Source organism: Prionailurus viverrinus, chromosome F2 (genome assembly GCF_022837055.1).
Source record: "Prionailurus viverrinus isolate Anna chromosome F2, UM_Priviv_1.0, whole genome shotgun sequence".
NCBI lineage: Eukaryota > Metazoa > Chordata > Mammalia > Carnivora > Felidae > Prionailurus > Prionailurus viverrinus.
In genome coordinates, this window is record NC_062578.1 from 9,154,605 (window position 1) to 9,226,693 (window position 72,089).

Below are 72,089 nucleotides of genomic sequence, written 5' to 3' on the forward strand. Positions count from 1 at the left end.
TGGACGTCCCGCCTCCAGACTGTGAGACAATACAGTTCTGCTGTTGAAGACACCCAGTCTGTGGAACTTTGCCATGGCACAAGCAAACTAATGCAGGTGTAATTTTATTCACTTGAACCAGAAGAGTCAGGGCAAAGACTCCAACTAGTCAGGACTGTGGGTTCGGGTTGGCATAAAACAACTGAGTTCATGGAACTGCACAGAATATTGGTAGGCAACAGAGGATAAGGGGTACCTCCCTGGAATTTGTACAGCCTGAGAAATTGCTAACACAGAAGTCAAGAATATTAAGTAAACAAATGTATAACCAAAGTTTTAATTTATTTGCTCATTATAATAAAGAATTCTCAGGACATAGGCCATTTTTTAAAAATCATTTCTAAATTTTTTTCTAACATTTATTTATTTTTGAGACAGAGAGAGACAGAGCATGAATGGGGGAGGGGCAGAGAGAGAGGGAGACACAGAATCTGAAACAGGCTCCAGGCTCTGAGCTGTCAGCACAGAGCCCGACGCGGGGCTCGAACTCACGGACCTCAAGATCATGCCCTGAGCCGAAGTCGGACGCTTAACTGACTGAGCCACCCAGGTGCCCCTAAAATCACTTCTAAATGTTAGTATATTGAAAGCACATAAAATTTGAAATGTCTTCACGCCTAAAGGACTGTTTCTGGCTCCCTTTAACTCTTGTAATTGGGTCTTACCGTTAATATCATCTCTGTTCCCACAGTGCTTCACCATGGACTGAAGTCCTCCTCTAGAAGGCCTGGAGTCAACACAAGAGCATTTCTGCCCTAGTCTGTTACCCATTTCACAGGCCTCTTTCATGCTGGCACTTTGCCTGTTAGATGCAGAATTATTAGCTCTGAAAAACCTGGAGGACTTCATTTTTTCACAACCTCAATCTTTCCTAATCCTTCATCTGAGTTCATCTGCCATATTGAAAGCCCACAGGAGGACTTGGGACCTCACATTCTCCTCTTGCCAGGATGAGGCCAACCCCTCATGCCAACACTAGGGATAAATAAGAAAGTCTGGGACTCTGGCCTTTGGGCACCCATCACACTCAAACCTGGGGTGTTCACTGTTTTCCACCTGCATTCTGCCTTGTCCACTGAGCGCCACACAGGTTCCTACACGTCAGCAGTGGGCCCAGCCACGCGCTACTCAGACTAACATAGTAGTAGTGATTTTTTTGCCTTGACTCCTGGAAATCCACAGAAGAAGGATCAGGGATCTTGGCAGGGATATAAATTCTGAGTGTGAAAACAAGGGTGCAGGCCAGTCTGTGGGTCTCCAGCCTCTACCCAGCCCAATACCTCACAGAAGAGCAAGGTACCAAGAAAGTGGCCTATAAGGCTTCGGGCAGTGGAGGACACAGTCTGCTGCTGCAGAGCTGGGGTGCTGTTGAGACCTGGGCCTCCAGTCAGGAAAGAACAGGTGAGAAACCTAAGGGGACAGCAGTCGTCTGCTGTCCTTCACGGATGGGCACTGAGGCTGAGGGCAGTTAGGGTTAGGGGTAGGATTACCTCATCCTCACAGATGAATCCTTGATGAGATTTTGGTAGCTATGGTTTCCACTGTCAAACTTTCTTCTTTTTTTTTTTTTCAAGTTTTTATTTTTTTATTTTGAGAGAGAGAGACAGGGAAAGAGCGAGTGGGGGAGGGGCTGACAAAGAGAGAGAGAGAGAGAGAGAGAGAGACAGAATCCCACACAGGCTCCTCAGTGTCAGCACGGAGGCAGACACAGGGCTTGATCTCACGAACCGTGAGATCATGACCTAAGCCGAAATCAAGAGTCAGACGCTTAACCAACTGAGCCACCCAGGCGTCCCTCTTCCTTTCCTTGACAGACCCTGCCTTGGCCCTTGGACAGAGAGTTTAGGATAGGTGAGGGCGTGCGTTCCGACCAATCCCACCACTGTCCTTTCCTGTAAAGTCAGCAAAGCATAGAAGACTGTTGTGTGCATGTGGGGCCTACTGGAAGAGTGTGTGGATCTTGGCTCACAGACAGCTACGTCCCCCATTTTGTAGAACAATCAGTCTACAGGAGAGGATGAACCCAACACGCCGGCAGATAGAGCCCAGGAGGGGGTGGGGAGAAATGGCTACATCTTCTCAATGGTCCACCTTCTCATCCCTTTGTCTTTCTCAGACACTCGAGCCAGTAAATCATTTTCCGCTCAGCTTAATTCGAGGCCATTTTTGCCTCTTGAAAGCAAGAGAGTCCTGCCAAGTAAATACTGCATGGAGCAGAGGCCTCCAGATTAGACCACTGTAAGAAAATCTTGGGGGGGGGGGGTGCGGGGAGGGGCAGGTCGGCGGCAGGGAGGAGTGTGCATCCATCAGGGCCTGCATGGCTGTTAAAGGCTGTTCCGCATTTTATCTCATTTCATCATGGCCGCAGCCCTGTGGACTGTACTCCCGGTATGCCCCTTCACAGCGGAGCCCCTTGCTCAAGATCATGCAGCTACTAAGAGGCAGAAGGGTGTTCAGACGTGGGCGGGGCTGCACCAGAGTCCGGGCAGTGAACTTCCCTACCAGAACTCATCTCTGGAAGTTCCCAACTCCTGTCTCCGACACCGCTCAGTGCCCGAACTGTTGCGTTAAACGGGGGCCACTCGTGTAGCACATCTACCCCTGTCACTTTCCAGGGGTCCAGGGCTGAGACGTGACCTTATCACTACTGGAGATGCAGCTCTGGGTGTGAGTTGCAGGATCATTTTTGTTGTCTGACATACTTTACAATTTTAAATGTTTCCTTTTGTCGAGATATTGAATCCACTGAGGTTTCCAGGACGGATTTGGCTTGCCGTCCAAAACAACCGTTTGGCACACTGAAGAATGTTGTATCACTTCTCCAGGGAGTAAAAAGCGGATTCGAGAAAGATCATTTTCCTCCCGCCCCATGACGCTCCACTGCTTACCTACCAACAGCTGCTTTAGGCAAAATTACATCCACTTTGAAAAATATTTTCCATGACACTGTTCTCTTTGAAGAATGAGCTCTGGTCTTCTGCCAGTTGGAGATTTGATGTAACCAAAGATCTTAATCCAGCCTAGAGAACTAAATTCACTGAACACAGAAAGAACAACTTTCGCAAATGTGCTGTTTGTATTCCTACTGTGAAATAAGATCTGACCCAGCACTTATCTGGGAAGAACTCCCACCAGAGCTGTGGAAATCTTGTTTCATGATCAGAAATCCTGTTGGGGAGAGAAACCACGCTGCCCGCTGTCCAACAAGATGAACTCCTTCATTTCCTGATGTTCTCATGTGAATCCCCAAAGCACGGCTGGCTGGTAAACTGCACCGGCTGGGAGGAAGGGACAGAAGTTCCAGAGAGCAAATGGAGACCATGGGAGGTGCTGGACTCCATCATTCACTGTGAATCATGGTTTTTGTTGTTGTTGTTGTTGTTGTCGTTTTCTCCATTGTTTGAGCTCCAAACTGAATGAGACTAGTTAAAAGTCTCAGAAATTACAAAACAAAACAAAACAAACAAACAAACAAAAAACCATATACGATTTCTGAAATATCAGGTGGTATTTGACACTCACAGTGTGGCCCCTCTTCTGGGGAAACTAGAATCCACGTTGAAGAGCTTTGGAAACTCTGAAATGATATTCCTACGAAGAGCCTCCCAAAAGAGTTAAAAGGGAGAAAGAACATAATCTTTGAAGTTACTAAAGAGCTGAGACATTTAAAAAATGTTTCTGTGCTCATCTCAGATTTCAAGGTATGCTACACAAAGCTGTAACAATCAAAACAGTATGGTATTGGCACCAGACAGACACACAGATCAATGGAACAGAATAGAAAGCCCAGAAAGAAACCCACACTATATGGTCCATTAATTTATGGCAAAGGAGGCAAGAATACACAATGGGGAAAAAAAGTCTCTTCTGCAAATGGTGCTGGGAAAACTGGACAGCTACACGTAAAAGAATGGAACTGAGCTGCTTTCTTACACCATACACAAAAATATGCTCAAAGTGAACAAAAGACCTAAATGTGAGACCTGAAACCATAAAACTCCTAGAAAAAAAATATAGGCAGTAATCTCTTAGACATTGGGTTTAGCAACATTTTTCTACTTCTGTCGCCTCAGGCAAGGGAAACAAAAGCAAAAAAAAAACAAAAAAAACTATTGGGATTACATCAAACTAAAAAGCTTTTGCACAAAGAAAGCAACAAAATAAAAAGGCAACCTGCTGAATGGAAGAAGATATTTGCAAATAATATATCCAATGAGAGGTTAATATCCAAAATATATAAAGAACTTATACAACTCAAACCAAAAACAAAACAAAACAAAACCAAAACCAAATAATCTGATTAAAAACAGGCAGAAGACGTGAACAGACATTTCTCCAAAGAAGACATCCAGATGGCCAACAGACACATGAAAAGATGGTCAACATCACTCATCATCAGGGAAACGTAAGTCAAAACTACAATGAGATATCACTGAACACCTGTCAGAATGGCTAAAATCAAAAACATGAGAAACAACAAGCATTGGTGAGGATGTGGAGAAAAAGGAACCCTCTGGCACTGTGGGTAGGAATGCAAACTGGGTTAGCCGCTGTGGGGAAAAGTATGGAAATTTCATCAAAGAGTTAAAAACAGAACTACCCTATGATCCAGTAATTGCACTACTGGGTATTTACCCCCCAAATACAAAAACACTAATTCAAAGGGATACATGCCCCCCTATGTTTATAGCACCATTACTTATAATACCCAAATTATGGAAGCAATCCAAGTGTCCATCAATAGATGAATGGATAAAGAAGATACAGTATACACACACACAATGGAATATTATTTAACCACAAAAATAAAAAGAATTAAATCTTGCCATTTGCAATGACATGGATGGAGCCAGAGGTTATAAACACTATATAAGCCAGTCAGAGAAAGACAAATGCCATGTGATTTCACTCATAGGTGGAATTTAAGGAAAAAAAAGAACAAAGAAAAGACACAAAGTGAAAAACAGACTCTCAACTATAGAGAACAAACTGCTGGTGACCAGAGGGGAGGTGGGTTGGGGGGATGGGTGAAACAAGTGATGGGGGATTAAGGAGGGCACTTGTGATGAGCACTGGGTGATGTATGGAAGTGGTGATTCACCATATTGTATGCCTGAAACTAACATAACACTGTATGTTATACAGTATGTGTTATACTGGAATTTAAACTAAAAAAGGATCCTTCCAGCTCTAACATTCAGTGTTTCTTAAAAACAAACAAAGGGGCGCCTGGGTGGCGCAGTCGGTTAGGCATCCGACTTCAGCCAGGTCACGATCTCACAGTCTGTGAGTTCGAGCCCCGCGTCAGGCTCTGGGCTGATGGCTCAGAGCCTGGAGCCTGTTTCCGATTCTGTGTCTCCCTCTCTCTCTGACCCTCCCCCATTCATGCTCTGTCTCTCTCTGTCCCAAAAATAAATAAACGTTGAAAAAAAAATAAAAAAACAAACAAACAAAAACGGGCAGAGGAACTGAAAAAAACTTATTACAAAGAAGACATACAGATGGTCAACAGACACATGAAAAGCTGCTCAACATCACTAATGACCAGGGAAATGCAAATCAAAATGAGGTATCATTTTATACCCGTGAGAATGGCTAATATCAAAAGGAGAAGTGACAGCTGTTTGTGAGGATATGCAGAAAAAGGAACCCTTGCGCATTGTCGGTGGGAATGTAGATTGGTGCAATTGTGGAAAAAAGTACGAAGATTCCTCAAAAATTTTAAAATAGAAATACCATTTAAGCTAGTAATTCCACTATTGAATATTTACCCAAAGAAAAAGAACACAATAATTCAAAAAGATATATGCACCCCTTTGTTTATTGCAGCGTTTTACAATAGCCAAGATGTGGAAGCAACCTGTCATCGATAGATAAATGGAGTAAGAAGATGTGGGATATGGGTACAACGGACTATTACTCAGCCATAAAAAAAGAATGACATCTTGCCACCTGTGACACCATGGATGGAATTATAATGGATCGTGTGAAGTGAAGTAAGTCAGATGGCGAAAGATGGATACCATATGGTTTCGTGTGGAATCTAAAAAACAGACAAGCAGAAACAGACTCATAAACATAGAAAACGAATGTGATTGCCAGAGGGGAGGAGGGGTGGGAGAATCGGCAAAACAGTGAAGGAGAGTGGGGGGTACAGGCTTCCAGTTATGGGCTAAGTCACCAGGGTAAAAAGTACAGCATAGAGAACACGGTCAAGGGTATTGTAACAACACATGGTGACAGTAGCTATGCGTGTGGGGAAGCACAGCACTATGCAGAGGGTTGTAGAATCACTGTTTCGTACACCTGAACCTAATGTAATATTGTGTCAACTATCCTTAAGTTTCTGTGCTTTCAAAATGCTCAGATTTTAGAAACAATTTTAAAAATAATGGCTTATATTCCAATTTTTTTCTTAGGATGTAGAATTGTCATTTTTTAGATGAACAAACACTATGTTTCTGATACAGAAGTCAAGGATGTGAAATCGTCGAATTCATAACATGAGGCTAATGACTTCTTTGTATCATCTCTAAGACTCGAGGAGTACAAAAGCCTTGGAGATCTTTCTCAGCGTGTGATTTCTATCACTGCCTTCCCACAATTTTGTTGTCTTTGCTTCTTTTGCTCTTTTTCTATCCTCCCTCCACCTTAATTAAACACATCTATCGAAGAATGCAAGTTACACTTCCGTTATGGCTATGTTTGCCTTGTATGCCCCTTTTCATACAGACGCCTTTTCTGTACCCGGTGTGAGAAGACCGAGAATCCCGGAAAATTAAGCGTTCAAAAGCAGATGCACTCATAGAAAAAGCAGGATAGACGGCTCCAGGGGCTGAGGGGAAGGGGACATGGGGAGTGGCTCAATGGGTAGTTTCTGCTTGGGATGATGAACGGCTTCTTCAAAAGCACGGTGGTGGAGGTTGTACAATGTTGTGAATGTATTTAATGACACTGAATTGTGCACTTACAGATGGTTAGAACGGTAAATCTGTGGATGTGTGTTACCCTAGTTTAAAAACAGAAAGAGAGGAAAAAAGCAGGTGCAGCACACCATCTCTTCCAGACATCACCAATTTATTCAGAAAATTCAAATTTCAGTTTGGCAACGTATGTCCAGGGGCAGAGAGTTTGGGATAGTCATTTCGTTGGAAGCAATCACATTTTCTAGAGATAAACGTCCATGGGGTAGCATCTGAAGGAAAGAAAGCAAAACTTTTAAAACTAATTTAGTGCGTGGGGTGATAATCATAAATATTTGCAGTTAACAAAACAATCAGCTTACACAACTGAGGCATGAGAAATGCTTATGCTAGTAGTAACCCTTTATTCAGTTCAGTTCAACATACATTAAGCACCTAATTTGTTCAAGACACTGGGCTAGCTGCTGGGGCTGAGGTGGAAATACAAAAATCACCAAGACATAATCCCTGTCCTTAAGAAGTTTACAACAGCACATAGAACCATGAGTGCTACAGGTGAGGTACAAAATAACTGCTCTAAAGCCATGGAGGGAGGAGAGTTTGCCTCTCAGTAGAGATTAAAATCGGGACCCCCCTGAAATTTGGTGGTGTGGGTGAGGCAGGATACAGCATGCCAAGTAAAGAAAACTCTGGGGTCTAGGCAGGTCTCGGCCACAGCAAATGAACTAGCTCCCCTTTAGGTTTAAATGTGTCAAAAGGGAAGGGGTATTCGAAGGGAAGGGGCATGTTTAGTTTAATCCTTCTCATCGGCGTTAGCCTATTACAAGGAAGAGATCCACAGGAGTCAGGTCAATTAAGAAAGCAAAGTTTGAAGAGGCAGGGACATGAACAGGAAACACCATTTCATAGTTTAGTGTAAACTCAACCCCGTGTGTATACACCTCTAGTAGCTTAAGTAACATCATCAAATGGGGGGAAAAGTCCATCAGGAGCACCGCAGTTCATCATGGCAGAACAGGGTGTCTCTTGTTAGACTCTACGACTAGCTTTGGTTCCTGCCAACGGAAGACGTCATGTTACACGAAAGTCAAAGTCCATATTTTACATGTGATATTAAAGTCCTCAAACGTTACCCCCTCAATTCAGCATAAATGATGATGAGAGAGAATCTGGGGACAGAGATGGAAGTCCCTGTAGGTAAACTGACCTAATAAGGACTTTGGCATGCTGTATTTCCTATTTAAAAAAATACAGGATGAGCATGTCCCTCCTGAATAATAACTTACTACACATAGAACATACTCCAAGAGGAATTCTAACGCAACGTGCTACTAATCAAACATCACAGTTTCTGCTTTTGTGATTTACACAAATTACCTTAATTATAATACTTTAGGGAACATGTACAAACACAATATGTAACGTTTTAATATTCTTCATCAGCTTTAACTTCTAAAAGTTTGGCTTGTATTATCTCAAAAAAAAAAAAAACAACAAACTACTTATAAACCTCATTTTCCCACAGAATTAATTCACCATCCAACTTTAAAAATAATTTTTTTTAAAAAGAAACCAACGGTAAATTGGAATGCTAACACCTGCCAGGTTTTGATAAAATGAAAATAAACAACTCACATAAACAGCACCTCATAAATCCAAAACCTTCTTTTGAAGTGCAAAGTTCAATTCTTGTCCTCTTAGTAACTGCTAATTGGAAGCTCCCCCCCCATCCTCCCCCCCCACCTTCAATCCAGGAACTGTTCTGGTTTAAGTCACGTGACACACAGTATTTTTTTTTTTTAGCATCAATAAATTATTGATATGGTACCACGAACAAAGAGCTAATTTTTAGAAACCAAAGCAACTCAGAGGACTAGCAGAACAGATACAATAGCACACTGAAATGATTTAAAAGTCAAATAAAAACCAAAACGTACCTTACCCTGGTCTTGTATCGATTCAAATGAAAAAAACCAAAGGATGAAGTATCATTTCAGACCTATATACATCAAGATGCCAGTTCTTATAAAAACGCACTTCAGTTGTAAATGCTAGATTATGCAAAAATAATTTTATATCAATTGTATTTAACTTTAATGAATTTTCCCCAACTCTAATATTAAAAATGTTAAAAGAACTTAAATTTTAATGGCAAAAAGTTCCTATTTTCCCCATCTATTAAAAAAAGATTTTGTTTTCCCTTATTAACATACAATGCCCTATTGTTAAGGCACAACTTTTTTTTAGGATAAAAATGAAACCGTAGAATAGGTTTATTTTACACAACAGTTACAAGACAGACGTTTTGTAGGCATATACTGAAAATAATGCATCTTAAATTCAACCCGGATCAAAAACGCAAAATCGCCGTTTCTATCCAGGACCAGTCAACACCTAGCCAACGCAAACAGCTGCAGCTAGAATGATCCAAGCGGTTTCTATTTTTAACCTGCCAAAGATTGTCTCCATAAGGCCATTTTCAAGGTGTTACCAAGGAGAGGCAAGCTGGATGTTTTCTTTTCTGGGGAACAGGGCGTAGTGGCACCCCAGCTCTCTCTACTTATGCTGGGCTATCAGAGAGAGTTCTCACCTTCCAAGCCCGAGTAAGATCCAGTTTCTGAGCATCTGAGACCAGGGCAGAGCTCCCCATCTCTGGGGGCAGATGTTTGCGGCCTCCCTCCCCTCCCCTCCCCTCCCCTCCCCTTCCCTTCCCTGGACGCTTGTTCTTCCGGACTCTCTTCTTAGCCGCTGCCCCTCCCCCACTTCTTCTGACCCAATTTGCACAATATTCCAAGGGCACACCCCGCAAACGGAATTTGCACAATTGTTGCTTCAACCACATCAACCAAAGCACTTCTCAGCTTCATCATACAGCCATAAATAATTCGCTTGAATGCGGATTTAAAATCAAGAAAAACCACTAAAATTGGGGGAAAGAATTTTGCCCGGCAACTGACTACACAGAAATGATCCGTCTCGTAGGCTCTCGGTAATCTCCGCGGAAATAAGGACAGAAGTGTGAAAACGAACAGGAAAAGCAAGTTTTCTTAAGCAGGCCTATATACCTACTTCTCGTATTGACTGCATTTTCGTTCTGTGAAGAACGGATCTGAAGAAATGCTCCGTACAGACAGAAGCACCGGATTAGCCTTGACAGGGCGGGTCTTTGTGGTTTCGAAGGTGATCTTCCCTTACTTTCTGAGACGTCTCTGAAAAGTAACGGTCAACCAGAACTCTGAGGAGGCTTCGTCTCCCTGGCTGGGAACTGACCTAGCGTCTCCGTTCTACCGGGAGATCTCAGCAGCCAACCTGGAGAAAAGTAGGTCTATGAGAGAATTCAGGGGTTGAGCGTTGGGGAAGGGTGCTGGTCAAGAAAGAGGGGCAGAGAGCGAAGAACATTAAGGGGCTGAGGGCATCGAGAACAAGGTAAAGACCAAGGGCAGAGGAAGGGGACGGCCGGTAAGTACTGAGGTTACTGGCGTCCCTGTTTTTACTAAATGTGATGGGTAAAACTCAAATTTTAAGGGAACACTGTGCTCTCAATGAGGGTAAAGATAAAGGAAAGAGAAGGCCAGGAGTCAGGGAGGTTCAGGGTCACTAAAAGTTAAACTCTAATTATTGTGCTACATTTTAGAAGTGATTTTATTTCTGTAATTCTGGGAGATATTACATGCCTTACTTATTCATGGTGTTTCACTGGTATGTTCTGGCACAATGTCTCACATAAATAAATATAAACACCGTTCTTTGTACTTCTATTAGTTCTGTAATGTAGACTGACTTTTGGAAACAAAAGCAAAATCTGAAAACGAACTCTATGAAAGCACCTAAAAACCATTAGTAATTAGCCTCTACCCAATAAATTATACAAATAATGCATTCAACTGCCAGCCAATATCTTAATTTTTGCACGCAAGCCCTTCGCAAGTCATTATCTACATGCAGATTAATGAAATTAAAAATAAAACCAAAGCAGTCATGCTTGCTAATATGAACTAGTTTCATTTCCATGAAGTTAGAAAGTTTCCGTCTATTGCTGAAAAAAACAAAAAAACAAAAACAACCAACAACTCCCAATCAGACGCCGGTTCCTAGTACGCCGGTCCTGTTTCCCCATATTTGACACATTAGAATTAACTGCTTCTACCACGGACTCTGGAAATAATACAAGCCTCTGCCATCCCTCCTGAGAAAAAGTGTTCTCACTTCATTGCCCAGTAGGAAGGTGAGCTCTCCGATTTTCTGTTCTGAATCCCTAAGTCCTGTTTAAATACCAAGTGTCCCGACTACCAAAACGTTGCATGAATTTTCATTGAACAAAATCCTACCTATTGAGGCCCACTCCACTCCCAGACTGGTGACCAGCTACTGGATATTGAGGAGAAACACGTGCATCCTACCGGATTCAAGTCCCTAATGAGGAAGTAAAGGGCTTTGGAGACCGTGTAAAACGCAGACCTAAAGTTGTATGCACATCCCACGAGATGAGGATGTCCATTCTTTGGTCAATTTTACCTCCAAGATAGGAAAATAAATGGAAAGCTATTTTAAAGAAAACAGAATAAGCCATCCCTCCCCCTTTATCAGAATGTTATACAATACGAAGTCACATGAAATAACGGTATTTGTTTACATAAAGTTTCCAGATCTCACACTGAGAGAAATCCGGCATCCCCAGGAAAAACAGTTCACAGAGTAAGGGGCTAATTATAGTGACTCAGTGAAGACTCAACCGCCTTTCTTCCAACCAGATTCCACACACCGAATTTTAAAAAATTAATCAAAAAGTAACATTAACCATCATTATTTTAATCTGAATGGAAACTTCAAAGTATCTTAAAAGTTACTACCTTGAGAGTTTAGTTAGGTTAGGTGCATTTATTAACGGTAAAAGCAACCAGAAATCATTCTTGATAAGGAGAGAATCTCTACATTCAAACCTGGCAAATTGTTTAAAAAGTACTAAAACAAAGTTTTTTAAAATAACGAAAGCTAGCTTAAGCCATGTAATTGTCAAATAAGTCAAATAGAATCATTTATATTCTTATAGTGCATCATTTATCCCTAATGAGAAAATGTACCAAAATCCTAGTGCTAACCCTGAAACCTTAATCCAGACCTTATGAGTTAAAACTAAATGTTGGTCAGGAGGGAAAGGATGGAACCATGCACTGTCCAGAGCAAACGAAAATCAATAGGAAGATGGCAGAAACGTTGAACCCAGGGGTACAAATACACTGTTCTGTATCAAAAGAAAACAGAACAAAACAAAACACACACACGGAAACTACAATTACAACTCAACCATCAAACAGCTATATTCTCGACTAGCTGGTGAACCTGTTATTAAAATTTCAAAGAATGAAAACAATTTCAGCTTTTTCTATTTTAATCCTTAAGAAATATTCAGCAACAGATAAATAGAGCATTTGTTGCATATTAACGAATGTGTGGCTGCTTGTGCTTTCTATCTGCATTAGGGGTAAAAACCCCCAATAACTTTATTTTCATTGAGATACAATTGTAAAGTAATTATTAAATCTACACAAAATCAATCCTTTCTTCAGCCCAATTCTATATGAAAGTACGAACAAACAGTGAAGGTTCGTGATGTTGTGTGAAAATGGTGACTCAGAACAATGTACTCAGCTGTAGATTTTAATTCACAAATATATATATACACATATATATATATATGCGCCTTGTGTATGACAACTGTACGAAAATCGTCTCAAAAATAAAGACAATACTTGAGACACGAAGCAACCCATTTTCCCTGATCTTCCATCCTATTACAGGGAAAGTAAGTCTCTGATGCTTCATAAATACTTCAGAAAGTTCAGGATGGCCTTAACCATGCATAGTCTGCACCGATGCTTTGAAGCTCCCGGCGCTTCGGCGGACCATTCAACTTGGGAAGAGCTGTGACCTGTAATCAGCTTTGCTTATTTATGTCCTGTCTTCTCTAGATCTGGCAGTTTTCTGACCAGGGCTTGGTGGTTCATTCTGATGCTGGCAAGGAGCCCTCCTTCAATGCCGTCGGACCCAGTGTAACTGATTTCTTCACCACTCAGGGTAGTCATATGCCCCCCAAGGGCTTTTAAGATGGCGTTGCCAGCACATATATCCCATTTTTTGATGTATGTCACATGGATATACAGATCAGCTTTTTCTTGACTCTTATCGGGTACATCCAAGAGTGCTAAGACTTTATAACCTAAAAGATGAACACAGAATTTAAGTTACTATTCCCAAGATTTAAAGAGAGTAGCTTCCTGTTTAAGAGTACATTGTTAAAAGTAACGGCACAGGACGTGAGGCGTTCTCTTGACTGTGTTTGCAAGGGCCAAGTCTAAAATTATCTCAAAATAGTTTTGTTCTTTTTATTTTTTTTTTCAAATAACAGCCAGACATTAAACCCAAATGAGCGGAAAATATACTGCAAAATAACTTACGAAGCTATTCTTAAGTGTAACCAAACACACGTCTATAATTTTTTAAATTTAAATCTACTTTGTGGTTGTTTTCTATGGAATGATACATACACTATGTCTCATTTCCTACGGACTACACTGAAGCTAAATCCATCTAAATACCCATGAGCGCCGGATTTGAAAGACCAAGCACTACAATCTGAAGCCCTTATTGTAATGAGGCAAAGTTTTTAAAAAAACAATATAATAAAACACACAGATGAAACCAGGTCCAGAATCTGGTTTATCCCATTCCCACCAGGTATTCTGAACCTCATCTTTCCTAACCAGCCTAACAGAGAGCTTATAAGAAAACAATGAAGTCATATTAAGTAAGGTACCTATATGTAATCACTAAATTAAAATTACTGGGCTTAAAAGTTAATCAGCATTACTTTTTCCTTTATTACTGTGGTGAAAAGGTCTTCAAACACACGTTTCTGACCACAACGTGTTACTCATTGGAGTTAAAACACTTCTGTCCTATTCGACGGCACTCAAAACAAGGGGAGGCAAACAGCCTGTGAGCCACATCCAGGCCATGTGCCGGTTTTGTAGAACCCTAAGGCCACGAATGGTTTTCTGTATTTTTAAAGGGTGCCAGAAACCCAGACATCCAAGAGGGTCCATATGTGGCTCGTAAAGCCTTAAACATTTATAGCTGGCCTTTCAGAGAGAGTAAGCTGACCCCGGATCAGTAACGCAGGTAATAAAACGGTAGAGAACGTGCGACGAGCTGGGTGGCCACTAGACTCGGGCTCGCCCCGGACACGAAGGCTGAAGAGTTCAGAGGTGTCGAAAGTGACCCGCGGATCAGCCATTCTAGGGAGCCTCGTGATGACACCTGGCATCGTTCTGACATACGAAGTATCGGAATGTGCTGGATCTCCCCTCTCCTCACTGATACTCCTGCAGCGAAGCTCCCAGCGCGATGACTTATGCTGCTGATGTGAAGATGCCGCTTCAGTGTTCGAGGAGCGGGAGTCACCGGGCTGAGACGTGCCGCTACCGTTGACACCATGGCTCATACGAAGGCATGTGTGACTGAGATCCCACCCCAGACATTACCAAGTAGGAGACCAGGCCTATCGGGAGAGCACATGCTCTATCCTCCCTTTTCTTCCCGAGCACAGGGCAAGCGAACCTTCCTCCTGACAGAAGCCCTGACCGTGCTGGGGACGCGGGGCACTGGCGCCACAAGGGGGGTAGGAACATACCGGCACCACCAGCTGGGATAATGGTGGTCTGGTTTCCAAAAGTCTGAAGAGCAACCTGCTTGACCATTCCTGAATGGGAGCGTGATACAACGATCCTCGGGGTCCTCTCGTTGTAGGAAGTGCGGGCTTTCACGTTGGACCCACCATCTACCATGGCCCAAGCTGAAAAGCAAATATAATACCCATTAACAGCACTGAAGCTTTTTGAAACTAAAACTCAACGTACAAAGTGTTGACTGGAAAAATATCCTTTTACACAGAATTGCTTGTATTTTTTTTCCAAAACGGAAATATTTTTTTTCTGAGAACCAGAGTAGTATTTAGTATTTTTTTTACACTAACAGGCAAATATGAAGACCAAGTTAAAAAAGGCCACGTAATCCTGCCCAACCAGAGACAGTGGCTACTAAAGACTTAACGACGCCCAGGTTCCAGAGCTCCTTGTGAGCTGCTGAGTGCTCACTGGGATTGCACCCCAATCTCCCTGTAGCTCGGCCAGTGTCTTCCCCTCCCCTACACAAATAACTCTTCAGGAAACATTCTGCGTGCTCATCTCCACATCAAAAGTCTGGCTTCTGGGGAACCCCACCTGTGACCACCTAGGACATAAGCAGCAAAACTAGTCACCCTGGATAATTAACAACTTAAAACAGGTTTTGCTCCTATACTACCCCTATTTCTGATACGTTCGTAGTTTCAATTATTTACATATCGGACCCATCTCGTAAGGGAGCTTTATAAACATAAGGCAGCTCAAGGGGGGAGTCAGGGTTATGTATCTGCTTTGTCGGAGAGCGTAAAGAAATGCTCTAGATTTCGAAATAGAACAGGAACTTATAAGAAGGTGAGGAGACCCTCGAGATGGCTTGAAATGTTTTTCTCGGCTTGCAAATTTTCCTCAGTGACTACCAAGCTATACAAGAGAACGGACTTACTCAGAATCATCCCCATCAGCTTGGTGCTCTAGCAGTCACTCACCACGGGGAAAAACAGTCCGCCATGGCTACATGCTGTCCGGACAACAGCAGCTGCATTACCACTTACTCCTGGCTGCAGGAAAACATCAAAAAAGTGAGCGGAGTCGGGGTTTCTGAGTTCCCCGAAGATGATGGCAGGCTCTTGGACTCCTGTCACACTTCTTTCTAAAAACCACACACAGCGACAAGGAGGACAAATACGAACACCCTTCATCAACAGCTAAGGAATCAGTAGAAGATGGAGACTGGTCACAAACGCAAACTTCGGAAAAAGAAGAGAAGTAAACACTGAAGGTCAGCAGAATGAGTGCCGCGGCTGATCCCAGGGTGGGGACTGCGGCAGGAGCTCCGGACATGCCAAGAGGTTGGAGGACTCTCGGTGGTGGGAGAAGTCAGAGAACAGTGGCCGGGATTTCTCCCCAGAGGGAAAAGGTCCCATCTGAGATGCGAACTCCTGAAAGCGGGCCTGAAATGTGGCAAGAGAGCGGCGACAAGAGGAGGCCAGGAGAAGACACAGAGCCCAAGTGAAGTCCTGAGGGCACACGACACCTATCGGGAAGTGTCTCCATGAGTGTCTCCACGAGAGACAAAGACAGGAGACTGCAAATAGAACTAAAGAAAAGGAGGAGTTGGAGATAAGGGCCCTCCTGAAATAAGAAAGCAGAAGGGTGGAAACAAAACAAGATGCCTGCTAACAAAGATAATGTCTTCCTCACCCTAACGAGAAGAAAGCTCCTGGGCTGAGAACCACCCAAACACCTTCCCACAACTCCGCAACGGCCATGCCGCGGCCCAAATGGGAATGAGAAACGTGGACTACTGCAAAGTCCGCTGAAACCAGAAGAAGAAAACACAATGAATGAAGGTCGAAACGTTCCAAGCTACTTGAAAATGCTCATAGATCAAGCAGAATAAAACGGTAACACAATATTCTAGAGAAGAAAGAAAGAAAGAAAGAAAGAAAGAAAGAAAGAAAGAATTTAGAAACAAGAAAGAAACAAGAAAAAAAACCCAAAAGAACACCATGGAACAAAGAAACAACTGAGGACAGGTAGAGAAGTAGGAACGTAGTGAAACGAAATGGGCCCTCACGTAACGCGGGGAAGAAATTGAAAACGACAACAACAACAACAGAAACACAAGATGGCTGAAGACTTAGCCCTAGATGGTGGGATATACGGAAGGGCAACAGCGTGGCCCAAAATCAGAGCAGGCAAGGAGGACGGCAAAGGATAAGCGAAAATGAGAAAACTGATTAAAGGGACCAGAGAGAAGGCGACACACAGACGTCAGCGGAAGAAGAGTCAGTATATACATATTAGCAGGTCTCTGAAAAAGGGAACCAGAAGCCATGAGATAGAACCCGTTGTAAAATTACGGTCCAAAAGATCATGCCTGAAAGAAAAGAGGACCGAAATGTCCACACGGAGAGACACACTGTGTAGACATCTGCCCAGAAAGCCAACTCTGTATCTGACATCTAGAGTTCTATTATTAGACTTTCAAGATAAAGTTCCTTGGCACTCCAGGCAAAAACACCAAGCTCCTTACAAAGGAAAGAAAATCGGATTATCGGCTTCGCTGCCAACGGGATTCAACGTGCACCCGCACAGATATTAATCAGTTCAATATTTTCTACCAGTAACCAAGAGAAAAGAGTACAGCGGGGGTAAGACAGTGTCCTACTAAAATTCATGCCTGCTAGGAACCTTTGGAATGTGACCTCATTTGGATACAGGGTCTTTGCAGATGTAATTCAAGTCAAGGTCACACTGGATTAGAGTAGGCCCTAAATTCAGTGACTGGTGTCCTTACAAAAACAGGACACACAAAACACAGACCGAGAGAATGGGAAGGAGGTGGCATGGAGTGATGGGTCTACAAACCAGGGCACCAAGGGATGTCTCACACCACCAGAAGCTAGAAGAGGCAAGGAGTGTCTTCAAGAGGGAGCACGGCACTGCTAACAACTTGGTATCAGACTTCTGGCCCCAAAACTGCGAGAAAATAAATTTCTGTTGTTGTAAGCCCTCAAGTTTATGGAAATTTGCTAGACCACCCAAAGATAGAGGGCTAAACCAAAGAGTTTGGAAGTAGCTGAGTCTTTCATGTATCAAGGCTACAGGAAGAGCTTTTAACACGTTAAGAACTCAGATAATAGGAAGGACAGCTATGTGCTAGCTCTTCTGAAGTAATCCATTAGAGGATGAGCTTTAGCCAACTGAAGGAGGACTGAAGAACACTCAGCAAAAGCACTGTTGGTCAGCACTGAATAAATTTAACTGGGGATTTAAGAGGAAACCAAAGACAGGAATAAAGGTTTCGGAAGAATCAAAGTGTGTAAATGATTTGTGTATAAGAATCAAAGTGTGTAAACCAATCACAGTTGATTGGTTAGAGTCAAAGGATACCATGTAAATCTAAAGAGCTGAAGAGCAGAAAGACACAGGTCGAAAAAGCTACGACTGACTAAAATGGGATGGTGGTCAAGGAGGCTAAAGGAAGCTAATTTCTTTGCTGCTCATAGGGGAGACCCAACAGACGATACCTAAGGACTACATAATGAATGGCATTTAAACAAAAAAGTTGTATGCAAAGGTATTTTAATAAAGAGTAGGCAACAAAAAGAACAAATTTAACTTAAAAATAATAACTGTAGGTTGAATCACACTGAATGCATAAAAATCCATGAGATGTCAAGGATATTAAAAAAATAAAGGAAAAATCCTGCTCTTCCTGGAAAAAATAACATCTGTTTCCGCTGGAGATCGTTTTTACCCAAAGTCCTTACTCAGAAATTGGTAAAGAAAAAAAAGTTAACTATGTATTTTGTCTTTCTAGTAGGAACTACATTTCAGGATCAACAATTCCAGTTGATGAAATTGCTCTACACACGAATTTTAGTTTTGAAAACAGTTTTTTTGAAAAAACACACAGACTTAGAAAATTCCATTTTACATCTTTAACAGATCTTTTTTAAAAAATGTTTATTTATATTTGAGAGAGACAGACGGAGGTGTGAGCAGGGGAGGGGCAGAGACAGAGAGAGAGAGAGAGAGAGAGAGAGAGAGAGAGAGAGAGAATCTGAAGCAGGCTCTGAGCTGTCAGCACAGAGCTGGACATGGGGCTCGAACTCATGAGCTGTGACATCATGACCTGAGCCAAAGCTGGACATTTAACCAACTGAGCCACCCAGGTGGCCCACAGCTTTAATAGATCTTAAAACTATTTTGTGAAAGGCTTAATGGAATCCTGATCTCAAACGGTACCAAAGTATTTCTCCAGACTAACTGCTGGTAGCCAGAGAATAAAAATAATTTATAGCAGATCTAGTCATGACCACTTTAAACATCTTAGCATCACTAGTAATGAGACAAGATAGGATACGTCATGTAAAATGATGCAGCAGGAAGTACATGATGAGTATCTACAATGTATTGACAAAAATGCTAACCTTAAGCCAGTCAAGGCTTCGGATCTAATTTGCACTTTAGAAGAAAAAGATATGAAAAATAAACAAGTTAAAGGACACCCCGAGCAAATAATCAGAGAAATCCAAAGAGCAGGACATTATGTAACAAGTAACTTGATCTCAACAAGTAATGTCACAGGGAAGAACAGGACTAGAGGTTGTTCTAGATTAAGAGAACTTGGGCGCCTGGGTGGCGCAGTTGGTTAAGCGTCCGACTTCAGCCAGGTCACGATCTCGCGGTCCGTGAGTTCGAGCCCCGCGTCAGGCTCTGGGCTGATGGCTCAGAGTCTGGAGCCTGTTTCCGATTCTGTGTCTCCCTCTCTCTCTGCCCCTCCCCCGTTCATGCTCTGTCTCTCTCTGTCCCAAAAATAAATAAATGTTGAAAAAAAATTTTTTAAGAGAACTTAACAGAGCAACAAAAAAATGCATGTCATAAGACTGGATCTTGGTTTGAAGTAACCAGTTGTGAAATCCACTTTAGTAACAATTGAGGGAAGGGGTGCCTTGGTGGCTCAGTTGGTTAAGCATCCGACTCTTGTTTTCGGCCCAGGTCATGATCTCACAGTCTGGTGAGTTCGAGCCCCGAAGAGGGCTCCGTGCTGACAGTGTGGACCTTGTCTGGGATATTCTCTCTCTCTCTCTCTCTCTCTCTCTGCACCTCCCTTACTCATGCACACACTCTTACTCTCTCTCTCTCAAAATAAATGAATGAAATGAAATGAAATGAAATGAAATAAAATAAAATAAAATAAAATAAAAAGAAACAACCAGGGAAAACAGGAGTATTGGATCAATTTTAATGTTAACAGAACTGTTATGTAGAAACATGTCCTTTTTAGAGATGCACAGTGAAGTATATAGGGATAAACTGTCATGATCCTTGTAATTTTCTTTAAAGCACATGAAAAAAAAAAAAAGGAAGCAAACATAAAAATGTTCAACTGTTAAATCCAGAGGAAAGAGCATGTGGAAATTCAGTACAATTTATGTTTGTTTGAAATTATTCATAAAAGTTAAAAAACGAGAAAGAAGAAGAAAAAAAATTCTCAATTCTTTTTAGAAATGATCAAAAACCATGGTTCTACTAAGAAGTGAATTTACAGTGCTACATCTCTAGAGGTCAGTATTGTCTAAGAGAATAAAGACAGTATCTCTTGATAGTATCAGAACAATTTAGGTAAGAATTACTAATTTAATATTTTAAAAATATACTTCATGTTACATAATCTCAGTACATTCTCTTATAACACTTACACAGACAAATTATTTCAAGCACTTTAAAAATTCAGTAGGTGCTTAAATAAATGATTGTTGGTGAAGAGGTAATCATGAAAAGGTAAAATAGCAGCTAAAAGAATGGAGTCATTCTATCTGTAAGATATGCTAAAAAATAAAAGAAAGAAAGAAAGAAAGAAAGAAAGAAAGAAAGAAAGAAAGAAAGAAAGAAAGGAAGAAGCCCAGTAGGAGATAAAAAGTGGTTGGTACTTTGCTAACACAGACCTCAGACATTGTAACTTCTTTCTAACAGCTACAAATTTCCCCTGCGTGGATACACTACACTTACACATTTATACATTACTCTGTTAAAATACTATGCAAGTATCTGTTGCTTCTAAGAATTTCAAAGGCAATGAATTACTTCTAGCTAAGTATGATAAGGATTTGGATCAGTTTGGCTCTGACTACTGCCAATAACAATACTATCTAGCTCCCATTAGAGTCAAGTGTAGCTAAATTCTGGTAAACATTTAATACTTGACAGTTGGTACTCTGCCAACATCAATACACAGGCTGGATCTGAAAATAACAGTCCAAAAAGAGGACACAAGCCAAACAAAGCTTCAATCCAGGAATAACAGGTCAACCTGCACCTAATTAAGGACATATCGATTCTTCTGGAATGTCCGCTCACTAGCAAGCACCGTGTGTTCCAGCATACAGGGCAAGTCGGCTGCCTCACAGAAGAACAGGGCAGTTTATTATAACTTACAGGAACGTTTTTGGAACACAACTTGTTCCTAAGTTAGAAACTTCTGGCTTTTTTATTTTAAAGGAGGTAAGACTATAGGGGGAGAGGATACATGTTCTTACAGCATAAAGATTTTTTTTTTTTCATGGGCATTTTATTATTCTTATTCTCCCCTACCCCTAGAATGAACAGATGTGGAAATCAGGGCTCCAAGAATGTGAATCTATTTGCCTATCCTGTGTCAACTTTCTCTGCGTTTCCTGTATTACGATTCTTACTCTCTTTGGAGCAGCAGGCTGTCTGCAGCTAAGGGTGCCATGTGACCTCTGGCCAACGAGATGAAGAAGCAGGGGGCTTCAGGCTACTCTTTCCTAACACAGAATATCTGGGAAGAGATCTTTCGTCCCTCTTCTTTCCTCTTTCTCCCAGCCTGGAACAGAGCCATTGTAACTAGAAGCACCCATCTCCGTGAGGCTACAAACAAAGAGCCACCTTCTAAGGAAAGAAGCAAGAAGTCAGGTGCCTAAGAGGATCATAAAGCCACTGAAGCACCCTGCCCTTTGGCCATCTCACTACGTGAGGAAAATAAAACCTTTACTTGTTTACCTAATCAGATTTATTTTGTATGCAGCTAAATGCAACCCTAACTGATACAGACAGGCAATGAGCAACACTGTCAAAGGAGGAGTCCACTATACTTCAATTAAAAAAAAAAAAGTAAAAGAAAAAAACTGAGACAGGACTTCAAAGACTTAAGCCCTGTACATCGCCTTTATATGTTTGTTTTCTCTTTTTTAAATTGGAAGTCACCGTAATTCATCTTTTATATGCTTTCCAGGGGTATTTTGAGTTTGGAATGAATGTCAATACATTTCATAAACTGTGAAAATACTAAACAAATATCAGATATTAATAAGGAGTAGTTAGCTCTTGCTGTAACACTTTGAACTATGTGGCTTTCGTAAGAGCTGCTCAGCGTCTTTTCTCATCTATAAAAAATGGCAATAACAACACTTTGCTTTGTCGCAGAGTTATCACAAGCTTCAAATGAGAGAACTCGGGTGTATTTCAAACGGTTAAACACTATCCAAATGTTAGGAATCGTGGAGTTGTGAAAATGGCGTGATGTACTGATTTGCGTAGTATTTGTCAGGTTAACTGCTCCGCCTTGAGGCACATATCAAACTTCTGAGTCCCATTTTCTCATCCGTAAGTGGGAGTATCAGTAGTAAGTGTATCCTTCCCTCATGAGTTATACTAAGTGTAGCAATACTGCTAAGTTGAGTTATGTTCCAATATCCACTCGCCCTACTTTCCCCGAAGTGACAGAATCCCTGAACTGGATGCTTGGATGCCCACCAAAAATAAAGACTACATTTCTTAGCCTCCCCTGCAGCTGGTTTCAGCTACATTTTGGTCAGTGGGACATGAGCTGAAGCGATGTGTGCAACTTATAGGTCAAACCCTGAGTGGACAATGTCCTCCACGTCTCCCTTCTGGATCCTCTGCACTGGTGGAATGTGAAAGAAGCAGGGGGGCCATCCTCAGTCATGCAGAAGCGGGCGGCAAAACTGAGCACAGCAAACGAGAACAGCCTGCATGCCCGGTCTGCCTGCATGCACGCTGTCAGAGAAGGGAGACATCAACTATTTTGCCGAACCTCTGGCATTTTGGTGCATTTTGTTACAGAAGCCTAAATTAGCGGCCCAACCCGTATCCTAACTTACTCCGTAAGGATTAAAGGACATATGTGAAAGCAATCCACAAACCATAAGGCAATTATATAATTTATTTTAAGGCACCCTGTCGGCAGTAATGGCCTCAATCTTTTGTAGCTCATCAAACTGTCAACTGTAAAAACTATCTGAATTATGAAAAGAAGATAAAAAGTCAAACACCACAAAGCAGATGTGGTCTTGAAACACAGAGCCAACATTCAAGTATATGTTCAGCCTATCTCAGAGCAGCTGGAATTTGGGACGCAAGGTTATTCTGCAAAGCAAATAAATGTTAAGAGTCATCAAAAATTAACCTTGTCTCCATTTCTGTCCACTTGAGAGCCAGCTTTTTTTTTTTAATTTTTTTTTTAACGTTTATTTATTTTTGAAACAAGAATAGACAGAGCATGAACGGGGGAGGGTCAGAGAGAGAGGAAGACACAGAATCAGAAGCAGGCTCCAGGCTCTGAGCTGTCAGCACAGAGCCCGACGAGGGTCTCGAACCCACGGACCGCGAGATCGTGACCTGAGCCGAAGCCGGCCGCTCAACCGACGGAGCCACCCAGGCACCCCAAGAGAGAGCCAGCTTCTTTAGGCAGTGGCAGCCACACCACCGACATGCAGTGGAGAAGGCCAGAGTAAGCGCCAGTGCTGTATGGGCTGTCGCCACAAATCACCACAAACAGGGCGGCTTACGAGGAAAGAAACGTATTTTCTCACAGGCCGAAGGGCTCAATGGTCAAAATCAAGATACTGGTAGGGTTGAATCCTTCTGGAAACTCTACGGGAGGATTCATTTCATGCCTCTCTCCTAGCTTCCACCATCTCTGTGCCTTCGCCCTCCCATCCTCTTATCGTGTGTGTCTCTGTAACCTCAGTTTCTTATAAGGACACTCTCGCTGATTTAAGGACCTACCCTAATCCAGGAGGACCTCATCCCGGTACCTTAATTACACCTGTAAAGACCTGACTTCCAAATAAGGTAGATTCTAAAATTCTGATGTCATGGGTTTATGTTCCCCAAAAGGTATGTTCAAGCCCTAATCCCCAGCATAGCAGAATCTGACCTTATTGGAAATGGGGTTACTGTGGACGTAATCAGCTAAGATGAGGTCATGACCGGGGAGGTGGACTCTTAATCCAGTATGGTGTCTTTGTAAGAAGAGAAGCCACACAGAGCCACGGATACATAGGCAGAATACCGTGAAAAGATGAAGGCAGAGACTGCAGTGATGTGTTCAGAAGCCAAGGAACACCATGGACTGTTGTCAAGCTAGTAGAAACTGAGAAAAACCTGGAAGAATTCTCCCTTACAGGTTTCAGAAAGAGCATTTCTCTGCCAAAACACTGATTTTAAACTTCCAAGCCTCCAAAAACTGTGTTGGACTATATATCTGTTGTTCAAAGGCAGTTTGTGGGTTTTTTGTGTTTTTGTTTTTATGGCAACCACAAAAAACTAACACAGGAGTGAAAATGAATTGGAAAGGGGCATTATTTGACCCACTAAACTTGGTCAATGCTGGCGCTGGCAAAATGGATACTGTCACCATCAGGAACCTCATCAGAGTGGAGCCAAAAGGACTCTTGATGGGAATTACCGATTCAAAGTATGAGGAGTCCCTTCAGACTGTCAAGGATACCGCTGACACCACTAACTGTCACCCTCAACTTGTACATCATGACAACTCATGGTGTCTTTCTGGACTTGTAACTACAGTCCACGCTATCACTGCTATCCTAAGACCGTGGCTAGTCTCTCTAGCAAACCATAGCATAATGGCCGTGTCCATTATGTGCCACAGTCCACTGGCACTTGCAAGGCTTTGGGCGAGGTCATCCCAAGCTGCACGGAAAGCTCTTTGGCACGGTCCTCCACACTCTCAACTCCCAATGTGACCATCACAGATCTGATCTGCCTTCTGCACAAAGCTAACAGACATGACCACATCAAGACGGTGGGAGAGCCAAGGGTCCAATGGAGCTCTGAATGGTGTCCAGGGCTACACGAGGATTAGCCTGATTAGTAAGACTGTCACCATGACACCATCCATTTTTGATGCTGAGGTTGCCAGGTTGCCATTGCCCTTAACCACCACAGTTTCCTGACACGACAACAGATTTGGCTAAGGCCACTGGATGGTAGATCTCAGAACCCACGTGGAATCCAATGTGTATGAGCCCTGGACCTTAGCCCCAGCCACAGCACAAGAGAAACAGAGAGGAACACAGCGTGTGCCCAACTGGATTCCTCAACACTCTCCATCTCTCATGGTCATTCACGGTTTCTGTCCTCTAAAGAGAGTTTAGAAAGCTCTGCCTCATTACGTGTTATCGTTACCAACACCAAATCCGCACTGTATCCAATGAAAGGGTGAGGTATGGTGGGACTGACCTCAATAATTATTGAGCTACAGTTGCGATTCTGATAAGGCAGTATGTACTATGGACACATGATTTAGTAATGTTAACTCTTGGGAGCTCTAGTGTATCTCTTACCTGTGTATTCAGAAAATGGCTTATGTATTACTCCTAGCACAGGTTTACCATTCACAGCCACACACACCATAGTAGTGACATACTTTCGAAGATCCTCTAGGAGAAAAAAAAACACAGAAAACAAAAAAACCCCAATAACATACGTTATTATTAAAGTAAGTAATTTTAAACTTTAGTTTTAAATTTGAAAATCAAGTTAAATACTTAGAATAGTCCCTGCACAAGAGAGGCGCTCCCATTTATTATCACTATTATATAACCAGGCCAATCTCAGTTTAGGAAACATTTTTATTAAAAAATCCCTCAATATTCTGTATTTCTACTACCTACTTCCGCAAAATACTTTCTAGTTTCAGTTGCTATTAGACACCTAGTGTCTTCCTCCTGTTCTCCAAATAGTTACCTACTGGGTGTCTATTATGGGTCAATCAAGGTCAGTGCTTAAGGGCTAGAACACAAAGATGAAAAAGTAGAAGGCCCCACATTCAAAGAACTTACCATCTAGAAGGAGGGCACATAGATAAGCAATTACCTTTACTATATACACCAACAGAGCAGAGAAAAAGCAAGCATTGGATATCTCAGTGTAAGAAACAAGGCAAGAGAGAGGATCCACAGAAATGAAATCTGAGCTAGGCCTAGGTAACAATACAAACAAACAAAAAAGAAAATGCGGTGGGGGCAGTAATTCTCCATGTTGCTACTTACTTACCCCTGGATGCCTACGACTTACTACGCTGAATTCTAAAGATAAATGTATATGCAATAAACCCTCAATTCCTCAAATCACGAGTAAATATTATATTCTGGCTACATAAATAAATACCTGAATAATGTACACCTCAATATATAATAACTCAGTATGTAAACAAACACCTCAAGAAACAGATGTCCAACAGGAACCATTTTGTTGTTGCGACTGATAAAAATGTCTTTTCACTGAAGGATCAGTGAGTGATATAGTGAATCACGACCACCAATAGGAGTATGCCATAATATAGTGGTTTTGGGGGGAGAAAAAGGTTGAGAATACCTGGGTCCATCCAAAAGTTTCACACCACACTGCATGAATCCAGCTCTCTGTCTTAAAACCTAATTGGAAAGGTTTGCGCCAAATTGGTAAAGTATTTACCCACCAAGTATATACCACCCGTCTTTGTTCTGATTCTCCAATATATAATGGCAATCTGAAGTCTGAAGTGAATTTTCATGTGAAGTCACCTGTATATTCCTGTGTAGCATCCAGTGGATCGATCCAGACAGTAACGCTTTCTGCTGGTACCTCCTTGGGGGTGGCGATTTCCTTCAGGATGTCCTCAGGAATCTTACGGTCCCATATGATAACCTCCTGATCAGCTGCATCTACATGTTCCTCAGTATTTATCTGCACCAAAAATAGATGACAGTTAAAACATTTAAAAAGAAGAAATACCCCCTCAGAAAACATGAGAGAGAGAAACTTTTCAGACCGAATCGCATCCACTGGAAGTCGGTAAATCCGTATGTTTATTTTGAAGCATTTCGTTACAAAACGGAAAAATATAAAAAATTCCAGCAACATCTTGCCTTCAAGTACTATTTATTTAACTTAATATTCAAGTTTAGTTTATTGCCTCAGAGAATCCAAATATAGAGAAATATAGAGAAATTAATCATCAAAGAAACAAGCTATTTAAAGCTTAATGATATTCATAAAAAACAACAGATCTAAAGTGTGAAAACAGATTGGCAATATTATGGAACACTGAACTGAACGCGGTAACTATAAGGAGGAGAAAAGTGACAATGGACTTGAAAGAAATATGCTTTAGAACAGAATTCATGAATGCTAAGAGTCACAATGTCCTAGAAAAGTAATCATCTAAAATATAGCTTTGATCAATAGAAAAAAGAAACCTGGAAATAATGAAAACAGATAATAAACTAGCATATTATAAAATATAAACAAGGCTGAAATGAGTAATCCAGACAGACAAAAAAGAGCCTTCTCTTCACTATACCAAAGGTAAGTCACAGGATAAAATGCTAAAGTCAAATTTTCTGTTTTTATTTACTAGGACACAAAATTAAAATATAAAATAAATCTGACTTATATAAAAACGTAAAGGTATAGGGGAGTAGAGAACCACTGCTTTCAACAGTAAGCTTTTTTTTTTTTTTTTAATTTTTTTTTTTTTTAACATTTATTTATTTTTGAGACAGAGAGAGACAGAGCATGAACAGAGGAGGGGCAGAGAGAGAGGGAGACACAGAATCGGAAACAGGCTCCAGGCTCCGAGCCATCAGCCCAGAGCCTGACGCGGGGCTCGAACTCACGGACCGCGAGATCGTGACCTGGCTGAAGTCGGACGCTTAACCGACTGCGCCACCCAGGCGCCCCTCAACAGTAAGCTTCTTAATGAATACTTAAAACATACTCTGCTTTGTAAAACAATGGTTTAAATTAATGTAGTACAGGGCCGCCTGGATGGCTCCGTTGGTTAAATGTCCGTCTTTGGCTCAGGCCAATATCTCGAGGTTGGTGAGTTCAAGCTCTGCATCTGGCTCTGTGCTGACAGCTCAGAGCCTGCAGCCTGCTTTGGATTCTGTGTCTCCCTCTCTCTCTGCCCTTCCCGTGCTCACTCTCTGTCTCTCTTTCTCTCTCAAAAATAAACAAATGCTTAAAAAATTAAAATTAATATATTACATTTATATTTACTTGTGTAAATAATGACACACCTAAACGAGGCAACCTGAAGAACTGACTGCATTTTAAGAATTGGGTTAATAACAGACTGTCAACTTTATTCATGTACTACCTTATCAGAAGACTTCCTCTATCAAATCATAACATCCACATGCAAGAAAAATGTCTCCAAAATGTGAGTTTCCAGTAGGGAGTAAGACTGAAGCGAGGCAGGCTTTTGGGTACTGTGCTTTCTGACAAGCTCCCTTTCCACAGCACATCACTGTGTTTGTGTGGCACGTAATGGCATGCCCAGACCCCATACCACAGTGTCAGAGTGATGATAACACTGACAACTACATAAGTAAACAGTCACACATGATAAAAACCCTACAAATACCAGCAATCTCTGGAAAGTGCCTGAACTATCCCAAATTGTCACAGAGAAAGTTAAAAACTGTAATATTCCAGAAAGAGCCACTTAAATAAAAAAAATATTTTTAATATAGTGTAAACATCCAATTCATCCATTCACTTATCCCTTTAGTGATTCAGCAAATTTTACTGATTGCCTACTACATGCCAGGCAGTTCCCAGAACCGTGTACAACGGTGATCAACTTGAGACAAAAATCTCTGAAACAGGTGATATGCTGAACAGTGATAACAAGGACATCTAAAATATGGCAGAGAAGCACCGGAAACATGTTGTAGGAGAGCAGAAGGGTTACTGCTTAAGATAGGGTGGCCGGGATTTTTCATACTAGCCTAAAATTACAAACTACCAAGTGTCCATCAACTGATGAATGGATAAACAAAATGTGGTACATCCATACAGTGGGATGCTATTCAGCCATAAAAAGAAATGAGATACAATTCATACTATAGCAAGGGTGAACCCCCAAAACATTATGTTAAGTGAAATAAGAAACAAGAGACCACATACTGGATTCCATTTAATGTGAAATGTCTGTAACATGCAAATCTATGGAGACAGTAGATCCATGGTTGCCTGGGGTAGGGGTGGGAACACAGATGAGTAGTAATTGGGCACAGGGATATTAGTAGGGTGATGAAAACTAACACTGATTAATGACAATGGTTGTACAGCTCGGCAAATCTAGTAAAAACTAGTGAACTGGATATCTGCAACGGGCAAATGATACTGATACGTAAAATCACGCTGCAATAAAGTTGTTTGTTTTCGAAGACAGGGTAGCTAAGGCAAAGGCGGTGTTAGAGTGAAGATTTAAAGGACGTGAGCCTCGCCAGGCATCTGAAGTTACATCCTTCCAGCCCACGGAGTAACAAATGCAAAGGCGGGAGGTGGGAGCGTGCTGGTATATTCAGAGCAAGGAGGCAAGTGCGGCCAGAGCAGAGTGAGCCCGGAGGAAGGAGCCGGAGGTAAGGGTGGCGACGGAAACCTGACGGTGAAGGACTCCGCCGGCACCTCACCGAATCGAGCTGCCCTCCATCATAACCTCTGCGAACAGTGTGCACAGCGTCCTAGCCGTTGCAGAACGCTAAGGGAGGGCGGCGAGCGTAGAGAGGCAAAGGGATAGAAAGGAAGAAGTCATAACATGCAATTCATGACTTACTACTGAGAGAATCCAAAAGAACTTGTAGATAAATTATAGGATAACAGAACTTTCACAGCCAAGTCTCTAGGTACAAGATCGGTATTTAACAATCACTCGCATTTTTTACCAGCAACAGATACTAGCGACAGATATTTAAAAAAAAAAACAGATTTAACATAAAAATGGAAGCCATTTCAACTAACAAAAGAAGTAAATTATTTGGAAATAAATCTACCCAAGATGTGCAAAAACAGTACAGAGAAAATTAAACTGTACGGAAAAAAATATTAATTACTGAAAAACGACAAAGATGTCAATTCTCCCACCAGTAAACTATAGATTTAATGCAACTCCAATCGAAATCCCTATAATTTTTTTTTCTTTCTTCTTTTTTTAAACCGCTTCTTGGAAAAAGAACAAGGCATTTTGGTGACAGGGGCGGGGGAGGGAAATGATCATGGTGGGCTGACTTTCCTTACCAGTTATCAAGACTTACCTTAATGCCGGAATAATTACGACTGTGGCACTGGTGACATATTTGGCTTTTCCCTGCAGCTTCACTGAGAAAGCTACACATACATATCAAGTGTGATGGCTTGATAGGTGGTAAAACAACTACCACAATCAAGTTAACTACTGCATCTATCAGTTGTTTTGTGGTGAGAATGCCTAAGATCTAGTTAAGATCTATTAAAATTCAGTATCATTAACCACAGGCATCTTCCTATGTATTTGAACCTCAGAACTTACTCATCTTAGTCATAACCACCAGTTTACACCCTTAGACCGACACCTCCTCTCTTCCCTCATTCCCTAGACTCTGGCAATCACCATTCCCCTCACTGTTTCTAGGAGCTCAACATTTTTTTGGAGTTTTTTTTTTTTTTAATGGCAGAATAACATTCCAGTGTGTGTGTGTGTGTGTGTGTGTGTGTGTGTGTGTGTGTGTATACTGATCCATCCATCAGTACTTATCCATCATTTCTGTATTTTGGCTATTGTAACTATTGCCACAATGAACACAGGAGTACAAATATCTCAAGATACTAATTTCATTTAGATATATATCCAGAAGTGGGATTGCTAGATCATATGGTAGTTCTATTTTTAATTTCTTGAGGAACCTCCATAGTATTTCCATAATGGCTATACCAATTTACATTCCCACCAATGGTATAAAAGGGCTCTCAGAATTTTCTCCACATGCTTGCTAACATTTACCTCTTGTCTATTTGATAATAGGCACCCTAACAGGTGAGGTAACATTTCAATTGTGGTTTTGATGTGTACTTCCCTGATGATTACTGATGTTGAACAACTTTTCATATAACTGACAGTTACTTGTAGGTCTTCTTGGGGAAATATGTATTCAGGTCCTTTGTCCATTTTTAAACTGGATTATTTATTCTTTTGCTATTGAGTTGAATGCGTTCCTTACAGATTTTGGACTTTAGACCCTTATCAAAACACATGGTTTACAAATATTTTCTGCCATTCCATAGGTTGCCTTTTCCTTTAGTTGTTTCCTTTGCTGTGCACAGCTTTTAAACTTGATGTCATTTTCCTTGTTTATTTTTGCTTTTGATTTCTGTACTTTTAGTGTCTTTTCTAAAAAATCCTTGCTCAGACCAGTATCAAAGAGCTTTATATCTCAGGTGTTACACTGAAATCTTGTATGCATTTTGAGTTAGTTTCTGATGAGTGAGTGGTATAAGACAGGGATCCACTTTTATTCTTCTGCATATAGACAGCCAGCTTTCCCAGCACCTTTATTGAGGAAGCTATCTTTTCCCAGTGGTATGCTCTTGATGCTTTGCCAAAGATGAGTTAAATGTACATGTGGGGATTTATTTCTCTATTCTATTCCTTTGGTTTACATGTACGTTTTACGCCACTACCACACTGTTTTGATTACGATCGCTTTGAATTTGAAATCAGGAAATGGGATGCTTCCAGGTTTGTCCTTCTTGCTTAAAATTGCTTTAGCTACTTGAGTCATTTGTGGTTCCACGTGAATTTTGGATTATTTTATCCCATTTCTTTGAAAAATGCCATTGGGATTTTGACAGGGGCTACATTAAATGTATACATTGCGTTGAGCAGTATGGGCAGTTTAACAATACTAATTCTTCCAATCCAAGACATGCAATACCTTTCTGTTTATTTGTGTCTTCAATTAGTTTCATCGGTTTTTGGTATACAGGTCTTTCACCTCCTTGGTTAAACTTACTCCTAGGTACTTTATTGTTTTTGATGCTATTGTAAATGGAATGGTCTTAATTCCTCTTTCAAATAGTTCATTGTTGCCAATATATAGAAATAATACAGGGGCGCCTGGGTGGCTTAGTCCACTGAGCGTCAGACTTTGGCTCCGGCCATGATCTCATGGTTCATGAGTTCGAGCCCCACGTTGGGCTCGCTGCTATCAGCTCAGAGCCAGCTTCGAATCCTCCGTGCCCCCCCTCCTGCCCCTCCCCTGCTCATGTGGTCTCTCAAAAATAAATAACACATTTAAAAGAAAAAGAAATAATGATTTTTGTTGACTTTGTATCCTGCAACTTTACTGAAGTATTAATATTAGTTGAACAATATTTTGCTAACAATATATTAGAGTTTTCTTTCGTAATATCATGCTATCTGCAAACAATTTTACTTTGGATGCATTTTATGTCTTTTACTTACCTAATTGCTCTGGCTAGGGCTTCCAGTACAATGTTGAATGGGAGTGCTAAGCATGGGCATCCTTGCCTTTCTGATGTTAAAAGAAAGTTGTTAGATTTTGATGATTGAGTACCATGTTAGCTGCGGGCTGGTCACATATGGCCTTTATTATGTTGAGGTATATTCCTTCTATACCTACTTGGTTGAGAGTTTTTATAATGAAAAAGTGTTGAATTCTGTCAAATGCTTTTTATATTTTTATTTTGAGATAATCACACAATTTTTGTCTTTCATTCTGTTGTGGTCTATCACATTGACTGATTTGCATATACTGAAACTATCCTTCATTCCTGGGATAAATCTCACTTGATCATGGTGTCTGATCTTTTTAATATGCTGTTGAGTTCAGTTTTTCAGTATTTTGTTGAGGATTTTTGGATGTATGTTCATGAGGAATAATGGCCTGTAATTTTTTCTTCTTATAGTGTCCCTGCATAGCTTTGGTATCAGGGTAATGCTGGCTTCATAAAGTGAGTTTGGAAGTGTTCCATTTTCAATTTTGGGAAAGACTTCGAGAAGGATTGGTATTAATTTTTGTTTGGTAGAATTCACCAGTGAAGACATCTAGTCCTGGGATTTTCTTTATTGGGAAATTTGATTAAGGATTCAATCTCCTTACAGGTCTGTCCAGCTATTCTGTTTTCTTCATGATTCAGTCTTGGTAGGTTGTCTGTTTCTAGGAATTTATCCATTTCTTCTAAGTTACCCAATTTGTTTACCTGTAATTGTAGTGATCTCTTTTGATCATTTGTATATTGTAGCAATCAGTATGTAATGTAGCGGTTGTACGCTTTCATTTCTGAATTTATAGAAGATTCGAATCTTTTTATCTTTGACTAGCCAAAGGTTTGTTAATCTTCTCTTTTCAGAGAAGATTCAACCAGTTCTTAGTTGAAGTGTAGTGTAAGTCCATCATTTCCGTATTGATAATCTGTCTAGATATCTATCCATTGGTAAAAGTGCGGTACTGGGAGTCTCTACTACTACTGTGGCTTTGCTGTCTGTTTCCGTCCTCAGGTTTATAATATTTGCCCAATGTATTTAGTGCTGTGATGTTGGGTGCCTATGTATTTACAGCTGTCATATCCTCTTGATGAACTGACCCTTTTATCTCATTATATAATATCTTCTTTGCCCCTTGTTAGTTTTTTTACTTAAAGTCTATATTGTCTGATGCCATTATAGCTACCCTGTCCTCTTTGGGTTTCCATTTGCACGCGATATCTTTTTCCATTCCTTCACTCTGATCCTATGAGTGTCTTTAAAGCTGAAGTGTGTCTCTTGTAGGCAGCATACAGGTGGGTCTTTTTATTTTTTTTTTAAATCCATTCACTTAACTGTTTTTTGATTGGAGAATTTAGTTCACCTACATTTCAAATAATTATTAGCAAGTGTGGACTTGCCAATGCCACCTTGTTAATTGCTTTCTGGCTTTTTGTAGCTTCTTTGTTCTTTTCTTACTCTGTTGCTATCTTCCTTTGTGATCTGATGATACTCCACGGTGGTATGCTTTGATTCCCTTCTCTGTATCTTTTGTCTATCAGAGGTTTTTACTTTGTGGTGATCATGAAACTTATGTATCTTATAGTTATAACAGTCTATTTTAAGTCAATAAGAACTTTGATCCCATATAAACTCTTCCCTCTTTGCCTCCACAACATTTTATTTTTGATGCTGTAAGTTACATCTTTCTATACTGTGTATCCATTAACAAATTTTTGTAGCTCTATAGTTTTAAAAAACACTTTTAACTTTTATATTAAAGTGTCTTGTACACCACTATTACATTAGAATATTCTGAATTTAATTCTATACTTACCAGTGAATTTTATACTTTGTTTTCATGTTACTACTTAGATCCTTTCATTTCAGCTTGAAGAACTCCCTTTAACATTTCTTATAAGGCAGGTCTGGTGGTCAACTCCCTCTGGTTTTATTCGTCTGGGAAAATCCTGATCTAGTCTTCATTTCTGAAGGAGAGTGCTGCTAGGTAAAGTATTCTTGATTGGCAGTTTTGTTTTGTTTTAACAGTTTCTTTCAGCACTCTGAACAAACATATTATCCCACTCTCTCCTGGCCTACAGGGTTTCTGATGAAATATTTGCTGATAGTCTGATGAGGGGGTTCCCTTGTATCAGGTGAGTTTCTTTTCTCTTGCTGCTTTCAAATTCGGTCTTTGATTTTTGACAGTTTTATTATAATGTGTCTCAATAAAGTCCTCTTTGAGTTGAATTTTTGGACTTATGAACTTCATGTACCTGGATGTCACATTCTCTTCTCTAATTTGGGAAATTTTCAGCCACTATCATTTAAATAAACTTTCTGCTCTTTTCTCTGTCTCTCTTACGAGATTCCCAAAGTATGAAAAGTTACACTTGATGGTCCCCCATAATGCACACAAGTTTCTCCACTCTTTTTAACTTCTGTCTCTGTTGTGTCTCCCCTTTTGTTCAAGTATTGCTTTCCTGATTTCTTTGAGTTGTCTGTGTCTCTTAAACTCACTGAGCTTCCTTAAAACAATTTTTTGAATTTGTTGACAGGCAATTTGTAGATCTCTGTTTCTGGAGGGTCAGTTACTAGAAAATTATATTCCTGTGGTAATGTTGTGCTTCATTCATTCATTCATTCATTCATTCATTCATTCATTCATTTTGTATTCCTTGAAGCCCTGCATTGCTGCCTTCACATTTAAAGAAGCAGTCACCTCCTCCAGTCTTTACTGAATGACTTTGTGAGAGTTATCTTCACCCTGAGCCTGATGTGGGATTCTAAGGCTTTCTCTAACATTTTCTACAGATATGCATTCTCCACACTTCTTGTTCCCTCTTGGAGGGTAAATTCTTAAGATTGTAAGCTTTATCTCAATCCCACAAAGCCAACCCAGGGACTAGGAGCCTCCCATTTGTCTTCTCTAGGGTGGTACTCTGAGATGCTCAAGTTTGTGAGCCTTTTCCCAATTCCGCAATTCTGCTGGCTTTCCGCACTTGTTTGCTGGCCATTTACAAAGGCTCAGTCTCACCGTCTACGGGAGCACATGCTAAAATCATGCCAAGGTGGGCGAGCAGACTGGGTTTGGGCAAGACATGGAGAGTGTTGGGGGTGCCTGCGAGCCAGCTGAGGGGCCCTAATGGTGAGGACTCCCCAGCGACTCATGGGCAGCCTTCCTGATGGGTGTCTACAAAGAGCATCCCTTTAGATGAGCCCTGGTTTATGTGTTCCCACAGCCTCTCCCAACCCCTCAGTCTTGCAGATCACTTCAGGGACGTAGGTGACAAGAGACAGAAGTGGTTTCGTGGGCAGTGTCCTGCATGGCTGGCAAAGCCAGACACTCACTCACACATTCCTGTGGGTGAAATTGCAGGCTTCAGGGGGTCTCTCTTGGCACTGAGCTGTGCTGTCTTGAGAGACGGTGTGGTGAAAGTGAAGTGAAAACATTTCTCTCACTCTCATCAATGTATCTATTCTTTTTTTTTTTTCCCCCAATGGTGTGCTGGAACATGTCTGCTGGACTCCCAGATGCCCACAAAGGAACCCTTATCTGTGGATGACTACCAAAATCAATGTTCTGTGAGGGGATGACCGTAGAGAACTCCTATTCTACCATCTTGCAGGTATCACTTTAAAGTATTATAGCTTTAGGGCCCACATACTTCATGAGAACACAATTTAGGCTGTGTCAGATAAGGGAATGTAAGAGTAACACTAAGCAAACGCCATGGAATAAACTTAAAACAAGCAACAAATGTGCCTCCCAGAAAACACAAAGTAGTTTCTGGGTCTTGACCACCACAGCTTACAAAAATGGCAGTGCCGAGTGTGGGTAGCAACTACCGTGCCTTAGGATGAAAATTTCTGCCTAGAGTTCAAGCCAGCTTCTCCACATCCTTTCAAATGAGTATGGCCTAACAAAGTATGGGACTGCATCTAAAAACATCTTCCCTGAGAGTCAGGTTAGGAAGAAACAAACGGAGCAAGAGACCAAGAACGTCAGTCTGGTGTCCCCACCTGCTTCTGCACAACCGCTATTTGTAACCTGCTGCCACCATTACACACCCACAAACGGAATAAACCCACCGTACGACATTGTCAACGGCCTTAGAAATGGTTGGTTAAGTTTCTCTCAATTCTTTTCCACATTTCACCAGCCATTAAGTCCTGGAAATTCTACCTCCAGTTCTAAATACATGAAACTATGTATACCAAGCAAATCTTAGTTTAGGCCGCCATCTATCTCTCACTTAGATTTCCTTTTTTTTTTTTTTTTTAACATTTATTGATTATTGAGAGACAGAGTCAGAGCACGAGCATGGGAGGGGCACAGAGTGGAGGAGACACAGAATCTGAAGCAGGCTCCAGTTCTGAGCTGTCAGCACAGAACCCGACACAGGGCTTGAACTCACAAACCGTGAGATCATGACCTGAGTGGAAGTCGGATGCCCAACCGACTGAGCCACCCAGGCCCCCCTCACTTGGATTTCTAAAATAGCCTTCAATTGCTCTTGCCTCCTACAGTGCATTCACGGATTCATTCATTCGTTCAACAGCTACTAATGGCCACGTATTGCAAACCGCTATGGGTACTGGAACAGAAGAATGAACAAGATGGACAAAATCACTGCTGTTATGGAGCTTCCCCTTGCAACCCAGCAACCCGCCATCTTCCTAAATCAGATTCTTGTCACTCCCTGCTGAACACCTGTGGTTTCTCATTGCACAGAGGTCAAATCCAGACTCCTTACCATCATCTACAAAGGTGCGGATGATCTGGCCCCAGTAACCTTTCTCCATTTGCATCCTTATTTACACTACACTCCAGACTTGTCTTTTTCTGGTCCGTTGGCCTCAGGGCCTTTGTACTTTGTACTAGAAAATTATGTTCCTTTGGCAACGTTGTGTTTCCTTAATTTTTTCTCTTCTGCTCATGCACACTTTTCTCAAATCTCTGCAGGATTGTCTGTTTTTTATCCTTCAGATCTCAGTTCAAATGACAGTGCCTCTCAGTGGTCTGCCCTGACCATCATGGCCAAAGCAGAAGCCCCACTCACTCTTCTGACATGGTCTTATTTTTTCTTCTTCAAAACCCTTATCAGTATCTGAGATCAATTTATTTGATCACAGGTGTACTATAGATCTCAACCTACGGAACATAAGTTGTATGAGTTCAAGGACACAATTTCCTTCATTACTGGAGCCTAAACCAGTCCCTGGTACAGTAGGTGTTAAATAAATACTTCTGAGTTGACAACATTATTCTTTGCCAATATACTTACATTTCTTCCCCAAAACCCTTTCCATTCAATCTACTCTCCCTTCGTCATTGCTACTGCCTCTCTGTCTCAGTCCTCAACAGGAATTGTAGAATAGGAAATCAAGACTCCAAAACACAATTAAAGCTATTCATATGAAAGCTCAGTTACTTTGAGGCTGCAGAGGATTTTGGTTAATGTCCTAAGAAGACACCACTCACTACATTTTTCCATGAATCATTATATCCTAAAATGTTTTTACATATAGTGCCTCACACTGTGCCTGTCACATAGTAGGCATTCAACAAGTATTTTCTAGATGGAGAAACATGGCTCTACCTGTCTTCTCCAACCTTTTCAGAAGTCTTTTACTATCAATACCATCTTTCAGATATATATCCATAAATAATTAAACACGTTCTATCATCTGTCTCATACCTTAAAAACAATGCCAGAAAAAAATCCATAGAAACTTCTCTTAGTCCCATAGAAGACCCCAGCCAAGCTCCTTAGGAGTCCAATTTCTTGAAAGCCTTGTCTTTACTATCTCCATTTTTTTTTTTTTACCTCCCATCTTTTTCAGTTTTGCTTCCTTTCCATCAAGCCACCGAGCAAGTTCTCACAAAGTTCACCAGTGACCATTCACCACACAGAACCACTATTAAGAGTATGTGTTCTGTCACTGCCAGCTCCTCAATTTCTTGGGCATGTGACTTTATCCAGGTTGGTCCCCTAAGCTTTCTGAGCTGCTAAAAGTGAATGATAAACACATCTCCCTACAGGGTTCTTTGGGTGAATCAATGAAACAGAATAGGTAAAACAAACAAACTTAGTATAGTGCTTAACAATGAGTAAGCAATGAATAAAAGCTGGATGCTATTATTCTTGTTAAGTGATTATTTTCAATCTGCGTTATCCTTGGCTGTAGGCCCTTGATCTTCCCCTTTCACAATATAGTCTTTCCATAAGCAATCCTGTCCACAACAGCTTTCAATTAATATCACAACACTGATGACTCACAAATTCCTATTTCCAATTCCGATGTGTCTTCAGAGCTTCAGACTGATATATTCGACTACCTCCTTAACATGTCCCCTCGGCCATATCAAAGGCAACTCTAACTTCACGTCAAAGATGGCACTCATAATCTGCCCCCTTTGAGTTGTCATCGCCCACTCTTCAAAACCAATTGTGAAAATCAGATATAAAGGGGTCGTTTTCGGAACATCCTTAGAAATTCTCTCCTATCTTTCCAATTCGCTCTTTTCTGTGACCACAGCAATTTAAAATGTATCATCTCTCACTAGAGAAAACCTCCTAGCTGGTTTACCCCCTCCAAACGATTCTCCAAGTGTCTCCCCTGAGCTCTACTAATCATTCAAAGCACTATAGGTTTGTTAAGAATACACTGTGGTTATACCTCCTATATTGCCTTATCTACAGAATTAAATGGACCTGAGATGATTCTCCGATCACTAAGTCAATCCCTGAGAGGCTAAAATTATCTTCTAATTGTGTAACGCTTGGTAAATTAGTTATCCTCTCCAAGCCTCAATTTCTTTATCTGCAGAATGGGGGCAATAGTACTTAACTTCCTATGTCGTTGTCAAGAGTAAATCAACGGAGGTAATACAAAGGCTCACTTACTGAGGACTAACTAAACGTTAGCCAGGAAACCAAGCTGAGTATAACTTTCCTTTTAGCGGAGTTCTGGTCCTCATCTCTTGCACAGCCTGTTTTAACATACTTCTAACTGGTCTCACCCACCTCCAAATGGCCACAGCCCAAACAAAGTATGGCATGTTGCAGGCTTCAAGAAAAGTCAGGTAAATCTGGCCCTCTTTAGTACTTTAGGATTAAACTAAAGATTAGCTCCAACCCTCTTTGAGTGAACTCGCCATGTGATTACCTTCCTAATTTCTTCCACAGTGATTTCCCCAAGTGCATCAGATTCAGACTCATCAGGGTACTGGAATTTACTATCCTACTACCTCTATTGGGCCAGCTCCTTTCAACTTGTATTTTTTTCTGTCTGCAGTGCTTATGTCTGCACTAATTATCAAATTTACTAGTTATCTAGATTTTACAGAAGGGGAACTGCAGCTCAGAGATGTGAAATGACTGGCCAGGATTACACAGGCAGGTGACTGGACAAGATGTCAAGTCAAGTGTTCTTAGCACTGTATTAAGCTTCTCAAACTTTTCCAGTGAGTACTGCTGTTGAGAGAAGAGTTTAACTCCCATCTTAAAGGTCAAGGAAGCACAGGCCCAAGACTCCTCTATCAGATTGGAGTAGCATGCCGTATCTTCAAATAAAATGAATCATCGTCAAAAACTGAACAAGTTGGGGTGCCTGGCTGGCTTAAGTCAGTCGAGCATCCGACTCAGGCTCAGGTCAAGATGCCATGGTTCGTGAGTTCAAGCCCCGCGTTGGGCTTGCTGCGATCAGTGCAGAGCCTGCTTTGAGTCCTCTGTCCCCCTCTCTCTCCGCCCCTCCCCAGCTCATGCTCTCTCTCTCTCAAAAATAAATAAAACGTTAAAAAAACAAAAAAAACAAAAAACACTTTGAACAAGGAAAGTTGAGGACAGGAGCCTTTCAAATACAGAGTTCCCTGTATAGTAAATTGAAACTATAAATCTAAGTGTGTCTGTTCTGTAGCTGCAAATCCACTCCAGAAAACTATCTCCAGCCTTCCTTTTCATCACCATCCAGAAGAATATAATGAAAGTGCCGCACAAATGGCTGCAGTTACTAGTATTTTCACATAATAAAATCAAGCACGGCCCATGCGTTTAAGAAGAGAAGAAAGGTTGCCTGGGGACTCTCCCAAGATCCCTGACAGAAGAAAGGCTGCACACCAAAGGAAATCCGGGGCTCCCAGCCCAAACTGGAGTTTTCTTAGGATAACACTCACTTCTCTAGAGCAGGGTTTCTCAACCCTGGCCCCAACTGAAGAATTAGGCTACATCATTCTCTGTTACGGAGAGCTGTCCTATGCATTGTGGGATGCTTACGGTCTACCTACTAGAGGCCAAGTAGCATTCCACCTCCAGCTGTGATAACCAAAAATCTCCAGACTGTGCCAAATGTCCCCTGAGGGCAAAACTACCCCCACATGCGTATTCTAGAGTGACACGTGGTATATCCTTGTATGAGGAATAAACGTGAGATAGGAAAGCTCAAGCCTCGGACTCCAGACAGGAAAAGGGTGCTAAAAAGTAAGAGACCTCTCTCTATTTGCACAGGGCATCAGGATAAAATAAGAAAGCATCTGTGGCTAATCAATGCTAATTTGCCAATTTGAGTCGGACTGGACTTAAAATCGTTACCCCCCAAAATCCAGGTGAGGCTTCAAAACCAACGAGACGTCTAGGACTACCTTCCGGGTGCTGGGGGACGATGAGAGGGGAAAAAGGAATCCGGGGCTGAGTGTCTACATAGATGGCTGTAACATTTGGCCTCTAGTCTTAACGCAGTGATCAAAGGCTGTTCAAGAGGACACCACTTGGCAAGAGGACGAGTAGGACACGTCCAACGTTCTACTTGGACATTGTAGAAATAAATGTGACCTCCTCGACACCAGCAAAAGCCCAACGCTAGAGGTGAACGTGTGAATATTCAGTCACAAGAAAACAAAAAGCTATTTTACGTGGAGGCAGAGCCCTCAACATCTGCACTTCTGAAAGCCTGGCTTTTGTGTTCAATAAAATGCAGTGTTACCACTTGGCAGCCATTCCCTTCGCGTTTGCTAAGAAGCGAGAAAACAAATGCAGAATCCTGTGGAAGTTCCCCAAAGCAGAAGGTTTGGTTCACACGTGAACACACATGGGCACGCAGGTACGTGTTTTTGGTATTTAAGAATGTCGTCGTCTTCATCTTCAAAAAAACGAATTTCAACTCTGTTTGATATATTTTGTTATCATGGCTTCTAATCTTCTACAAGTTGAGGTTTTCCCTAGGGAATTGCACTGTAAGTTTTAAACAGCCTCCGAAAGATCTAGCTAAAAATGAAGCATTCGATAGTTCATATAAACCATGGAGTGTTGCGAGCCCCGCATTCCTGCCTGCAAATTGGGCATCGATAAAATTTACTTCCTAAAGTTGCTGTCAGGATCCGAAGAAGTCCTGCGTGCCATTATCTGGGTGCCTAAAATAAATTCAAGACATGGTCACCATTTCTACTGATGTAACTATTCTGCATCAACTTCTGTGAAACTCCTCTGTTTATTCGACAAACTCTTAAGAGGATACCGTGTGTCTTGGAGAAAAGATATCCTACCGGCGGCGGATCCTACATATGCAAGGTACACATATCTGTACAAACCCAAGATAAGTATTGTTTGTGATGATAAAGCAGGGTAGGACAAAAGAAGAATAAACGTTCTGTGTCTTGTTTGAGAATTCTTGTGTCAATAACATCTGGTAGCCAGCGGCTCATGACATGAAGCCAATGTTCCTTCCCCCTGAAAAAAAAATTTTTTTTTAAAGGAAAGAAAAAAAAAAAAAAAAGGCAGTAAGAAAAAAATGACAGATGGAAAGAGGAAAAAAAGAGAACCCAAGCAGTAATACGACAGACTGGAGGGAGGATTACACGAAACAGGTAATTCTACAATGACAATACTCGCTTAACTCTTCCAAGAACAACAGTAAAAGGTCAGATACTTTCCGAAGAAGCTGGGGTTTCGATTTCACTGTTTATCTAATTAATAAAATTCCACTGGAAACAATTTTTCTTCCCCGTGGCCAAAACGAGTTAGCACATAACGCTTCCAAAGCACTGCTACACTAAGTTAAGCTCTTCCTCTGGAATTATTATACATTTTTTAAAGGGTTATTCATTCGACAGCAGCTCCACTAAAATGATGAATTCCTAAAGTATGAATAACAAATCCCCACTTCTGGATTTACCTACGAAGATGTCAATTCCTTCCCCAGAAACGCACCCAAATAAAAGGCCAAGGTTTTCCAATTCTTACTCTCTGTAGAAAATACGGGGGCGGGGAGGGGGGCGCAACTGAAACCAAGTGGCTGGGAAATAGACTTCCGAAGCCTTCTTAAACAGCTCCCCAAATGCACACGCCTTGAAGAGGGTCCTGATCACTCGGCGGCTCAAGTAAGCCAGAAGCATACCTCCCACGTTGCCCTGCGAACTAACAGTTCCGCAACAAGACTTCTACCGTCCTCGGTCCCCAATTAGCTCCTAGCGGGTCCGGCAGAAAACGCGTGTTCCATAGAAACTATCAAGAAAGGCTGGAGGGCCACGGGGGTTCTAGTCCAACCCCTTCATTTTGCAGACGGGCCCGCTGCAGGGGCCGAAGTTAACTTTCCCAGCCTTTCAAGGCCGGCCCGGCACCCCGAGCTTCTGATCGCAGGCACGAAGCGCGTCCCCGTTTCTGGGGAGGGGCCAGAAGGGCCAGGGCCCTGACTCAGATTACCTGCAACCTCACCCAGCTCTTGTGTCAACTGTGTGTACGACCTTGAGCACCTAGACTTCCGCGTCTCGAGCTCCACGTCTGCAAAAATGGGAGCCAGGGCCCCACGACCTGGAGCTGTCAGAGGGGTCAAGGCGCTGGGGCTCGCTCCGAGCAGGTCTCCCCGCAAGGCGACCCCGGGCGGGCGCTGTCGCCGGCCCGCCCCCCCCCCCCAGGGCGCCCGGCGCTCGTGGCACCCACCCACCTGCACGTTAGGGAAGGCGGTCTTGAGCAAGTAGAACATCTTGCGGTTGGACAGCACGTCCCCGCTGGTCATCTTGTCCTCGGCCCCCTCGCGCGTCTTCCCCTTGGACTTCTCGTGGAGGACGTTGCTCTCGCGGACTCGCCTCACTTCATCGCCGCCGCGAACCGCCGCCAGCACCGACACGGCCAGCATCTCGCGCAGGTCCACGGTGCCCCCGTCGGCCGCGGCCGCGGGCCCTGCGGCCGCGCCGCCGCCCGGCTCGCCGCCCAGGCCGAAGAGGCTGAAGCGGCCGGCCAGAAAGCCCGAGTAGAGGTGGTAGAGCACGCCGAGCCCTAGCAGGCAGAACACGGCCACCCCCAACGGGGACAGGCGGATGCCCATGGGGGCCATGGCGCGGGAGGCCGGGGCTCGGGGCGGCGGCCCTCACAGGCCTTCCCCGCGCCCGCCGCCGCCGCCGCCGCCGCCTCGCTCCGGGGCCGGGCGCCGCGCGTCTTACACCGGCGTCCGCTCGCCGGCGCCCGCGCGCCCCATCGCTCCCTCCCGGGAAAGGCCGAGCCGCGCCGAGAAGCCCTCCGTCGCCGGGCCGCGCGCCCAACTGCCCAGGGCAACGCGGTCCGGGCTCCTCAGCCGGCCAGCGGGACGCGCTTCCACGTTAGCCAACGGCTGGGAGGTGAAAGGGGAGCGTGGGTGTGTATCCGGGTTACGCGAGGGGGCGGGGCGGGGGCGGGGCCACGTCCTCCCCGCCCTCGGGGCGGGCTGATCCTGGGGGCGGGGCGGCGGGCTGCGGGGCTCCGGGAGCCATGGGACGACCCACCGCGTGGCGCGGGGCTGGAGCGGTGGCTGGGTTTTCAAGTCGCTCTCGGGTGTGACGGAGCTCTTTTCCACGCAGGGAGGGTGCTGAGTGCCTTGTGCAAATTGAAACTAAATCTCTCTTTGAACGACGACGCATGGTTGACATAAAGTCTACCGCTTGTTTTACAGGCTAGACTTCCCGTCACTCTCAGATTATTGACGAACGGAGGCAATGACAAACCATTTTCAGACAGATCTGTATGTTTTCTTGTTTTGTGCGTGTGTGTGTGTGTGTGTGTGTGTGTGTGTGTGTGTTTCCTCCAGCGCTTGTGTAGACGGAGCCTGTATCTTTAAATCGCGTCTCCGCGGTGGGAGAGGTCGGTCGGCAGTGACCTCTGCCATACTGGGGAATTTTACTTGGCTCTTTATTCTGTTGGTCTCTCTGTGGTGATCCAAACGCTTGCTTATGCGTTTGCATCCGTAGGTTTATATAGATTTTTCCCTGTTCCTCCATCTGCCAGAATAAACCACCCTCTACGCAGCTGAAAAATATGCCTTGGTTCTGGGCTTTCATAATGAAAGAAAACGCTCTTTCACTTGACACACACCTTCGTCCCAGAGGTTGAGATGGAAGAGGAACTGAGAAAGCCTACTTGATATAAAGGTGGTCACAGGATGGGCAGTCAATCCGGAATATGTAATCTTCGAGCCAATATAGGCCCTCCAAAGGCTTCCAGAAGCCTTTACCTGAAATAATTTGCCTTCGATACGTTAGCAGGAATACTGAATACTGTACTTACTAAATTATATTATTATAAGCATGAGTAAGTTTATTTTCCATGTCACTAGTGAACATTAAGATGTGCAGTATTGTTCTCAAGTGTTAGGGTATTTATATAAAATCAACTTAAAATGCAGCCTGTTTCACAGTTCATAGCCAAAAAGTCATTGGTTGTAAATGGGCTTTAATCACTAATGACCTTAAATACTGCAAGTATACAGAATGGATTCTGAACATCCTTTGTTAGGCAAGTCAGCAGAGACAGGCTGACCTTCACCACTTCCTCAGAGTTCAGGACATCTGTAGAATTTGCATATGGTTATATAGATGCAATAAACAAAGACTATTGATTGCGCAGTTTCCCTGCCAGCAATCTGTAACTAGCTCAAAAATAATCACAGCACGAAATCAAGTACAAATACAAATCAAGGAAGGACCAGTCTCTGAAGTGTTTACAGCACCAGATCTTAAGAATCTGGCACTGTTCTCCTCAGCTTTTGGGAACAAATTCACAATTAAGCAAAGCTGCTTTGAAAAGAAAGCTGAAAGTGAAGGGCACAGGGCAGTTATGGCTACCAAATCCAGAGGCAAATATAAAGATCAGGGTTGAAGTAGAAAGGCTTAAGTTCAACTGAACCACCTCAAACCACACTCTGAAATCAACGAAAGATAGGAGTTGGGGAGTAGCTATGAAAATATTGAAAGCATCAGGGGAAAGTATAGACGAGGTTTGTAAAAATAAATTGAATAATATTTTCCAAGGGTATTGGAAAGGACTAGCGGGCCCCATTCACTGTGGCACTATACAAAGCACTAATGAGACATCCAGAGGGATCCTTAAAGCTCTGGAGCATCTATACTTCGGGGAAGAGATTAAAGAATCGCAGGAGAAGTTGCCCTGAAAACAATGAGTGAGTTTAAACGTCATGGTTCCAAGAAGGGTTCTAGTACCCAGGTGACACGATAGGTAATACGTAATAGATATTCATAAAATATAACATGTAATCATTAAGGGAAACTTTGTGATGAAGATGAAACTTAATTACATGTGGGACAGTGATGTTGTCTTAGAAACTTCATAGGAATTTGATTGCAAGAAACTTGCTTTTTCAGTAACATGTTAGAGGCTCTAAAGAATAAATACATACCAATGAAAATTACATAAAAGTAAATGGAAAATAATAGGTTTGTGGGGGTGCCTGGGTGACTCATTGGCTGAGCGTCCAACTCTTGATTTCTGCTCAGGTCATGGTCCCGTCCCAGGGTGGGTTGGTGGTGGGATGGAGCGCTGCCCCTCTCCCCCTCATTGGGCTCTTTGCTGAGGGTGGAGCCTACTTGGAATTCTCTATCTCCCTCCGCCCCTCTCCCCACCTGCATGCTCTGACTCTCTAAAATAAAATTAATCAATCAATTAAAAAAATAATAGGTTTGTGAACTGAGGCAAACTGGACTTTCAAAAATAACCTTTTTTTCTAGGTGTTGAAGATGAGGAGTGCCTTATTCTGTAAAAATACTAGTAGCAACAAGAATTGACACACAGGAGAAACTTCTTTAACCACTTTCCACTTAACTGGCTTGGCAGACCCTGCTTTCCACCATCAGCATGTTTACACCTAATAAATGCCACCTTTTGGGGGACTACCCACTTTTACTCCCACTACTAGAACTTTCTATACTCTTTAGTGTTAGTTTTATTTCAACCCCATTTTGTCATCATTGTTATTATTACAAATACAAGTAAAATATCGTGTAAAACAATCAAATATGAGTATATATATAAAGGTGAAAGCTTTATGAGTATATATACAAAGCTTAAATATGAGTATATATATAAAGCTGAAAGCTGAATGACTGGATCCAGGTGAGTCACGAAAAACAAAAATTACCACCAATTTCGGTTGTTGGGGCAAAAACTGTCCCCGACTGTGACGAAAAAGAATCATCAAAGCTCAAACAGGTGCTGAAATTGGATTGCTTGGCTTTAAAGAAAGCAAGCTGGTCGTCTTAGATTATGCATTACTCATGTGGTTGAAAGTGCAGCTAATGAATGTGCTCAAAGAAAACTCACCGTACATTAAAAGAGAGACAAGTTATTATATATTTATAGATTTGCGTCTACAACCCACTCCTGTCTTGATTACATCAGACAAAGGACCTCTCCTAGAAGTCTGAATGTTACTGCCTTCCTGCAAATACCACCTTTCCTTATGCTCTCCATTATGTATGAAATAAATCACACCCATTTATAGAACGTTATTAACATCTTAAATGATGGCATGTTTTGATTTGCCTGAATGACTCCTAACCCCAAAATTTATCTTGGAGAAATTGTGTGTGTGTGTGTGTGTGTGTGTGTGTGTGTGTGGTGAAATCAATGCCAGTTAGTTTTCTTGTGTTGTTTTTCTCCTGAAAGAGCATTTCAGGCAGACAGTTAAACTGATCAAACATTCCAGCTAGTTGAACCCCATGGAAAAGTGGTGTTACTACTTTTCTGAGAAAGCAAGAAAAAACAATGAACTCATAGCACCTCTTCATGTTTACAATATTCCAAGAAAAATATTATTTTTATACTCCTCCTTTAAGTGAGCCTATAAAAACAATAATTCTATTTTTTTAATAGATCCGGTGAAATGGTACTTGGTTCTGCTGCTAAAGTTCTCTCTTTAGCAGATCATACAGTTCTTGGGACAATGGCTTTCACGTGTTAAGATTTCATGTATTTCTAAAACATGATCTACATCCATTCTTAAAATCGATTTTCCCAAAGATTTTGAAATTCTCAATTTAAATGAGTAAGTTTTTCAATTAATATAAAGTAATATGTTAGCAATTAATATAAAATAATATGTTAGCACTAAAACCTTCTGCTATGACTCTGACCTTAGCAATAATAACAGTGAATACTTATTTTAAACAGAAGCAGTGTGGTAGGTATAGAAAACTGAGTATAATTTCTACTCTTTGATATTGTAATTACTCTAATCCATATAGCCAACATGAAGGCAGGTAGGTGTTTTGCAGATCTTTCTATCCTCCGACCTTTTGCATATGTGAACTCAGATCTCTGTATATCCAAGCAGAGATATCATAAACATCTACTCAGGTGGAAACTGGACTTTTAAGAACTAGTTTTAATGTAATTTTGTCCTTTGTGTAAAGTGTTTTTAAAAATCTTGAATTTAACAAATACATGAAGGACCCAACATTCATTTTCTCTGTCCAGAACATTTGTTTCATAGGCATACAAGTCAGATGAAATAAATATTTGCTTTGGAGCTGTTAAGATGTCACATATTTGTTAACTTATGTGTGTGCTCTTTATTAAATCCAATGCTTGGCAAAGCATCAATTCAGTTAGTAATGTAAATTTCCCCACACTGTGTTTTGTTCTGTAAGTGGTCCAAACTCATAAAGCACATTTTGCCCACTATCTACCCGAAACCTGAGGTAAAATTTACCTTCTTAATCAGTCCAAAAAACCCTCATGATATAGTATCTAAAATTTTCTAGTCTCCAAAATAGCATTTGAATGTGTGTATCAATCATGATTATAATATGGAGTCTATGGCATTGTATTTATGATTTATATTAGAAAAACCCCAACATAATACATGTTGCTATTGCACTGTTTTGGGTATAATGCAAGCCAAGTGATGTCACCCGGAATGTAAGAACTCAATGTATTTAATAATGTCACAGCCAATGTGTCTCAAAGTTATTGCCAATGAAAAAAGGGGAAAAATGTTTTTACACGTAGATATAACAAAGGAAAAGTTTCCCTAAACAATGCTTACCCTACTACATGAAACATTCTTTTATGTGTGTAAACCCTCTACATTGATTTCATGATTCTACTAAAGGGTGACTGTTTGGAGCCAGTTATCTCTAAGTCTCTGTTTCTGCTTGCCTTTCCAGCAGAGGCACTGACTCCATTTTCAAGAACGCTATCCTTTCAAGGATGTTTGTACAGCAAACAGCCTTGAAAGACAGAGAACTATCTTCCTCCAGAGAAAAGGACAACTTTGTTTCCTACACATTAAAATAAAGATAAGGGCAGGCAGCCTTGCAGCCAATTATAAAAGTCTCAAGGTCCCTAAGCTCAAAGTTACGCTCCTCTGGACCCTCTGAGTGCCACTCTGTTGGAAGTGAGCCTTGAGAAACAAGTGCAAATGCTGAGTCTGAATGCCACAATTGCTTTGTCTCTGAGCCAGGAGTCTTGTGTCTTCTGCCAGCATCCATGAAACTGGCAGGCTAACTGGTTAGCTGCAAGTCAGGTGAAATCTCAGCCAATATTCCCACATTATCAATTTAACCATAAAGCCAATTTTGCCAATTTATTTCTTCATCTTAGTTAGTCTCAAAGCAAATAGAGAATGTCTTTTTTTCTGCAGCATCTGCTTACTAATACTATATGATGCTACAAAGTGCCTTCCAGAAGCACCTAGTCTTTTAGCAGAACGAAATCTCTTACTCATCTGTCTTCACCCAGGAGCCTCCCTTAGACAGAGAGAGCTTCCTGCTTGTCCTTGGGACTTCCATAGTTAGCAAATCCGATTGCTCTAGATGGGTTTATGTAAGAAGATCTGTAGTAATGGGAAACACCAGCAACATACTCAGAAATTTAGATTCATTCTGTGTCTCAGTGCTTCTAAAACTGTAATAGCAGATCATGACGTGCTTCAAGATGGACTCATAGTCATGTAATATACAACAGCAGTTCCAGTGACCCACGTTTTTTCTGTGCATCCTGTTTACATCAGCAAGGAAAGCTCTGATTGGGTCACCGCTACTGGTAGTTACTTGGCATGCCGTACTCCTCACTATATCCTCCTGGGTGTCTTCGGCTCTGGTCTAGTCATTTCAGCCGGGGTAAGCAGGGTTATTCTCGTTGAACATCCATACACGTGGCAAAAGCCATAGCCACTTGAAGAATAGCCTGATGTTGCTCTCCTCTGCAGAGAGCCATGGGCAGATAGAGCCATCATCGCCTGTGTATTACTGCCTCAAGTAACATCTTACCATCCTTATACCTCACTACAAAGTTACAAATACCTGCCAGGTAAACATCAAATTAGAAAACCCTAGAGGTTAAAACAAGAGATAATTTTGCTCCATCCCTTGATCTGGTAGGTAAGTTGAGTTACCCCAGAGCTAAGCCAGATCAGAACCCCGGTTTTCCATTTCCCATTCTGCTTGATTTCCACACAATGCCCATATGTGGGCAACACAATCCTTCTTGGGAAGGCAGCAAGACCCTTAGCCCCCCAAATGCAGAGCCCACATTTTCAGGCTCTGCCACAGTGCATGCTCCGTGGCGTAGCATGTTCTCTCTCTCTTCTCTCTCTGTTTCTCTCTCTCCCTTTTCCTCGCTCCCTCCCTTTCTGTCTATGAATTCATTGAATCACCTAGATTTGCATATAACCTGATTCGGATTGCATTTTTAATGTTTCTCACTTCTTCCATGCTTCTGCGTGATACCACTTCATTTTAAGAAGTCCCCGATTGCTATTTTATGAATCGCTTAGTACCATGAACAATCCCAAGGAACAAATTCTCAGGTTTTATAGCTCTTCGTGCTTTCCAAGCCAGCATATCACAGTCTCCAGGAGGCTTTCCTGATGTAAGAATGGACGCCAGGCTCTTTGTACGCGTTCCGGTAACCAACAGCACGGCCTCTGTCATCGCGTGATCCAATCATCTCATCACTGCCTGATGACATGGCTGCCTCCCCTACTGAACTGCGAGCTCCTGGTGGGCAAGACCCCACAGCTTATTCGGGGTTGGTATCCCAGAACCCAAAACACTTGATGCATGCCCCAAAAATGACTTCTGATGCATTTTGTTCCGCTCCACTGCATTTGCACCACCATTGCCCCTTCCCCACATTCCTTGCTTAGCTTTGTTCATTACTTCCCATCTCTTCTTATTCCCGTAGGGTAATGGAATAAGGGTGACAACGTCCCAGACACAAAATCTTACCAAAATCTAACCAAAAGATAATAGGAGGAGAGGTAGGAGACAGAGTTGTCTGCACTGAATTTCAACGGTGCATCTCTTTGTCTTTAAGCTCAGACTGCTCTCTTTGCAGCCCCAGACAGATGTCAATTACAGTGGCTTCTCTTTGGAAACACAGAGCAAACTTTCTCTATGCTGTCCACGGAGCAAGTCAACAAAGACGGTGAGTTCAGCTCCAAATAAGTGGCAAAAGATAGATTTTAACGATTCTTGATTCTTCAGCATGACAGTTAGGAAATGACCAACAAATTGCATTTACTGGAGATTAAGAACAAAGGCCTCAGGTGCTATTTATGTGACCATGAACTTTTTAGGCCGCTCACATCCCTCTTCATGTTTAAGAAAGGGACCAAGTATGCCAGGGACAGGGCTCAGAGGAGGGGGTTGGCTGCAAGAAACCCCTGCGGGAACATCTAAGGTGATAGAAGTGTTCCATACTATTACTGTGGGAGTGGTTCCCTGACTCTATACATTTGTCAAAATTCAGCAGGTTGAATACTTGAACTTGGCAAATTTTATCAAATATACATAATACCTCAAACAACTGATTTTTTTTAGGGGCGCCTGGGCGCTCAGTTGGTTAAGCATCTGACTTCGGCTCAGGTCATCATCTCAGGGTTCCTGGGTTCGAGCCCGGTGTTGGGGGTCTGTGCTGACAGCTCAGAGCCTGGAGCCTGCTTCGGATTCTGTGTCTCCCTCGCTCTCTGCCCCTCCCCCGCTTGCACTCTGTCTTCCCCAAAAATAAGTATTACAAAAAAATTTTTTTAACTGAGGTTTTAGAAGGGAGGAAGGACAAACAAATCTAGTCAAAAAACCGGATCCTGTATGCGATATTAATGTAACTGCTTGGAGACCAAATAGGGCGGGGGTGGAGATTACACCTGCGTTTCTGCCACAGTCGTATTGTAACTGCCTGTTCCAACAAAATTGTCTCGATAATGTCTTAAGAGGATAAGAAACATCTTCAGTTCCTGTCTAGCATGATCGCCAAGCTTGTTGTCCCCACTGACTTGTGCAGGTGGAAACAACTATGAAATAACGAGGGAGAAAAACCAGCCCTTCTGCTACACAAACCAGAATGCAGATGGCCAGGGAGGGGGTGCACAGATATTTCTTTCCCAGGCGCACGCAGCCAAGGCATGTAAATCCTGAGGGTGAATAAAGTTCCCTGTCTGGCTGGATTTGTGACCTAAGGTCCTTCAAAGACTGACCTGGATAAGAAAAACTAGGGCAACGCTTACAAGTGAAGTCACGTGTCTCCATCAATCACAGCAAGGCTCCAGCCAAGTAGAAGGAGGAGACAAATGCACACTAAAGAATCTGGAAGGGTGCTCTGCTTGCATCCTAACTGTAGGGCAGATTTCGGCCAAAGCTTGCGAGGTCCAGGACGGGGCTCTTGAGGCAGGGACTGCAGAGGGAACAAAGATGCAGAGGGAAAGCAAATCCTTTGCTTCCCCTTAACGACGGTGTGTGCTTTATAACACGGGTGTTTCTGTCTGTTTTGGAAGCTGTTTTCCCCTCTGCTGTGCATCCTCCTGCCCTTCTTGGCCTTGCCAGATCTCAGCCCTGCTCCGAGCGAGCCCTGTGCAGTCGGCCGTCTTCCCGCCCCAGCATCCTGTCAACGGCTCAGGCTCTGAATTTCTTTTGCGCTCCTAACCCTTCCTGTTCAGCTTAGCCCTGCCCTGTCTTCCCCACTATTTCTGCACGATATTCCCAGTACTCTACTAACGTGATCTCGTGTCTTGTGCTTGAAGAAACACAGTCCAGCAACCAAATGATCGTTTCCCTCAAATTCCCATTCTTGACTTGGGCTTCCCACACACTGCGAAGGTTATGCTTTTCTCTTCCATCCGCTTTCCTCAGATGCTGGGTGCACATTGGCTTTCCTAGGCTGTCTCTGGCTGAGGAAGGCCCTTCCCCGAGGATGAGGAACTCTGTGACCCTTTGGCCCCCCTGGAGCGGCTGAGGTCGGGAGGCATCCTGTATTTGCACGTTCCAGGTTATCCTGCAGGGAAGGACAGGCTAAGGCTAGCCCCTGCTCCACCTGCTTGTGCCCCGTCCCTTACTAAGGCTCTGTGGCTTCCCCACCCCAGTTTTTCACGTGCCTGGTCTGGCTAGCCTAACGGAGCTGTGCCAGCTGGCACAGGACTGCTATTGACTCGATGTGTTGTGGTTTGAATGAACGCCATTAGTTCTATTTATTGGGATGATTAGTTCTCAAAGGCTTATAATCCAGTTTTTCTTTATAACTTCCTCGTTGGCTGGCACAGACCTGGACAGATAGGGTTGCTGATTGATTCCATGGTGCCCTGTGCCTGGAGGGGGGGGCGTGGGGGGGAAGGGAGGGAGGTGCCCAATTGCCTCAAATGCAACAGGATGCTAGATGTAAGTTTTTTCACTGTCTTGCAGTTTTCACTGAAATTCAAACACCGAGAGCAACAAAGAGACTATATACGTCCTCAAGAGAGGCGCTCGCCAGCCGTCTTTCCAGAACTACTGTCGGGATCCGGGTCAATGCCTCCCTTTCATCATCACCGTAGACCAGGAGCATGATAGGAGGAGAAAGATGCGTGAGGATCCATTTAAAGCTAGTTGCTGAATGCGGTGCTCATCTTGACCACCTCCGATCTCTGGCTCAGAATGACAGGGGTTTGGAGGGAAGTGTTTAGAGGAAAAAAAAAAATCCACGTGCCCCAGGTTTTAAGGTTAAGAGATTTTCCTGCATGGAGCGGCCTGGGCTCCTTGGGTTTTCTGTCCTAGACAAAGTAGCTGCCCAGAAAGCAGCCAGGCCAGGGCTCCCTTGAGGTGATCCTGGCTGTGAGGACCGCCCCGCTGGCCACACCAAGGTGACTGTGACAGGGAGGCCTCGGGCAGACGCAGCTTCCAAGGCGGGCTGGAGAGCCCGTCACCCACAGCAGGGAATACCCAGGGAAATGAACTTGGTGTCCAGCAGAAGAGTGGGGAGAGAAGGCTTCGGAGAACTCACAAAAGCGCCCCAGGAGAGAAAAAGCCAGAATTCGGGCTTCCGCGCCATCCAGAGGGCGGGAGTGCCAGATCAGGACATCACCATATGAAGTCTTCCGTGGGCCACGGCTGGTTTTTCGCGGTTCATCGGGAGAGTGGTCAGAGAATGAAGGCCACGTGAGCCTCTCCCTCCTCCCTGTAGCTGTCTGGGTCCGAGGCCAGCCTGCAAGGTCTGGGGGTGAGAAAGCTTGACCCCAATGCAAGACGTTGCTTCCTTCGACCTGCATTTTCTCGGTTGCCCACATACCAAGGGAGACGGTTGCCGGGGGTGTATTTCAAACACGTCGGCTTACACGCACACCACGTTTTCCTTACATTTATACAGATCACAGGGACAATGGAAAGAAAAGCAAAACTGGGGGAGAGAGAGAATGGGAAATCGACATGACATGGGTAAGAAGGAGAGAGCTTGCCTCACGCCTGTGGGTCCAGCTAACGGGTTGAGTCTCATGGTGGGTGTGCCCCCACTTTTCCAAAGATTTACGACATCATTACCTGTTTTCGCTAACCAAGGAAATCCAAAGAGAGCTTTTGTTTTTATGGAAAAAAAAAAAAAAGAAAAAAAAAGGTGAAAAGCGAGATGAGTCTTTGGCATCATTTGGCACCTGTTGGGCCTTTGTGGAGGCAGCGTGCACCCGAGCAGGGAGACTGGCTCCGCCAAGCTCCTTCCCCAGGAACCACACGCGGCATCTCAGAGCCCAGCCGCCAGAGCTCTGGACTGTGTCTATGAGCATCGGTGCTTTATCTCGATTTCTTTTGTTCATCTGTTAGCAAGATGTGTCCTAAGGTATAAGAAAAGCCTAAGAGGGCTTATTGTTTTGCGTCTGGGAGCACTCGAAGAATTTTCCATGGAAGTTAATGACAACTGCTTCTTCCCTTTATGGCTATTTTGGTTTATGAAAGGTTTTGTGGGAATGCTCTAGGTTCAGACGGTGGGGGTGGGGTGACCTGCACTTCCCAGCAAGCTGCTTGAACGGGTCGTAACTGAAGACGGGCAGGATCTAACTGTAACCTTTACCAAAGTCAGTTACGACTTTGTGCACCTGGTTTTGCAATTTTTCGACGTACAGCCGCTTTCATTAGGCAGGAAGCTGGGCATGAGCGACAGGAGGATGGACAGCCCCAACCCAGGACCGCCCGGGGACCACCCGTGGCACCCATCTGGCAGCGGGTCTGTGGGCACAACATCCCGGCCCAGGGAGAGTTAACTTTGATATGCTTGTTGTGCTTATGCAGACCTGACCTATGTCCCTAGAATAGACAAAATGTTGCGATTTCCTACCCCATGCAGGTATTTTAAATACATCTTGGGAAAGGACATGGACTGTTGGCTAATTATTATATAATCCAGGGCTGTCACTCAAATGTTGCAACCCTAGAAGCCAGGGGAAAAGCGAAACTGATAGAAGCCCACACCCTAGAGTTTCTAGGGCCTTTGTCTCTCCTCACTTGACCTGCTCCTCCCTTGGAGTGTCCTTTTAATAACAGGTTGCTCAGCTGTACTTTCCTTTCCCTGTCCTGGAAGTCTTTACTGTGGCAAGGGAAAGGACCAGGGCTTCGTTCCTTTTCCATCTAACTCTCGGTAACACTTTGAGGAATCTAAATATTTCATTCACCTCAATATTGGAAGATATTGTGAGAGGCTTACTAAGTGTCGATCTCCAAAACCAGAACTCCATGAAAGAGACATGACATCCCAGGGCTGTGAGACGAAGTGGTAAAGCAAGAAAAAGGCCAGGTGAGGGTGCCAGGTCTGGGTGGGTGGCTTAGTGGCTTAGACATCCTACCGACTCTTGGTGTCAGCTCAAGTCGTGATCTCACAGTTTGTGGGTTTGAGCCCCACATCAGGCTCTGTGCTGACCGTGCGGAGGCTTCTTGGGATTTTCTCTCACCCTCTCTCTCTACCCCTCCTCTGCTGACTTTCTCTGTCTCTTTCTCAAAATAAATAAATAAACTTAAAAATAAAGAAAACCTTTGAATTCTTAAATAATGCATAAAGTTCAGGGCCTTTTTCTTTTTTTTTCTAGAGCCTGCAATACTAACCATAAGATTAATAAACACAAAATTAAAACGATGGGAGGATAATCATGCCTAACATAAGACACCTGATGAGCACATAATCTATGTGGAGAATGGTTTTGTCTTCCTCATGGCTGAGAAACGTGCACTTTTTACTTGTTAACTTTAAAAGTAAAACAGCCAAGGGCGCCTGGGTGGCTCAGTAGGTTAAGAATCTGACTTCAGCTCAGGTCACCATCTCACGGTTCACAAGTTTGAGCCCTGAATCAGGCTCTGTGCTGACAGCCCAGAGCCTGGAGCCTGCTTCGGATTCTGTGTCTCCCTCTCTCTCTGCCCCTCCCCTGCTCATGCTCTCTCTCTCTCTTTCTCTCTCAAAATTAAATAAACATTAAAAAAATTAAAAAAAATAAAACAGTCAATTATTCAGAAAAACAGGTTTATTCAGGACAAGCAGAGAATTACAATTCAAGACATGGAAGCTACAGCAAAACCACAGGCAAGTCCAACCAACAAAGAAGAATGTTCGTTTATGGAGAAGAAGGAGGAAGTTGGGAGGGGTTGTTTTGAATAAAAGTCCACTGGAAGAAAGCAAGAGTTCAGGGTGATGACTGTTGCTCATTGACTGAATTGCAGGGGAAGTTGATTTCTTATAAAAGATGCAATGTGTATCTTTTTCTGTTGGGACCTGTAATTGAAGATTCTTTCTTGTTGACCATTCTTCTGTTGGGGTCTGCAATTGACAGTTCTTCCTGTAACTGACATTGAGTGGTAGGGCTCCACCTTCCAGCCTCCTGACTGGACGTTAGTGAGGCTTCCCTTCATACTTATTGGAATATTTATGCATTTCTCATAAATAAACTTTTAAAAACTTTCAGGTGGCTTTACCTATTTATAAAATGTGTTTATTCTTAATATGGGGACATTATCTTGATGACATGTTTGCTCTGGAACATTCGCTTCTGGTAACATTAGTTAGTAGCTGTCGGTAGCTTTGTGTGGACAGGACAGTCCTCAGAAGATGATGCTAATGAAACGGAGCCCGAGATCAGGATCTCCTGAAGCCAGAGAATTACAATTGACCTTTGAACAATGAGCAGGTCAGGGGCACCAACATCTTGTAGAGTCAAAAACCTGAGTATACCTTTTGACTCCCCCCCCACCAACTTAACTAATAGCCTACTGCTGACCAGTTACTTTGCCAAGAACAGAAACAATTGATCAACACATATTTTATGTATCATATGTAGTATATACTGTATTCTTACAATAAAGTAAGCTAAAGGAAAGAAAATGTTATTAAGAGAATCAGAAGGAAGACACATTTCTTGAACTGTACTACACTGTACAAAAATCTGGGTATAACCCGTGCAAGTTTCAACATGTATTATTTAAGGATCAGCTGTATTTCTTTAGACTCACTACTGCCAAAACTGAAGCTGGTTTAAGTCCAGACAGTGCTTTAAAAAAAGAAAACACATTGTGGGATAGCATGTGACTGTCAAGCCAGGCGACCAAAGTTGCTTTTTGCAGAAAAGTCTTCTTGTTTTCAGTAGGGGAAGCTACTCCCAAGTATCTTCTTGGCTACTACAACAGCTGACCTTGGAAAGTTCTATGGTCTCCCACTTCAGACTCTCAGATCCTAACATGCCCTGTAGACTTCTTGGCCTCCGTCTTGGCCCCTGTCCTGCAGCTAGTATACCTTCTCGCTTGTGCCAACAATAGGTTGTTTTCCTTGAAATACAACTTCTTGACTTCTTGCTTAAGCGCATCGTGATCTAGACTACCGATTCTGGGATTCAGAATTCTTAACCCTCAATATTCATTCATATTTCTTTAAGAAGGTTTCCTTTAACCTGCATGTTACCTACTAAAAGGAATTTATATTTTACAATATTTTATTAAACTCTTTGTGCGCTTAATGAGGCCAAACAAACAAACAACCCTACAATCACCCAATGTAAATTTAATATCTGAAAAGGATGTCTCAGAAATAAGGCTTTAAAAAAAAAAAAAAACAAAACAACTTCTTTCCAAGAAGAGACAATTTCCCAAGGCAGGTAAGAGGAGACGGTGGGGGGGGGGGGGCGGGGAGAGAGAATTTAGGCATACGTTCCATCCAGCTCTGTTGCTTAGTAAAGCTAAGAAGTTGGACAAATTATTCAGGCTATCGGAATCTCAATGTTCCCGTCTGGAATCACGAGGTAATAGTTGAGTTTTCTCTAGGATTAAGAGAGATCATCTATATAAAGCACTTAGCACAGCGCTTGGCTGTTAGATGTTAGCTGCTGTTACCAAATGAATCCCAGGTATTATGGCCCTTATCTTGGATCCAGTAAAAACAGTTTCTAGAGGAGTAATTAAGAGCCTGTCTCCATCGCTGTGTGAGTGCGATTCCAGACTCTTCCACTTACTAGCTGTATGCTCTTAGTCAAGATACTTAACCTCTCTTGTCAGTTGGACACACACATATGCACGCATGCACGCACACATATACACACGTAGAGGACACTCAAGAAGCTTCAGAGAATGCTTAAGAGAAAAATAATCCAACTCATAAGAGTGGTAGCGATTTGGGGCGCCTGGGTGGCTTAGTCAGTTAAGCATAAGAATCTTGATTTCTGCTCAGGTCATGATCTCACAGTTCCTGGGATCGAGCCCTGTGTGGGGCTCTGTACTGATAGCTCAGAGACTGCTTGGGATTCTCTCTCTCTTTCTCTCTCTCCCTGCCTGTCCCCCCGCTTTCTCAAAATTAAATAAACATTTTTTTTAAAAAAAGAGATTAGTAGTCAAATCTGTCATTCGGTCAACTGGCCCATGAATGCTCTACAAGTTTGTTTTCTCCTTGTGGTGCCCCCCAAGATGGCTTCCTCCATGCCCTCAGAAAGCATTCATCTGAGGTCTTCCCCTTACTCTTACCCTCTGTGCCCAGTGCTTTAAATTACTTCTCTCCAGTGCATTCTCTCCTTCTTCCTTGCTAAGAGACCCTCATTTTTTTGTGTGTGGGAAAGAACAGATGAATGCCTAGCCCCATGTAATGGTTCGTTGAAATAATTGTGAGAATATTGCTCTTTATTGTCTTCAGCGTCCTTAAAGCCAGAGTGTGGCCATATATCCCAGGTCCAGCCAAGGACACTGAAGAAGAGAGGCTCCAGGCCAAAATAAAAGCCAACACCTTAAGCCTGGTGGAAAGAAAGAAGCCTGGATGCTTTCTTACTACTAACAGTGGGAATAATGAACACAGTTTAGGATTTTTTTGCAGTTTTATTTTTGTTGTTGTTCTTAGAATATGTCCCACTACAACTGTATTCGCCAAACACTGTGTTTTAAAGTCACATTATGTAATTTTTCCCTGTGTCCTTAAGCCGCTAATTTGATATACAATTAAGATCATTTATTTTTGTTTTCAATTTTTAGGGATTTCCCCCCCCTCATTTCAATTTAAGTTTTTAATTTACATTTACATTGTTCCAAAGTCAAAAACTCCAAACGAGGGACGGCGTAGGAAGCCTAAGTTGCACCTTTGATTCAATAACTCTTTTCTATCCTTCCAAACGAGGAACAATTTTTATTAGATTTTAAAAATTGATTTTTCAAAAACACAAGCCAGACGGGCTCCTGGGTGGCTCAGTTGGGTAAGCATCCAACTCCTGATTTTAGCGCAGGTCATGATCTCACAGTCCTGAGATCTAGCCTGAGACTCTCCGCTGACATGGCAGGATTCTTGGGATTCTCTCTCTCCATCTCTCGTCTCTCTCTGCCCCTTCTCTGCTCTCTATCCCTCTCTCAAAATAAATAAATAAACTCGGGGCACCTGGGTGGCTCAGTCGGTTAAGCTTCCGACTTTGGCTCAGGTCATGATCTTGTGGTTCGTGAGTTCGAGGCCCGCGTCCGGCTCCGTGCTGACAGCTCGGAGCCTGGAGCCTGCTTCCGATTCTGTGTGTCTCTCTCTCTCTGCCCCCTCCCCTGCTCACGCTCTGTCTCTCTCTCTCAAAAATAAATAATAAACATTAAAAAAATTTTTTTAAATAAATGAATAAACTTAAAAAATATAAAAGAAAGCTCAGTTCAGAATGTATTCCATTTCTTAGATATAAAGAAACACACCCTCCACACTGCAGTGCAACTTGTCTTTCCATTCAGCAGTGCATGTTGGAGACTAGTCCATAGCAGTCTTCCTCGTACCCTTGACGAATACTTCATCCTGTGACTATTCGATGGCGCTCTGTTGGGTTAACATACCATGTCTTTGCGCAGTTCTCTCAGGATGGATATTGGGATTGTTCCCGGTATTTTACAAATAGTCTTCTAACCATAACCACAAAAAATGTAGTACCTGTATCTTCTCATATTTTGGTACAAGTATCTTTCGTTCATGGCGAGAGTTTATTAAATGCCATTTAGTTAACATATACTGCAGTATTCGTTTCAGGAATAGAATTTAGCAATTCATCACTTCCCTACAACACTCAGTGCTCATCACAACAGGTGCCCTCCTTCATGCTCATCACCCATCTAGCCCATCCCCCCACCCATCTCCCCTCCAGCACCCCTCAGTTTGTTCTCTATTGTTAAGACACATCATTGCAAATGGCAAGATTTCATCTTTTTAATGGCTGAGTAATATTCTGTTGTATACCATTCATCACTTCTTGATCCATTCATCAGTGAACGGACATTTGGGCTCTTTCCCTAATTTGGCTGCCGTTGATAATGCTGGGGTGCATGTGTCCCTTTGAATCAGTATTTTTGTACCTTTTGGGTAAATACTAACAGTGCAATTGCTGGATCCTGGGACAGGTCTATTTTTAACTTTTTGAGGAACCTCCATACTGTTCTCCTGAGTGGCTGCACCAGTTTGCATCCCCACCAACAGTGTAAGAGGGTTCCCCTTTCTCCACATCCTTGCCAACATTTATTGTTTCCTGTGTTGTTCATTTTAGCCATTCTGTCAGGTGTGAGGTGGTATCTCATCAGGGCTTTGATTTGTATTTCCCCAATGATGAGTGGTGTTGAGTATCTCTTCATTTGTCTGTTAGCCCTCTGGATGTCTTCTCTGGAAAAAAATGTGTATTCATGTCTTCTGTCCCATTTCTTAACTGGATTATTTGTTTCTTGGGTGTTGAGTTTGACAAGTTCTTTATAGATTTTGGATACTCATCCTTTATCAGATGTGTCATTTGCAAACATCTTCTGCCATTCTGAAAGTAGCCTTTTGGTTATGTTGATCGGTTCCTTTGCCATGCAGAAGCTGTCTATCTTGATGAAGTCCCAATGGTTCATGTTTGCCTTTGTTTCCCTTGCCTCCGGAGACATGTCTAGTAAGAAGTTGCTGCCACCAAGATCAAAGAGGTTGCCACCTATGTTCTCCTCTAGGATTTTGATGGCTTCCTGCCTCACATTTAGGTCTTTTACCCATTTTGAATGTACTTTTACACGTGGTGTAGGAAAGTGGTCTAGTTTAACTTTCTGCACGTTGCTGTCTGGTTTTCCCACACAGTGTGTTGAAGAGACTGTCTTTTTTACCGCTGGATATTCTTTCCTGCTTTGTCAAAGATTAGTTGACCATACAGTTGTTGGTCCCTTTCTGGGTTTTCTATTCTGTTCCATTGATCTATGTGCCTGTCTTTGTGATACTATCTTGATAACCACAGCTTTGTAATATAACTTGGAGTCCAGAACCGTGATGCCTCCAGCTTTTTCTTTTTCCAGATCGCTTTGGTTGTTTGAGGTCTTTTGCAATTCCAGACAAATTTTAGGATTGTTTGTTCTAGCTCTGTGAAAAATGCGGGTGGTATTCTGATAGGGATTGCATTAAATGTGCAGATTGCTTTGGGTAGTATCGACATTTTAACAAGATTTGTTCTTCTGATTCATGAGCATGGAATGTTTTTCCATTTCTTTGTGTCACCTTCAATTTCTTTCAGAGTACAGATCTTTTACCCTTTTGGGTAGGCTTATTCAAGGGTATCTTATGGTTTTTGGTGCAGTTGTAAATGGGATCGATTCCTTAATTTCTCTTTCTGCTGCTTCATTATGGATGTGTAGACATGCAACAGATTTCTGTATAGTGACTTTATATCCTGTGTATCTTACTTAATTCACGTATCAGTTCTAGCAATTTTTTGGTGGAGTCTTTCAGGTTTTCTACAGAGAGTATCATGTCATCTGCAAATAGTGAAAGTTTGATTTTTTCCTTGCTGATTTGGATGCCATTTATTTCTTTTTATTGTCTGATGGCTGAGACTAGGATTTCCTGTATTATGTTAAATAGCAATGGTGAGACTGGACATCCCTGTCTTGCTCCTGACCATAGAGGAAAGCTCTCAGTTCTTCCCCATTGAGGATGATATTAGCTCTGAGTCTTTTGTATATGGCCTTTATGATGCTGAGGTATGTTCCCTCTCTCCCTACTTTCTTGGGGGTTCTTATCAAGAAAGGATGCTGTACTTTGTCAAATGCATTTTCTGCATCTATTGAGACGATCGTATGGTTCCTATCCTTTCTTTTAGTAATGTGGGGTATCACATTGGTTGATTTGTGAATACTGAACCAGCCCTGCAACTGAGGTGTAAATCCCACTTGACCATGGTGAAATATTCTTTTAATGTACTGTTGGATTCAATTTGCTAGAATTTTGTTGAGAAATTTTGCATCCATGTTCATCAGGGATATTGGCCTGTGAGTCTCTGTTTTAGTGAGGTTTTTGTGTGTTTTTTGGAATGAAGGTAATGCTGGTTTTGTGGAATGAGTTTGGAAGTTTTCTTTCCATTTCTATTTTTTGGTACAGCTTGAGAAGTATAGGTATTATCTCTCCTTTAAGTGTTTGGTAAATTCCCCTGGGGAGCCATCTGGCCCTGAACTTTTGTTTGTTGGGAGATTTTTGATTCCATTTTTTTTGCTGGTTATTGATTTGTTCAAGTTTTCTATTTCTTCCTGTTTCAGTTTTGGTGGTTTATATGTTCTTAGGAATTTATCCATTTCTTCCAGATTGCCCAATTTACTGGTAACTCTTTTCTTTTTGATAAGTCTGGCTAGGGGGTTATCAATTTTATTAATTCATTCAAAGAACCAGCTCCTGGTTTCATGGATCTGTTCTAGTGTTATTTCCATGTCATTTTTAATTTCTTCTTTAATTTCCTGGATGACCCATTCATTCTTTAGTAGGATGTTCTTTAACCTCCATGTCTTTCCACATCTTTTCTTATGGTTGACTTCAAGTTTCATAGCATTGTGGTGGGAAAATATGCATGATATGATCTCAGTATTTCTGTACTTGTCAAAGTCTGATTTGTGACCTCACATGTGATATTTTCACATGGAGAATGGAGAATGTCCCATGTGCACTTGAAAAGAATGTATATTCTACAGCTTTAGGATGAAATATTCTGAATATACCTGTTAAGTCCATCTGGTCCAATGTGTCATTCAAAGACGTTGTTTCCTTGTCGATTTTCTGCTTAGATGATCTGTCCATTGATCTAAGTGGGGTGTTAGAGTCCCCTACTATTAACGTATTCATGAATTCCTTTCTGTTTGTTATTGTTTTATGTATTTGGGTGCTTTCATGTTGGGGACATAAATATTTATAATTATTAGATCTTCTTGTTGGATAGACCCCTTTATGATGATATAGTGCCCTTCATCATCTCTTGTTACAGTCTGGTTTAAAATCTACTTTGTCTTTATAAGTATGGCTGCTTCAGCTTTCTTTTGATGTCCATTATCATGATAGATGGTTCTCTATGCCCTTCCTTTCAATCTGCAGGTGTTTTTAGGTCAAAAATGAGTCTCTTGTAGGCAGTATATAGGTGGGTCTTGTTTTTTTGTTGTTTATTTTTTTATCCATTCTGATACCCTATGTTTTTTGATTGGATCATTTAGTCCATTTACATTCAGAGTAATTATTAAAAATTATGAATTTAGTGTCATTTTGTTACTTGTTTTGTCATTGTTTCTAGAGACTTTCTCTGTTCCTTTCTAGTTTTTGTTGCTTTTGGTCCTTTTTTACACTCAAAAAGTCCCTTTTAATAGTTCTTGCAGGGCTGTTTAGTGGTCATGAACTCCTTTAGTGTTTGTTAGTCTGGGAAACTCTTTATTTCTCCCTCCATTCTGAATGACCAGCCTTGCTGGATAATGTTCTTGGCTGCACATTTTCCCCATTCAGCACACTGAATATAGCATGCCACTCCCTTCTGGCCTGCCAAGTTTCTGTGGAGAGATCTGCTAATTTTATTCGTTTTCCTTTGTAGGTTAGGGATTCCTTTTCCCTTACTGTCTCCGTATCTCTGTAGTTTGCAAATTTTACTATGATATGTCTTGGTGTTTGCTTTTGTTGATTTTGATGGTAGCTCTCTTTGCCTCCTGGATTTTGATGGATGTTTTCTTCCCCGGAGTAGAGAAGTTTTCAGCTATCATTTCTTCATATAAACTCTCTGCTCCCTTTTTCCTCTTCTTTTCTTTCTCTGGGACTCCTATGATAGGAATGTTATTACGTTTTATGGAGTCACTGAGTTCGTAAGCCTACACTTATGATCTGATATTTTCTTTCTTTCTTCATTTCTGCTTCATTATTTTCCATGATTTTATCTTTTATAGCACTTCTTCAGATTTCTGCTTCTTCCGTCCTTGTGGTCATTACATCCAGTCAGTCTTGTATCTCGGTTATAGCATTTTTCATTTAGGCCTAATTTTTAGGTCTTTTACCTCTGCAGTGAGGGACACCCTTGCATTACTCAAGCCCAGCTAGTATCCTTATGACTGTTGCTTTAAGTTGCGGATCAGGGGCGCCTGGGTGGCTCAGTCAGTTGAACATCTGACTCTCGATTTTTGACCGAGGTCATGATCCCAGGGTGGTGGGATCGAGCCCCAGGTTGGGCTCCATACTGAGCGTGGAGTGTGCTTAAGATTCTCTCTCTCTCTCTCTCTCTCTCTCTCTCTCGCTCTGTCTCTCTCTCTCCCTCTACCCCTCTCCCTGACTCATGATCTCTCTCCGTCTCTTAGAAAAGTAAAAAATAAAAAACAACATAAGTTCTGGACCCCCCCCCCCCGCCATGTTACTTATATCTGTTTTGATTAGCTCCCTGGCTGTGACCTTTTCTTATTCTTTCTTTTGGGATGAACTCTTTCATTGTGGCGCTTTGTCTCCATCTCCGTCTTCTTCTCTGTGTTAGGAGAGCCCGTTACATTCCCTGCTCCTGAGAGTAATGGCTTTATAAAGAAGAGGTCACATACCGTCCAGGGCCTGGTGCTTCAGGAAGTGTCCCCAATGTGTCCTGTGTTCACTCTGCCGCTGTGTTTTGGCCGCTCTTTCCCTCGGGTCAGTCCTCTGAAGAGTTTCTTCTTATCTACAGCAGCGGGTGTTTGGAGCTTGGCCACAGTGTGATAAGTTTCAACTGTAGGCGCTCTGGTCCGCTTGTTGAAAGAGACCTGCTGCTATTTCCACTAAAGCTGAAGCTTTGCAGCACTCTATGGTCGGTGGGCATGGTGTGTGGGGTTGGGGGCGGGTGGGGGGGCTGTTGTGCCGATCTGGGAGATGGGCCCGCTATGCTGCTTCTCAGGCACACTTGCCCCCCAAAAGCAGCACCTGCAGAGTGCAGGAGGGAAGGGCTTGGCGTGAGCCGTGTAGGTCCCCACTGTTGGTGTTGTGCTGCTTGCAGTTTATGCTGAGGGGCAGGGGAAAGACATGGCACCAGCCCCCTCCCTTAGCCCCAGAGAGGGGCTTTTGTACCTGCTGCTGTCTGGAAAGCCCTCCCAGAAGAGCAAACGATCTCCCTTAGCGTGTCCCAGATGTCTGTCAGATCCCTTCCCTCACCTTGTCCGGGTGGAGGCCATCTGCCCAGTCCCCCTCCTGCCCCCCCCCCCCCCGCGCCCCTTCCCCCCTCCCCCCTCCCCCCTCCAGCAGTGCTGTGCACCTGTGTTCTGGCCTAGGCAGGCTGGCTGAGTTTTAAAACTTCAAACTTTAAGGGTCTGGCGTGGCGCAGACCCACACTGGTTCTCTGGGGGAAGGTCTTGCGGCAGCGGGAGCGGGGCAAGTTTGTCTCAGAAGTGCAGCCACACCAAAGCGCAGGGGTGTGGAGTTCGGAGTAAAGCACAGCAAAGAGCCAGCGACGACGACGAGGCTAGCCTTCCTCAGCAGGTGTCTCTCTGCCTACGCCGAGGGGCAGGGGACTGTAGTGGCGCCTGCTCGCTCTTTTGTCCCCGGAGAGGCAATGCCACCTCTCCCAGGTGCACTCCAAGAAGGGGGAACCAGTTGTCCCGGTGCGTCCCAGGGGATCCTCAGATCACGCTGTCTGCTTCTAGCTCCTTCTCCACAGGAGCGCTGCTCCGAAACTTCAGTCTCTGAGCTGGCTGTAAAACTCACGATCATCTGCCCCTCTCGTTTTCCCAGTCAATGGCTTTGGAAAGTGTTTTCCTTGTGTGATCCCCTGTGTGCTCCAACCTGTCTCTCTCTCTCTCTCTCCCTCCCTCCCTCTGTGACCTGGTCTCCCTAGATCACAGCACCTGTGACCAGTTTCTCCCCCAAATCACATCCCCGCACCTCTTACCTGCCGTGATGTGGCCCCTTCTCTCCCTCTCGTTGTGCAGCTTGCTCCATCGGCCTTAGATCGACTTCTTGGGTGTTCGGAATGATTTGGTGTTTACCTAGCTGTGTTCCAGGGACAAGGCAAGCCTAGGGTCCTCCCACTACTCCGCCTTCTTCTCGCTTCTCCTTTGTCTAAGTACCTTTAAGGCAGATTTCTAAAATTGGAATTGTTGGGTCAGAGGGTCAGTGCATGCATCGTTTGGCAGGAGACTGCTGAATTCTTCTCGATTGCATCGAACCATCTTGCAATCTAACCACCAAAGGCCATAAGAGTCCGTTTCCCCAAAATTTTGACAACAGAGCCTGTGGGCAAACTTTTGTCTGGCCACTTGGATAAGTGAAAAATCGTATCCACGTGACGTTTGATTTTGCAAATAAAATTTTCACTTTCATTTTATGTTTGGAGGGATATTGAAAAGCTTTGTATGCGCTTAAGGTTGTTTGCGTTTTTTCTCCATAAACTCTTTGTTTGTAACATTTACTCATTTTCTTCCCTACCAGGTTGTTGATCATTTTCTTGTCAACTTTTAGGAGCTCTTTACTTATTTGGGATATTTAGCCTTTGCCCATAATTTAAGTTGTGGATATTTCCCCCAGTTTTTCATTTGTTTTCATTTTTACTTTGCCTATGATGGATTTTTGCAATACACAAATTTTTATTTTCATGTGATCATATTTATCGATCTTTTCGCTTGTTAGTATAGAGTTTGGGGTCATGGTTACAAAAGTTTTATACTCTACCAGTTTATAAAGCAATTAGTCATATTTTCTCTTGGTATCTGTACAGTCTGTATGTATTTTAACATTTAAATATCTGGTATATTTTAATTTATCTCGATCTGCGGTGCAATGGATTCAATTTTATTTTTTAAACATGCCTATTCAGTTGCCCCAACATTTATTAAAAAGCCGATCTTTTCTCCATTTGTCATATGCTAAATTCCCATGTGCCACTGAATCCATTTCTGGATTTATTATTAATTTATCTATCTATCTATCTATCTATTCATCTTCTAATACTACAGAGCTGTAACCATATTCTTTTCACATGCTTTAATGTAATCTTTTTGGATATTGTGATATTGTAATACTTTTGGATAGTGTCTTTAATGCTCTGGAGTAATTTCTAGACATGGCTAACGTCCTGACCACCTCTCATTTCTCTGCTTTTCAAGATTTCTTTTTTGGCTCTTTTTGCTTGTTATAATCCACTTACCCTGCCTTATAAGGGTATAAAATATAAAGGATATTTTATACAACTATAAGGATATTTTTGTAGTGAGTGCATTAACTTTATAAATTAACGTAGAAAGAATTGACGTACTTATAACATCGAGCTTTTCTATCTCAAACAAGGTATGGTATGCATCATTTCATTTGCCCGTGTCTATTTTTGTGTCTTTCAGTATTCTTTTAGAATTCCCTCATATAGGTATTAGACACGTCCTGTTAAGTTATGCCTAGGTATTCTGTTATTATTAATACAATTATTTTTACTACTGTAAATGAGGTCTCTGCTTCCATTTTGTTAGAAAATTATCTTATGTATTAATAAAGACTAATATTTTTCTATGCTCATTGAATTCTCTTATTTTTGTAGTTTTTTTCCCATGATTTTTTAGGCTTTACGTATACGTAATAATTACATTTTCTGCAAATACAGAGAGTTGTGTCTCTTCTTTTCCATTACTTATGCCTACACCTACTTCATATTGACTAATTATGTTGATAAGTACCTTCAGCATGATTAGAAAAGAGCGGAGATAGTGGGAATCCTTGGCTTGTTTTTTATTTTCAAGGGAAATCTGTTTGTAGTCCCCCGTTAAGAAAGGTGGAACACAGCTATTTTTATTTTTACCGCACTAAAAGAGCACCCACCCTTCCCAGCCCGGAATTATTAACAGGCTCCTTTTCTACTTTTAGCCCTGAGGGCGGCTAGTCTCCAGCCAGTAGGAAGATGGGTGTGGGGAAAAGTGTTCACCTCACCATCTACACTACTAGAGGTTACGGCTGAGACTGCAAACCTACCTCCCCGCCACCACCACCCCCACCGGGGAGCAATAGCCCCGCACCCCCTCCCCCTTCTTAGCAGAGCCATGCCCTTAACCGTCCCTTGATTCCTGACCCTTCCTTCCCTAACTGCCCTTCCAAAGCCAAACGTTTCAAATGAACACGTTAGACTGATCTATTTTCGTACTCCTCTGCTTTGCTTTCCTTAAAATAAATTGAGCTCAGTCACACAAGAGACCGAAGTCTTAGATTCTTAACATTTTTCTCTCAGTTCCTTCTGTCTGTCCTTTCAATCTGACCAGAAAGCAAGGGACACGGGAATCTCCCAAATGAAAACAATGAAAATAAACCTCTGACCTGTTTTCCCGGGAACCGAAGTACCTGAGTGGGAAGCAATGCCAAGTTTCAATGATGAGTAATACCTAATTGGATTTCCACAGCAGCATGAAATCTAGAAGCAAGTAAATATGCTTTAGATGACCTGTTATTGGAGCTTATCGTGAAGTTTTTAATTGGGCGGCAGAAAGTCATTTTCGTCTTTGTCAAAAAGAGACTGGATTAGAAAGACGGTTCAGTAACCGAAATCAAAATGAATACCTGGCACTTCTCTCAGTGACACCTGATTGACACTCTACAGATGGTTGTCGATTGACCAAATGCGTATACCAAGTGTATTTCTAAGTGAGGGGCTTAAATTCAATGACAGTATTTCAAGTAGCACTTTTCACCTGTCTGCCAGTTTTCAAATGATCCCCACGGCGTCTCTCAGCTATTAATTCCCTGATTGCCAATAGAGGGCTTTTTTCTACTATGCCAAAGTATGTTTTATGTTCGAATCTTTTGCTCTGCTCTGTGAGCTCACCTGGGGCTGCTTTGGTGGTTTTATTCTGTTGTTGCTTGTTGTACAATGATGGTTATTTTTAATGAAGGCAGAGTACAGTTTAAGTCAGTGCTATTATAAAATGTATCTGGATAAGACTCTTTTAATTGCATTAAATAAAGCATTAATAAAGGGAGAGAAATAGGTGTGCTGGAAATGGGAAAGAAATGTTTTGGATCTATGTTCAGAAATTTGGGCCAATAGGTGAAATTAACCCATCTGGCTGAAGGAATCTCTTCATGAAGTAGCAGCTTCCGTCAAAGAAATGCTTTTAGATGGAAGTTCAAGGACAAGGACTCAGGATGTTCCTGGTCTGCTTCACGACCAGCCTGGTTTCTTAGTTGCCGGGGGGGGGGGGGGGCGGTCATTAAACTGGTCCATATTCCGTATGTGACTTTAATTTCCTAAAATTAGGACTTTTTTTTTTTTGACTTTTCAGAATTCTTGGTCATAAGCTGCTTGGGTATGAGGGGGAGATTTTAAACGTATCTGGGAGGAGCACACTGTGATTTAACTACTGGAGCTCTTCCCCTGTCATTAGCATTAGGATTGGACCTGCTTTTCACTATGGAAGCTTGGGCACTAAATGTCCGTGGCCATCACATGTCACCTGCAGCAGCAACAAACTAGTTGGTGCAAAAGACAGGAGCTAGGGACCAAGTGGGTTAGCGGCTGGGCTCAGTGGGGTGTGAGATGGGGGTGATGGAGTTTGAGGGCACGTCAGAGGCAGGTGGGAAGGAGGTGAAGGAACTCGCGTGCTCCCGCAGTCGAAGCCTTCTCCGCATCCGTGGACTTTAACTTCCACTCTGGACTTCACTGGCCTTGAATACACAGCTTCAGTCTGCTTTAATGAGTGGCCTTACCCCCAAGAAAAGTTGTGAGGATTATGACTGCAGCCTTGAACTCACAGAGTGAGACACAGAGGGTCTGCAGTTCTGTGGGAATATAGGTAATAAAATCCCAGTGATTCGAAACGGTCCTCTATGGGGTTAGGGATTTAAGCCAAAATCATTTAAAGCCCTTGTGCTAAATAATTGTATTGCCTATTATCCTGTTGCACAACAGCACCTCGTGTTTATCTACACAATTACACAGTAACACACCGTTTGAGAGGCATGGAAATGTGGCAAAGGAATTAACCTCCCTAAGTTAAAATTTTTGCTTTGTAAAGTGAGACTACTGCCCACATAAGAATTCTTGTGGGAATTAAATGATGAAATGCACTTTAAAAGAGCCAGCGCTACACTGGACTGGAGGGGTGTGTGTGTGTGTGTGTGTGTGTGTGTGTGTAAGCCTTCTAGAAATACACGGCGTGTATTTGAGAGGTGGGAGAGGCAGTAAGTAGTAGAATGAGAAGGTAGAGATCAAAAGTCAGTAACACGTGCATGTTTATTATTAATGAGAAACCGGAAATATTTGCAGGTTTGTAAAGCCTGAGGAAACACTGGGGAGAGCTGTATTACTACAGGTAGGAACAGAGTCATAGGAGACATGATAGCTTAATTGTATTTTGTAGTGATCAAACCACGTCTGGAGCTCTGGGTTCAAATCTGGATATCTTATCAGATGAGTCTATTAACAAGTTTCAGCGTACATTTTAAGTAAATCTTTTGCCACAAAAAACCCATCAGCTGTGGAGACTCACTTAGCGGTCATTTCCAAGGCTGGACAAAGGACATTTTTCCCTCAGGAAGCATCGTAGAATCTCAAGGGGAGGGGACCCTTGGGGGGAAAAATCCTTTTCTCCTCTCGGGCCAAACCCCAGGTCCCCAGATGAGAATCATTATTTCAGAACATAACCGATTTCGTAGGGCGTCTCCAGAGCACCTCACAGTGAACGGTTGGGTTATTTAATTGTGTCTGGGCATCAGACTGGATGAAGATTTAAAGGCAGACGTCATAGCTGTCAGGGGAGAAGGATATTACACAACTAAAGAACATTATATATATGTATTACTATTATGTGTAGTGTATATTATTAGATTATAGTGTAATTAAGATCAGCGGGGAGGAAGTTATATAAAGATAAGTTTTTGTTCCAGAAGAAGTGAGCTTCCAGCAACTAACTTGAACAGTGCAATAGCTTGGAGACATTGGAGACCCCTATTCAAGGCATCCCAGCAGAAGCCAGATGGTTACCTGGTGGTAATATTATAGAAGGGATTACACACTGAGTCAACTAAATGATCCTTAATGACCCTGTGATTTGTAACTGCACTAAATATATTAAGCCTTACTTTTCTCATAGATACCAAAATATAGTATAGGAGAACTGTCTTCAAACATGTAGTTGGAACTAAATGTTCTCATCTTTGAAGAATTTAAATCCTGTCTTACATTTGAGTGAACAAAAAACTCTTCTAGCACAAATGAGAAAAGTTTCTTTCAGAAGGCAAGTGATAGTTCGGGTGCCTGGGCGGCTCAGTCGGTTAAGCGTCTGACTCTTGGTTTCGGCGCAGATTATGATCTCTCAGTTGAGACATCGAGCCCCCCATCGGGCTCTGAGCTGGGCATGAGCCCATAAATTACTCTCCCTTTTACTCTGCCCCTTCCCTGCTCATGCTAGCTCTCTCTCTCTCTCTCTCTCTCTCTCAAAAAAAAAAGGGGGGGGTGGGGGCAGGTAAGAGTTAATTTTATCATTTTCTTGACATAAAATAATTTATCATTATGCCATCTTGGTATCTTGGTCTTGTTCAAGGGCCATCGCCTTATAATCACTGTGTGGCCTGACAATGGCCCAAATAACCTTTCCTGAGAGCTCATCATCCCACTTTACGAACCACACACACTCTTCTGAAACTGTAAAGATACGAT

The 72,089-nt window shown here is 42.5% G+C and overlaps 1 protein-coding gene and 1 long non-coding RNA gene across 3 annotated transcripts; one reads left to right on the forward strand and one right to left on the reverse strand.

The window, feature by feature from the left end:
- Window positions 1-11,750: 11,750 nt before the first annotated feature.
- On the reverse strand, window positions 11,751-43,851 carry BPNT2 (3'(2'), 5'-bisphosphate nucleotidase 2). Its single transcript, XM_047841984.1, has 5 exons — window positions 43,173-43,851; window positions 26,506-26,668; window positions 25,285-25,380; window positions 14,653-14,814; window positions 11,751-13,179 (listed from the first exon to the last, which is right to left on the reverse strand). The coding sequence occupies exons 1-5, from the start codon at window positions 43,560-43,562 to the stop codon at window positions 12,908-12,910; spliced, it is 1,083 nt and encodes a 360-aa protein (XP_047697940.1). The 5' UTR covers window positions 43,563-43,851; the 3' UTR covers window positions 11,751-12,907.
- A 3,803-nt stretch (window positions 43,852-47,654) lies between these two features.
- On the forward strand, window positions 47,655-55,665 carry LOC125156063 (uncharacterized). 2 transcript variants are annotated; one of them, XR_007148459.1, is made up of 4 exons: window positions 47,655-50,524; window positions 50,681-50,756; window positions 50,834-50,923; window positions 53,170-55,665. It is a non-coding gene; the product is annotated as an uncharacterized LOC125156063 (long non-coding RNA). The 2 variants fall into 2 exon arrangements; XR_007148458.1 differs by having other exon boundaries at window positions 50,681-50,923.
- Window positions 55,666-72,089: the final 16,424 nt, after the last annotated feature.

Coding starts and splice junctions, on each gene's coding strand:
- BPNT2 (XM_047841984.1), bottom strand. CDS start 43,562: ATGGCCCCCATGGGCATCCGCCTGTCCCCGTTGGGGGTGGCCGTGTTC. Junction 14,815..25,284: donor GCCATTTTCTGAATACACAG/GTAAGAGATACA, acceptor TTTGCTTTTCAG/CTTGGGCCATGGTAGATGGT. Junction 13,180..14,652: donor TATCCCAGCTGGTGGTGCCG/GTATGTTCCTAC, acceptor TTCATCTTTTAG/GTTATAAAGTCTTAGCACTC.